General features: G+C 39.3%; 2 protein-coding genes across 4 annotated transcripts; one reads left to right on the top strand and one right to left on the bottom strand.

The window, feature by feature from the left end:
• The first annotated feature begins 935 nt into the window (after positions 1-935).
• cmc2 (C-x(9)-C motif containing 2) lies at positions 936-4,222 on the top strand. Of its 2 annotated transcripts, XM_053431236.1 has the most exons (5): positions 936-1,209; positions 1,442-1,501; positions 3,042-3,112; positions 3,202-3,273; positions 3,383-4,222. In XM_053431236.1, exons 2-5 carry the CDS (start codon positions 1,465-1,467, stop codon positions 3,464-3,466), a joined length of 264 nt encoding a protein of 87 aa, XP_053287211.1. In that variant the 5' UTR covers positions 936-1,209; positions 1,442-1,464; the 3' UTR covers positions 3,467-4,222. The 2 variants fall into 2 exon arrangements, with proteins under 2 accessions (XP_053287211.1, XP_053287287.1); XM_053431312.1 differs by lacking the exon at positions 1,442-1,501 and having other exon boundaries at positions 937-1,209; positions 2,996-3,112.
• Positions 4,223-5,336: 1,114 nt separating this feature from the next.
• On the bottom strand, positions 5,337-28,634 carry LOC128448406 (chromodomain Y-like protein 2). 2 transcript variants are annotated; one of them, XR_008339750.1, is made up of 8 exons: positions 28,243-28,634; positions 20,720-21,317; positions 16,778-16,995; positions 10,230-10,402; positions 9,931-10,141; positions 9,652-9,795; positions 7,673-9,275; positions 5,337-7,444 (listed from the first exon to the last, which is right to left on the bottom strand). XR_008339750.1 is itself a non-coding variant. In XM_053431081.1 (7 exons), exons 1-7 carry the CDS (start codon positions 28,264-28,266, stop codon positions 9,117-9,119), a joined length of 1,527 nt encoding a protein of 508 aa, XP_053287056.1. In that variant the 5' UTR covers positions 28,267-28,634; the 3' UTR covers positions 5,337-9,116. The 2 variants fall into 2 exon arrangements, 1 of the variants encoding a protein (XP_053287056.1); XM_053431081.1 differs by having other exon boundaries at positions 5,337-9,275.
• Between the last annotated feature and the right edge of the window lie 32,314 nt (positions 28,635-60,948).

Genomic DNA, 60,948 nt, shown 5'->3' with positions numbered 1-60,948 from the left:
AGTAGTTTGGGATTCTATTGTTTTATAGTTTTTATTTAGTTGTATATATTTGCTACTTCTCCTTAGTTTTTAGATTCTAGTGTTCTATTTTATTACCGCTTAAGGGGATCTCAGTACTTATATTGGTTATCTCTTATGTACCTCATGTTTTGGAATGACAATTAATCTTCCTCAATCTTTAAAAATTGAGAGCCAATTTGAGAAGGTGTAGGAAAAAGGGAAAAAGCTCTGCTACACAAAATAATGTGTATCTAGCGTTAAACATTTCGTTAGTCTTTGTTTTTTCTTGTAAAAACGTAATTATTGCAGCTTTTGTCGCCAATAATGGAAACGTAAAAATGGAGAAACTCTTTGATTGAACTCCAAAGTGAAGAAGGACAAGACCCACATACTGTAACTGAACAAATGACTAGAAATGATTCAATAATTCATTCTAAATAAATGTAAATAATACTTCAAATCCACATGTTCCCCTAAGCTAAATCCACAATGTGTCTAAAATATAACATTACAGCTGTCAGCTGTATATTAATTAGTTAATATCATAAAACTTTTTTCATTAATTTGACTTTTAGTGCTGAGGGAGCCTTCAGTACAAAAGCTCAAGTTAACTCTAGCCAACTTTGTTCAAAGGTCTGAATATCAACTTTATAAATGTGTATCACAAGCTTTTAATGATCACAATGTTCCACTTCCTTCACATATTCACTGTTGGCAGATGATCTGTATGTTGTGCCTCTTAATTTAGTTGCTAATCGCTAGAATAGTTATAATGTTCAAATGTAATTGATCCAAAAGCAAAACCGGAAGCGCATCGAGAGGAACGCTCCTGCATCCACTGTAAACTTCCGCCAGTAAAAGTCCCGCCTTTTGTGGTAACAACGCACGCCATTGGTGGATTGAGGAAAGCAGCAACCGCCGATTCGTTGTAGCGTCCTGTCACTCAAATCTCTGTCTGACTTACAAAAGCGTGTAGAAGAAGCGTGTCAGGTCACAGGCTGCGTGTCCTCCTGCTGCTTGTTGTGTTCTAGGGTTTTTATTAGTCTGAGTTCAAACTGTAGAGAAGTTACTGCTGCGACTCCAACTGTCCCCGGACGAAGAAGAGGACCACGCTCTTCGTAGACCTCCGTGTTTCCACTGGTGACGTTAGCCGAGGCCTCACGGTTAGCTAACGTGACATCTGACCGAGGTGACACCGCCTGTCCGCCGGTGAGTTGTATTAAATAACCTGTAATAAGCCACGAGACACACAACAAACACAGACTGGTACAATCTGATGTCCAAAATCAGCTCCTTCTCTAATGTCCGGACACCTCACCGGCTTTTCACCACGGAGCAGAGTCAAAGAGACTGCCGAGTATTCACAGTGCATGTTTGTAGTTCAGTCATTGTGTCCCATGTGTTGTCCCCCACCTCCTCCACCTCCTCTCTGTATCCCCAGGAGGAGTACAGTCCAGCATCACTATGACAGCTCAGGAAGGAGAGGGATGGGGAGGCATTAGTATCCTTTAGGAGACATGTCCTTGGCATGAGGTCAACGCCGTGTATATAGGAGAAATGATCAGTGAATCGTGGGTTTTACAGAGTTGATCAACAGCGGTTTTGATGCAATCGATTCATTGTTCAATCCTCTGAGATGTGTCCCTGACTTTGGGCTGAAAACCACAGGTGCCTCTTTCTGTCACAGCCTCTGGACTTTGGAACATCCTGCCCTGAAGAGATCAGGCGCTGAGTCGGTCTCCCATTTCAAAACAATACATTTGTACAAAGCTGCTTTTAATTCTTGATTTGGATACATGATGATTAACCTTTGTCAGTGCGTTCAAATCAATTTATCAATATTCGAAATTGGCCCTGTTGTCTTTATCCTCTGTCTTTCATTGTTTTGCTCTGCTTTCTGTACAGCCCTTTGTAATTCTTTGCTTTACTGAAGTGGCTTGAAGTTGAAAATTGATTTAGGTTTTAGTCGTGTTTGTCAGGCGAAACTAGAAACTCAAGTTGTAACGATTCTGGGAAATTAACACTATTTTTGGACGTTTAATAGAATCAGTTATTGATTAGAATTGCACTCAGTAGAGTTCATACCTCCACCAGCGCCCAATGGTCCCAAATTATTCCTTCAAGCTGCACCACATTGCACAGACTTAGACTTACACAAATGCAATGTTAAAGAAAGAGGGGAAAAAAACAACACAATCGATAACAAACAAAAAAAGCAAGGCCCAACAGTCCCATGATGAATATTCATCTGCACCAAACTGCACACATTCATGAATATCAGTCCACAAAACATGTCTGATTATTTTCTGTGAATAAAAAAAGTTCTGTATCTCTTAATGTTAGAGATTCCAGCCCCTGATCCACACCAACATTGTATCGGTCTTGCAGAATTTGTGTTATCCTACAAACAAACAATCAAGACAAAAGCATAACCTTAATATGCATGGTTTTATTTAATTTTTGATATAAAAATCAATGAATTATTCCCTTGGGAACACACCATATTTCAAAAATGTTAAAAGAAATGGGGGGAAAAAAAGATATCCAGATCCTCTCCCTGATTCGGATCTGCACCAACATGTAATGGGTTCTTCCCTGGCCCATGACGGCCGAGCTGAAAGAGAGGGTGGGACGTGGGCAGAGGCCCCACACGTAGCCCAGGAAAGGCCTGGATGGAGGCAGGGACAAAGAGGAGTAAGACAAAGGCAGTCGTTTTTGCATAACCTAGCTTGAAATCAAATAAAACAAACCAACAAACAATCCTTGGTAGATCTAATTAAAAGATTAAATACATGAATCAATAGTTAATAACAACTGTTTGTTGCAGCCTCAGTTAGTAGAATTGATGTCCGGTATATTCTCATGGTGTGGGAAAAGTGCACTGATGCATTTCAAGAAGGCACTGCCTCTAAATCCCACCTGTTATCCTAGCCTTCCTTTAATCGTCAACGTGGTCCTCCTCAATCCGTGCTCCTCTTGTTTGTGGCTTTTTCAGTTTCCCTGCTGCGGTTCAGTTAACCCTTAACTCAGAATGCACCCTGATCTGTCGCCTCACCTGCACACGGACGAGTGCAATGAACTGATAACTCGTCTCAGGCAGTGCCACAGCGAGGTACCACCTTCTTTCAATCCTTGTATTTCTGAGTGCTATACATGCACAGGAAACCAAACCAAGTCAATCTTGTTTCATTTGACCCTCAGCACAGCTTCATGAGGTTTATTGGCACATGCAACGACATGGACCGTGATATGCGCCATTGCCTGAAGCAAGAGGTCAGTCATTTGTTTGTTTTAGTGAATAAGAGACAAGTTCTCTGATGAATTACCAACAATATAAATATTTAAGAATGCGAGTTATCTTTTTCTTCCTTTCATTCAACAGAGACTGGATAAGCGGGAGCGCAGCAAGCAGCACGCACAGGCGATGAAGAGGAGGCTGAAAGAAGGACCGAAGGAGCAGGTCTGAAGGACGATTGGCTGCGTCTTTGCCAACTGGCATCGCAAGTTTTCAGATATTGAGACATTGGATCGAGGGCGTAACTGTAACGCTGCGGTTTTTGAGTGGAGACATGACAGGAGGGTTGTAACTCTGTCTCTCTAAAGATGGGTTGTTTCAGCTTTGACAGGTCTAAGCATAATGTGATAGTGTTCATCAACGATTTCAAGACGCTGGTGTAACTGTAAAATGTTGCTGTTATTACTGCTGCTTTGATATTTGTAAAGAGAAACATGAGGACGAAGAAATGTTTTTAAAATGTTGGCATCATGTGAAAACCAGCTAATACAAACCCAGTTGAGATTTACAGCTTATGCATTAACTGTGTAATGAACTCAAAACCACAACTAGGTCTTTGGAGTAAAATTTGCTGGTTTGGATCCTCATTTGTTTCCACTATGTCTGCATTACAATACCACCACATCAAAGAGACGAGTGGAGCCGGTGGCAGAACCCTTTCATCTATTATATTAGTCCCCAGGACACCTCAGGAATATTCTGGTACCTGGAAACATTTCATGAAAACAACGAGGATCCGTTTCAGGATATAAAAGATGAATGTAACACCCGAACCACAATGACCAGGGTTTGGTTCCTCTCCATGTTGCTACATATATATACACACTGAAGATTTAGAAAGTTGTTTGCATGTTTATTTGAAAGGGGAATCATATTGATTCATGAGAAGATCAATTCCTTCAAAATAAAGTTTGTTATGAGCTTTGATATGGTGTGTGATTGGAAAAACAAAGTGCCTGTCTGTACTGATCTTAAAAAGCATTGAAATCAGTTTCCTCAAAAAGGAAGGCTATGGAAGGTTTGTTTTAGAGCGGCACGTTGGTGCAGTGGTTGGCCCACACAGGAGGATGATTCCCGGTTCAAACCCTTGTTGCCTTTCTATTTAGAGTTTTGCTTGTTCCATCCCACAGTCTGAAGACATGGAGGTTAGGTTAATTGGCGACTACTTGTTGCCTGTGTGTGTGAAGGTGAGTGTGAGTGGTTCTTTATCTCTGGGAACTAGTTAATAAATTATTAAGGAATTCACAATATGATATTGTCTTCACCAGTTTTCAGACTTACTTTCATACTTTGGTGGGTGTGGTATTAAATTGGTTATAAAAATTTAAACGGGACTCAATTTGTATTCTGTGATACTAAAATGTTAAATTTAATCTGAGCTGCTGAGGCGTTTGAGGACCATAGGACTGATATAAAGACGGATGATGCAACCCCTTTTCCTCCCACTATTCACAAATGAAGCTGTAATATCCAGCATACAAGTGCTGCCATCTTGCACACCAGCAGTCTGTGCAGTGGCGCCGCGAAAGTGAGGCCCCGCAGATACACGCTCATTGTGTTCAGAAATACCTAATCTGACTGAAATCATCTTTGAGACAAATAATTTGATGTTATGACGTTTTAGTTCGGCTCCCATCCACTAACATGGAGCAGGCAGGGTTTATGACCTATACTGCAGCCAGCCAACAGGTGGTGATGGAGACGCTTTGGTTTCACTTCAGGGGAGCTGTTCTGTCATCCATCTTTATGGAGTCTATGAGGAGGTCGCTCATTCTGGTGTTGGAAGTTTACATTTAGGTCATGAGAATCATTACTTTATGGAACTTTGGGTTCTCTACCGTATACAGTGTTATTCCAAGGGTGGTATCAGGCCTGTTGTATCATAACCAACACAGGAAATGCCAAGCAGCCTTTGGTTCAACTCTGTAGCTCCAATCCTGGACATCTGAATCACTGTTTATTACTGCAGTACCAAGACTGTTGCCCATGAACATGAATTTTCACACCTTTATTTGAGGAGAGTAAAGCAAACACCATAGAGTGAAAGTACTGTTTCTTTATTGGAAGCAGCTCACTCTACCCATCACAAAGTATGGATCAGTCTTTGACAGATATTTAGATTGCAAGGCACCCCAAAGATGTGCTATGATGATGAAGACAAACGCATATATGAGTCAACTTAAAGTAATGTGGTTGTTAAAGACAAAAAAAAGGAAACCTGACAGAAATAGTACAATTTGTCACAAATAAGGACGCTAACAAGAGTACATTTAGTCGTAGGTTTTTTCTGTTATAGCTTATTTACGTTTAATTAGAATTTCACACAAACGGTCAAACACATGCTGAGGTGTAAATTTAGATAGTTTGAAAGTTTTGACCGATTGTATTTTGTATCTCAGGTGTCAAAATAAAAAATAATTCATAGTGTTTTACAAATTAAAATGAATAAATATACATTAGTCTGCCTCGAAGGATCGGGGAGATTAACACCCTGCAGACCTGAGTGATTTGCATTCACTGATGTGTTACAGTGGCCACATTACACAGGTCCTTCTGTCCTCTCCTTGGGACCATGAAGCCAAGTAAGAGAGGTTCAGTTACATCAGATCAGGGACATGGCTGAGGATGTGAATGTTGGAATTTAATTGATTATTACAGAAGAATGACAAAAAATCTGTTCAAAAACCTGCAAAGTTGCTCCTGTGGCAGTTTTGAGTGAATGAACTGTTTCAGTGAAGGTGATTATGTATCTGGCAAGTAAGTATAAAAGGATAAAGATATATTTTGGTTATTTAATAAATTAAAAACTACACGTAATTATAATCTGCAATCAATAAGCTGAAAATTATTTAACAACCTCATGGAGCATTTTATGATTGAAACAATCCTTTATACTTACAGCAGCTCAGTAAAGCACAATATCAAATATTACATTATCTATTTACAGAAAATGATTTAATGTCAAATTAAAATGATAACATTCAAGGGACAACAGTGTTTGGCTTTGATATTAAATATGTATAAATTATTTTACTGACCCATTATTTCATCAAAGTGTTTATAAGATAGTTTAGATGAGCGTGATTCGGGGGGGGGGGGGGTGCCTCCGGAGTAAAGGAAACCACATGGCACTGCACATCCACACTTATCTCAAATAAATACAAAAATAAACTGCAACATTTCTAACAATACTTACATTGCTGGTACAAAATATACCCTGACACACAAGGCATTCACACAAGCGACACATTCGTATATGTACAGTATATTACATGCAATGTGTTCCACATAACAATCAACATATTATCTCTATATTCTTCTTTACTGCATGTGTACAACTGCAAAAATTGACAAATATCTTCAGTTTTTTACAAAACATTTCACAGACCAACCTCTTTTCGGAGGGTCAAACCAAATAGATCCAAACTATAGTTTACATTAAAATATAAAATTGATTCAAACCTCAACTCAACACATGCAGATACAAGGACAAAGTTGACTCCAGGTACACAACTGTTGCATTGTCACAATATTGATCACTAACGATTAGTGTAATCATGACGTGAGCACGAGACCACAGAGCGAGAAGCATCAGGTGATGTCAACGTGATTTAAAATCCCATTTCACACAATCACCATCTGCATTGATAACTGGAAGCCATGTTGTGTGTATGAACCACCACCGTTCCACATGCGAGGCTACTATATGGAGCTCAAACAAATGGGATACAACTCATTGCTAATCCTTCCATGTGAAACGTGCCACTTATTCATTTAATCATAAAGTGGTTTTAAACTCAAAACCAAAAGCCAAATAAAAGCGGACATTTTGTACAAGCAGTTGTAGCATCTACATGAGACGTCCAGTGTTCTCCAATTCCTCTGACTTGAACAAAAAAAGAAAAAAAGAAGCATTTCCTTTGAAGGAAAAATCCTGACTTCAATGAGATTTTATTTGTATAAATAAGTTATATAAAACCCATATATATAGAATATATTTTATTGTAGCTGAAAATAACATCAGACAGATGAACGTTGAGGATATCCTCACTAGTATAGCTGCTTTCAGACATGCACTGAACTCTGCAGAACCTCAGGAGGACGAGTGAGAGGCTCTGGACTCTCTCAGGAGTTTCTCTGGCCGGCCCCCTTGTAAAAAAGAGCCCATGTGTGGGGGTGTAGATGAACACGGGACAGACACAAAAATGGAAAAAAAAAAAAAAAATATCTTTAGATGCAAAGAAGCAGTGCACTAGATGTAGAAAGAAACAACTAAGATGCCAAGAGAGTTTAATGGCCGATGCCAGTGTTGATGTTCTGTAAACAAAAACACGTGACATGTTACATCCTGCCTCTGTCGGCTGCACCACCACTCACCTGAATCCTCTAGAGATGTCTGTGTTGTTGTGAACATGTCTAAGCGGAGAAGGCCATGATGGAGGACTTCACTCAGGAGGACTTTCACCACTTCTTCTTTGTGGACTCAAAAGTTGATATTGACTCATCTTCATACTTAGTTGACTTGTGCCCGTTGCACACTAGAGGAATATCCAACCGATTCATGTTTGATACTCGTGTAGTATGAAAGGAAGAACGATTGGGCGAGTGAGCAGAAATCAGCAATAGCCAATCAGAGTGAACAGGCTAAATGTTGCGTGCTTGTATTTAGATCAGAAAAAAATGGCTTCCAACACCATAAATAAGAGTTTCCCGTACCAGGTGGACAGTCGGAATGTTGGTTTTTATTCTGAAGTCACATTCCATCATGTAGTCTCTGTGATTTCTACACAGAGATCATTTGTTGAGGTCCTGTGTCTTGATTGGACTTGTCTAGTGTGTGTACGCACGATTGAAATACTAAGAAAATAGGTTACATTTGTTGTTATGTCTGCTTTCTTTCACCTTTTTAAAATAATTTCATAATTAAAAGAGCAGCAGGCATTATTCTTTTCAAATATATTATGATTTTTAGGGTTAAGGCAACAAAATTAGTTGGTCAGGTTCAAGAAACCTAACCCATGGTTTGGGTTGAAATAAACCTTTTACTCTAGTTAACCACATGTCAGAAAGCCTCTCTGCCAGAGACTCCTCCCCACTGCTGAAGCACTTCTTCTTGAAGTGGTCCAATTCAGTCCAAAACTGGGTACAATAGCATTGATGGCTCTGGACAGCTGGGTGCAAGTATCATCCGTCCAAAAAAATTAATATAAACTTTCTTTAAGTGGTCTGTGAATCTGAAAATGAGTATGTATGAGTTTTCTATTCGTTTTCTTCGTCCATGCAGAGCGGATGGAATGTGAATGTTAAGGAGCAAGAAACTGTCCTCATGCCAACTTTGGTTTTTACACTTCAAGTCAAAACAATAACCGAGTAAAAGAAAATCCTGAAACCTGTATCTTCTATACAGAAAGCAACTGTTCTATCTGAAATAAATATATTAATATACATTAACATTACATTAATTATGTGCTTTCAGACGTAAACTGATTTTGTACATCCTGACAATTAAGTCTCGTATAGGTGCAGAAACACTCTGTTCCTAAATACATTTCAGCTAAACACGTTTGGCCCTTTGCTCTTTGACTATCTAAAATAAGGGGAGAAACATCTGGACGGTTGTGGGTCCAATAAAAAGGTTGGATGAAGATTTTCTTTTTGTTGGTTGCACTGTAAGCAAACAGAACTCCAGTGTATCGCCTCTGCTGATGGATGGAAACAAAGGACCTTCACAAAACTTCTCCTTCAGTTTGAGATCTCATCCTGAATGTCCCTCTGTAGGTAGGGTCGGCCGGACCAGCTCTGGTTTCCTGGGTGGGGATGATTACTTCTCATACGCCTTGTTCTGCAGATAGCTGAAGAGGGCCTCGAGTCCTTTGGTTGAACACCACAGCTGCTTCAGCATCTGACACTCTTTCTCATTCACTTCCTCCATGAGCGACATGAGGATACTCCTCATCAGGCATTTGGACTCTTCTAAAACCTTTCAAGCACACACAGAGTGGAGAGGGTCATTAGTTTACATTCAAACGAAAGCTTTGCCATCTGGGTTGTGTATGGCCCCGTTCAGACCTGGTATTAACACGCTTCCTGAGAGATCTGATCACAAGTGTTCAGCTCTGAGCTCGTCTGCTCATGCCTGGTATTCAAATAAAAAATACTGTGACAAATTGTGATCGGATCTCACTTCACTGCACTTTATGCAACTAAAAATATACGTCACTTCAGCGTTAACCACAGAAATAAATCTATGGCGATAGCGGAGGTGCATGAACACAAAAACAAAGGTGACAGACTCTGAGTGACAGGAACACAGACTTACGGCACAGTCACACATACGCAAATGTATCAGAACCTACCACTGCATTGCATGACGCCATTTCCTTCACACGCAGCATCACCTCTTGGTTAAATGTGGTTGGCCAAAAGACCTGTGACACAAGACCTCGACTGCACGCTTCCTGTGCTGTGAGTTTCCTTCCACAGAACAGCATCTCGTTGGCCTGCCATCGGCGACAGAAAGTATTTTAAATATGTTGTTAATGTTTGATTTAAACACTGGGTATCATAGGGTTGTAAGAGGAATCAAATAAGAACAAGTGCATTTTGCTGGGAGCTTAGATATTGCGAGGACCCACCAGAGCTACACCCAGGATCTGGGGGAAGGTGTAAGAGGAGCATCCAGAGGGGGTGAGATGGAGCGCTGCACATGGAGTTTGGAACCAGGCCCTCTCACTGGCCCACACCACATCACACAGTGGCAGGATGGAAGCTCCTAAGCCGAGAGCCGGCCCGTTTATAGCCACCACAATAGGCTTCTTGAAATGGATGAATGCCAACACAAAGTCCCTGAAGGAGTCACAGAACAATTGTTAGCAAATCTGTCGAGTCCGATGGACAGTGATAAAAGAGTCTGTGTCTGAAGATGTCTTCTTACCGCACAGCATCTGCGATACGGCTGCTCTCTTTCCTGCGGTCAGTGGACAGACGCCCTATCAGGTAGGACAGCTCCAGACCACTGCAGAAAACTGTTCCCACGGAGCTGAGCAGTAATAACTTACTGTCGTCCGCGGCTGCATTTCCCAGAGCTCGACACACTTCCTTCATGATCTGGAGAGAAAAAGCAGGAGATGCTTATTTCCATTCCTACAACACAGACTCTTAATAGAGTTTAAATAGCGTGGGTCAACAGACTGTCACTGTCTGATAACCTCTGCTCTATCATGCTCTACCTTCGGTTCTCAGTAGGTTATCACAAAAACGCACTTGAATAAATTGCAGCAAACTTGGAGGAGGGATGGGACACGGGCCAGAGAGGCCAGATTTCAGTGGTGACTGTGGTTCTGTCTTGTTAACGCTACATTCTGAGTGGCGATGGAGTGCAGGTGAGATGTTCACATGAGGACGTGCTGCATGTTTCCTTGACAGTGTGCCCGCCTGCATCCACTAACTCGAGTGTGTGTAGACAGCAGCTACTCCTTCTGACGTAGAACAAGTAAGAGTTGTAAGAAAACATTTGTCAAAGAAATACAATGCCTCAAGTATAGTTTTATCTTTACTAATTCATGGAGAGTAATCTGAGGGATGATAAAAACCCAGACAAGTGAGTGTATTGGACTATAATACCTGAACAAATGGACTGTGAGGACACAAGTTAAAGCCTGAACGGTGCATCGTTCTGCATCAGCATACATGTGTTTGGACTAACCCTGTTAAGAAGTCATCTGGAAACCCCCACTCATACCATCCTGCCTCTGTGTGCACTCAATCTGCACACTCTGCTGCTGCATTATAATCACATTATCACCTGACCCATAATAACAATTTAACCTCAGAGTGAGTTTACGTCTCTATGTCTCACCAAGCACATAAACTGTGTGTATATATGAGAGAGAGAGAGAGAGAGAGAGAGAGAGAGAGAGAGAGAGCAGATGACTATTATTTTTGCAGCAAGGTGAATAATAATCCTGCTCAGACAGAGTACGTGGAGCAGAGACAGACAGATGCTGGTCCCACTCGGAGGCACAGAGAGGAAGAAGAGAGCAGTCACACTGACATTCATGTGCACTGAGCAGACGCCTCAAGGATATTTATAGACAAATAAAGGTGATGGCCGCAACAGAGACACTCGCAACAGTATCCGTCAGTAGTTCAGAGTTTTTTTATGGCATTTCTTCTGTCGCACATCTGTCTAATAATTCCAGAAGTCTCTCTCTGTCTGCCAGACTATCAAAGGCATAGCTGGAGAACCTTTCATCTTATCAAATCCACACTTGGCTTGTGTATTTATAATGGTCCAAAGAAGTGCAATGTCCAATTTGGTGCGATTTGGACACAAGATATGATCGTTAATTAAACATCTGCACTCTTAATGCTCTTTAGCAGCAGCTACGAGAGAATCATCCATGTGTAGCTGAATGCATCAACAAAATTACAATATTTACAACATTGATAAGAATAAAACAGTTGTAACACAATGGAAAGCTGTGTCAATGTTTAAAGTATTTATACATTAGAAAATGTGAAGTACATATTTAAAATAGAGTGTTCAAATGTTTTAATTAAATGTACGTGGAATATTTTTAAGCCATGGAGTAGACACATCTGCAGACTCTCTTGTTCCTGAAGCTTCAGAGACAGAGACAGAGAAGGTGCTATCAGAGCTGTTTGATAAGCTTACGGCTTACAGGCTTAGTGTCACACATGAAAGTACACATACACACATGCACACTTTAGACCACTTCAGTGCCTGTGAAGTATAGATGTGCACACGATGCTTTATCAAAGACAGAAACCGCCCTCTGTGGAGGATCTAAGACACATCATATAATCTGGGAGGAGAAAAACCCTACTTTCAACTGGGGATGGGCGGTTGTCATACACACAATTATCTGTTTCAAGACTTTCTGTTATATTAACATACCTCTAAGGAATCTACAAAGAAAACTATATTGCCGCAGTTTGTATGCATACATTTCTTCAAAAGCTATGAGGTCAGAGGTAGATTTGAGATATCATGTTCGAGAGGCAAAAAGCCTGTCACAGGCTACTGTGACATTTGACCACCCAAATCGAATCAGTTAATCTGTGAACACAAGTGAACATTTCTGCCAAATTTGAAAGGATTACTTCAAGGCAAAACTAGAACTTTGGGACGTTACAGTGACCTTTACCTTTGACTTTGGAACACAGACATCTAATCAGTTCATGTATGAGTCCATCTGAAAATATTTACCAAGTCTGAAGAAATTCCCTAAAGGTGTTTCTATGATGTTACGTTCAAAATCCATAAATGTGTTTTGTCAGGTCAGAGTGACCATGACCTTTTATCTTCGAACACCAAAATCTACTCAGTTAATTGATGAGTGCAAGTGAACGTTTGTACCAAATTTGAAGAAATTCGCTCAAGGGGTTCTTTGATCGTCATGATCACAAGAATAGGGTTGACAGACAGACAAAGCTGAAAATATCAAGCTTTCGCTGGTATAGAGGCATTAAAAGCATCCATTATGTTTAGACAATATGAGTTAACATAAGTTTAATATTAGTTTAAATGTCCACTCATAAAAGATTGAAATTGCGAATCTTCCAAATAGACAACAATCTTCAGCATGAGCTACTTCATTAGCCCTTCATCAACCTCATCGTGAGGTGTAAATCATGAATATAGACTTTAATGACCTATCCAGCTTTATCTGTGCAGAGTATATATTAGTAGTGTCAGTTGTGTTGACAGGGAAATCTTCATCAATAATCCAATGATTTTTGTGGATGATTCCAAAAACCTATTTGTCGTTTTGACAGATTAAATATGAACTGCTTGTTCAACAACATGACAATTCATAAATTAAGAGTCCACAAATTCAAACAGGAGGTTACAAAATGGCACCACAGTCAATACGGAGGGTTCAAAAGTCAACAAGTCAATAGACAAGACAAACATTGAAAAGTGCAGTCGGGGGAAAGTTTCGAGAATTACTGAATAGATCCAGGGGAAATGTAAACGCAGAAGCTTGATGTTGATTAGAGAGTTGAAAACAAGCAGCCAATCACAGACGGGCACATCGCTGCAGGCGGCCAATTCAAAAAGCGAATCATCGCGGTGCAATAAGCTGCAGCATCAGAGCAGAACGCCATTTAACCACAGCCAGTGCAGATGCAAAATGTTCCATCCTTAATAAACTCTTTCATTAATTTTTCATCTTTCTCAGTTAGGATCATGAATAAGAATGATGGTCTGTGTACGACAGGATAATGTGACAGTGACAATAATCAGTCTACACATTTATAAATGCCAGTGCAAAACAGGACAGGTCTAATATTGTTTAACATTTATATGAGAAAACTGTGTTAAAATGTTTAAATCCCCGTCATCCCAGTGTTGTATCCTGATAGATTACAATGTCCCATCTGTATTCAGGACGTTCAGTTCGCTCTGCCATGGAGGGAGGTTGAGTGACATGAGTAAGCGGGTGATCGACAAAGTGAGACGGAGAGAACACATCATAAAGTCAGTGAACACAGCTTGGCTCAGATTATACGCCCCAAACACCTGGAGAGAAAAGTCGGCTGGTTTGTTTATCATCAGAGCTCATCGGGCCTGCTGCTAAAAATAGTAAGATCCTGTTTCATAAAAGAGGAAATCAACTGTTTGGTAAACTTTTTGTTGTGTTAGCAGTAAATTCATGACACACCTTTTTTTTTTCCTGTCATGAAATTGCAATAACAAAATCAATTGTTCATTACCACCACCAAGGAGATTACATTTTTATCGGCCTTTGTTTGTTTGGTAGCAGATCTGGATTATGTGGCGGATCCAGGATTCTTCATTCTTTCTCACTTTCTTTAACATTGTGTGATAGGAAGAAATGATGCAGAGATCATGTGTAGAGCGCTAAGATCTATCAGCAGATGAAATTTGGTGTGAATCCAGAAAATGATCCAGACTTTGTGAATCGAAATAAATAATTGTATTATCTTAATTCAGTTACTGTACAGTAACAAATATCCCTTTCAACTCAGAGAATGGGTTTATTTTTGCCAGTGTATAGTGCAAGCAATTTGCAGATCATTTCCGTGTACATGGTAGATGTACAGTGCCTTTCATAAGTATTCACCCCCCTTGGACTTTTTCCCATTATGTACTGTTACTAACTGGAATTCAAATAGACTTAAATAAACTTTTTCCCGTTTGATCAACAAAACATGCATAGTACTTTGGAGGTGCAAAATAAATTTTATTGTGACACAAACAATAATGAGAACAAAAAAGTTGACATCTGTTGGGTGCATAAGTATTCACCCCCCTGTGTCAATACTTGGGTAGAACCCCCTTTCACTGCAATTACAGCTGCAAGTCTTTTGGGGTATGTCTCTACCAGCTTTGCACATCTAGAGATGGAAAGGTTTGTCCATTCTTCTTGGCAAAAAAGATGAAGCTCAGTCAGAATGGATGGAGACCGTCTGTGAACCGCAATCTTCAAGTCTTGCCATAGATTCTCTATTGGATTGAGGTCTGGGCTTTGGCTCTTTGGGCCATTTTAAGACATTAACATTCTTTAATCCAAACCATTCCTTTGTAGCTCTGGCTGTATGTTTAGGGTCAGTGTCCTGCTGGAAGATGAACCTCCGCCCCAGTCTCAAGTCTTTTGCAGACTGCATCAGATTTTCTTCAAGGATTTCCCTGTATTTGGCTCCATCCATCTTTCCCTCTATTCTGACCAGTTTCCCTGTATCTGCTGAAGAGAAGCATCCCCACAGCATGATGCTACCACCACCATGTTTCACTGTTGGGATGGTGTGCTCAGGGTGATGGGCAGTGTTGGGTTTTCGCCACACATAGCGTTTTGCATTGAGGCCAAAAAGTTCAATTTTGGTCTCATCTGACCATAGCACCTTCTTCCACATGTTTGCTGTGTCTCCCACATGGCTTCTGGCAAACTCCAAACGGGATTTTTTATGGATCCCTTTCAACAATGGCTTTCTTCTTGCCACTCTTCCATAAAGGCCAGATTTGTGGAGTAGACGACTAATAGTTGTCCTGTGGACAGATTCTCCCACCTCAGCTGTGGATCTCTGCAACTCCTCCAGAGTAACCATGGGCCTCCTGGTTGCTTCTCTGATTAATTTTCTCCTTGTCCGACTCTTCAGTTTGGGTGGACGGCCTCCTCTTGGTAGGTTTGCGGTTGTGCCATATTCTTTCCATTTTCTTATGATGGATTTTATGGTGCTCAGAGAGATGTTCTAAGCTCTGGATATTTTTTTATAACCTAACCCTGCTTCATATTTCTCCACAACTTTATCCCTGACCTGTTTGGTGAGCTCCTTGGTCTTCATGATGCTGTTTGTTCAGTAATGATCTCCAACAAACTCTGAGTCCGTCACAGAACAGGTGTATTTATACTGAGATTAAATTGCAGACAGGTGGACCCTATTTACTAATTATGTGACTTGCAAATGTGACTTGTGAATGCAATTGGTCGCACCAGATCTTTGTTAGGGGTTTCACAGTAAAGGGGGTGAATACATATGCACTCAACACTTTTCAGATTTTTATTTGTAAATAATTGTGAAATCCATGTAATATTTCCCCCCACTTCCAAATGATGCACTATTTTGTGTTGGTCCATTACATAAACTCACGATGAAATAAATTTTAATCTGTGGTTATACCATGACAAAATGTAGAAAAGTCCAAAGGGGGTGAATACTTATGCAAGGCACTGTATCTGATGTCAATATGCAATATGGCCAATCAGCTTTGGCGGAGGTATACCCCCTCTGTGAGCCCTACTAATGCTTTCAATGCTTTACTCTTCTGTATTGGTGTGTTTAACCTTCTAAAACTTTCAATTCTTAACAAGTAAAATGTTCAGTTTTGATAACTGAACATTATAGTATATAGGCATTTTATCACTGAGCGGACATTTCTTTACATACCTTACTCCTGAAGAGACGTCAGTGTTATTGCTGCCCAACAAGCAGTGGAAATCATCTGAAATCTGGCAGTCTCTGGGACGTCCAGCACTTTTGAAGAATAATTACATAATTTCCTCGCTTGTTCAACCAACATTTTGCTGTTATAACAACAGATGGCATTGTGCTGGATTGTATATACTCATAATTACCCTACTTGTAGGGAACTTGTTTGGCAGGAGGCAGATTTTAGCAAACCGTGTCATTACTAAGGCCGAGAAGAGGTACTGTATTTTCTAGTCATTGTGATCATTCATATTATTTTCCAGCAATGTCTTGTGTAGGAATCATGCAGGTGAACATATTCACACCTGCCAGCTGTCAAAAAACAGACGTTGTTTCATGGAATACTCCCCTGGAGCAGTTGAATGAATGCATAGCTCCAGGGCTTCTCTACAGCCGTTATGGAGAAAAAATGTCCTCGTTTATAATTCCTCAACAGAGCTCCATGATGGGACATAATCAGGAATAACACAATTAAGTGTAGGTCTTAATAAAATAACTTCTCACCTCTGGTGTCAGGGCGTTGTTGTCCGTCGTCTGGCTTGAGAGCAGGACATGTGTGAACCCCTCCTCCTTCCTGACCACGATGTCTCGGAAGCGACAGCTGCTCTCGTTCTGTCGCACGTTGTACCTGAGCCGCTTGTCGAACACGTAGCCTTTCTCGTCAGCCAGCTTCCGCTTTACTGAGCTGTGCAGATGCATCTTTCCGTTGGCAAGAGGGCAGCCTGGCACAGAGGAGGGATAACACACAGCAGGTCAAACTGGCTTCTGTAAATATTACACACCTACTCACAAACCAGATAACCAAAAGCACCTCGGTGACAAAAACTGTGACTGGAAATGTTACTGTCAAAACCTGTGTGTAAAAATGTTGCTGTTTTTTACAACAACAATGGTTTTGGTTGATGTTTACTGCGACAAAAACCTTTCGACAGTCCATCAGGCAGAGAAACACAAGTAATCAGGTGTTTTGGGAAAAACATTTAAACAATGACTGACGTTTCATTTTACTTGAATAGTTGAATTATATTATATTAACCATATTATCTAATCCACTGGTTTAGATAATCTGGTTAAACAGGGGACTTTTTAAACTCCTTCTACAGCTTGATTTGACTTGTAAAAATCAGCTGAGGAAAATTGTTGCTCATCCTCAGAGAACATTTCTCTATTCCCACAGTGTGGCCAGACTAAGTCTATTTTACTGTCAATACAACCTTACTTTTACTTTATTTTTATATTTTGTTTTACCAATATTACTGTAGTTATAGCAGTTTTGCAGATAAAACTACCTTACTTCATTTGTGATGTTAAAGCAGCATGAGGCTTTAGGTGAAGACACATAAAACTGTGACTTCATAGCTCATTCGAAGAGTTTGTATTCTTATAATCTTCTATAACTAAAAGAAAACAATTTCAAAAATTAAATTCAGGATGGGTTTGATCATGGGCTCATTTGCTGGATAATTTTAATATTATCAGCATTGCCTTTGAAAGCCTCACCAATTCTACCCAAGCTGTGATTTAAATTAATATGAATTGGTTAACAAATCGTCCATGTTTGATTTGGCACTTGCCCTACAGTATTTTCTTTGCATGCAACCAAATCAGTCACAGCATGATACAATGAATCTCAACTTTACTTGATTGTATTGATATTTAAAGATTGTAAACCACACATGGAGTTTAATTTTCATGCATTTAAAATTTGGATATTACGAAAATTATGCATTTTCACCGAACTATTTATGATTTCTGGGAGCAATAAATGATGTAGCAGACAAACATTATTCAGAGGGACTGTGGCTGGTACCAACAGAAGGTTGGTAGTTTAATTCCCGGCTTCTTCAATCTCGATGCCCAAGTGCTTGGCTGAACATTTAAGTATCCACCCCAGCTCTCTCAAACCACAAACCAGATAAATTTATGTTAGTCCCAAACGGGACAATGAACGCCAGGCGACAGTAACACCCAGCATGCTAATGGGTGGAGCTGTGGCTGCTTGATCAGGTAGGTGAGGTAGTCTTTCAAGGATTAGGAGATTAGGATCCATTATAGCTGCCAAACCAATAGTCATCATGTTAGCCTGCTAGCCTTTAGGCTCTCAGACTGAGATGCTCTCTGCTCACAATCACCCATTTTCCTATTTTCAAGATCGTGTTCTTGTGCTGCATCAGATTGCCCATATGTACAGCTCACACGTCCACCATCAATTAGTCTACCAATGCAATGAATAACATGTCGTTTTGAATGATAAACAGCAAAAACTAATAATCACTCCGTCCACAACAAGCATATAATGCATACAATGCATAAATACCAACAAAAATACATTCAGTATTTTCTATGGTATTGGCGCCTTGCAGCAAAAGTTGCTGACACTCACAAAAGAGGACAAAATATCCACTTGAGAGGTTCTATAGACAGCATGATTGGTCAATCAATATTCATTCTACTGATACAGTAAATATGGGAGGTTATTCAAATATGGTAAAAAATCCTGACCATTCTAATGTTGGTTTTCAGTTTAATAAACTGAGATAGCTTAAAAAAAACGACATATGTAATGATTAACTACAGTGGCCGAGGCCCTGGACTGTGACCCAAGAGAAAGATTCAAATGTGTTATCAGCTGCTCCAGTAGTGAAGAACCATAGAAGAAGCTTTAAGAGCTGTGTGTCAGCAGAAGTTTCAACAGTATAAAAGCTTACCTGCTCTCTACAAGCATTGCAGTTTATCATCTACAGGAAATACTCCTTGTATTATAAAAATATTATGAAATGATATTCAATCTAAACTGAATCGGTTATGAATCAATATGTATCTGGCTGCCTGGTATGTTAGGAACACTTCACTGCTTGTATCACTATGTAGGCATGTAGAACGGTTATTTTCCACTGGAACCAAACCGATGCAGCTGTATGGCTGATTATAGCCATTAGCCATTTTTAGTTCATCAGAGATTTATGACCACTATTAAGTAACAAGAAACTATAGAAGACAATATATAGAGAGCAAAAGTCCTAGTCACATCCAGATTACTCTCAAATTCTAACTCTATATACTTCTATAAACATTTCTGTCCTTCATCATCCTCCATTTTCTGAGGCTCAAAATTAATTCAACAAATTAACAGATACAAATATTTTTAATTAATGTAGGAAAATGTTTTGCAGTCACTGTCTGAAGTTTGGAACCAATGCACACCAACTAAACTTTCCTCCCCAGAGATTCGTGGCCAGGCCTTTGCTACAGCCACATCAGGTTGCTTTACTTTTTCTTTGGTTCATTTGTGCCTTTTGTTTAGTTTTCAGTAAAAGAAAAGCATGCTCAATCAGGTTTAGGTGAGGCGACTGACTGAATGTTCTATTTCTTTCCCTTATGAAGCTCTTGGGTTTCTAGCACACTATGTTTTGGGTCATTATCCATCTGTACTTTGAAAAACCATCCTATCAACATCTGCCTGAATCTGAGCGAATAGTGTAGCCCCATGCACTTAAGAATTCATCCAGCTACCTCTATCAGCAGACATAACAGCACTAAACCCCAGTGACCCTGTTCCATTGGCAGCCATACATGCCCATTCCATAACACTGATCCACTATGTCTGAAATACCCATACATAGATCTCTATACTCTCCCCATCGCTCTAGTAAAGTACATTCCTTGTTTAACCTGTACAAAGACTCTGTTCTAGAACAGGGCAGCCATCTTTTTTGTGATAATAAATGTTCTGTATCTTTTCATTAAGGTTGTGAACATGACGACATGGTGGGGTACAGAGATGGAAATTATGAAAACTGTGTCATTTGCAAAATACTTATAGACTAAACATTTTAGCAAACCAAGGAAAGACATGCTTAGTCAGAGAGTGTATTGAGTTACAGAAACATGTGCAACAGAGGCAAGCCTGGATGTGACGTCAGGACTAATACTATTTTTAACTTAAATAAGTAACATTAACAAACTTTGACAAAGGGATGCTTTAAATATAGGAATCAAATAAACATGTATAATGGTCCAATCCAGTGTGGTGGTGTACGAAGACAAAACTATGAAAAACGACAACATCTGCTATTAGAAATTGAAACCGTTGGGATATTCACAAAGTTAAACTATCACTTTGTGGTTGAAGAAATGAAAACAGCTCCCATGAAACCTTGTCAGCAAGAATGTTTGTATAATCGTAACAAGGTTTTAAGAAAACCCAGCAAAACATTAGCTGCTGCTGCTGTATAAACACCAAAAAAGTCTGAACCAAACAATACAAGAGTAACCACAAACTGTTGAGCAAGGTTTCTTTCGAAGGGTGAATTAGTAATTATTTGGATTAATGAATGAGTTTTTCTTACTATATCATAATCAGATTTAATTCAATCACATTTCAATATTAATATTTAAAAAATTCGGTATCAGCTTTTCCTTCCATTACATATCTAACCAGCTTACCTAGTTCAGTGTTGTACTGCTGTCCAGTGGTATCCGTGTCTTGTTCTCCATCCACTTTGTCTGTGGGTCTATGTGACCTTGCTGCTGTCCTGTACACAAGAGGCTCCAAGTCTCCATTTTGGAGTCCATTGTGAGGAACCCTCACTGGGGGAACAAAGTGAGCCCCCCTTGGTAAAGGAGCCTTGTAGGTCATGGCTTTGCACATTCTGTCACCTAAAGTATGTTTTACAGGTCCTACACTTATCTTCCTTTGCTTCAGAGAAGGCCCTGACCCTCCACTTCCAATCCCTAAAACAGGTCCTACTCCGACCCCCACAGCTGGGCCACCAGTCCTTTTCTTTTTTCGAGCGTCTGACCGAGCTCTGTTTTCTGTAGCAGATGGGTGGCTGGTGATGATGGGCTCTCCCCGACTTTTTGGAGCTTTGGGCCGTCTGTGTGAGTGCAGTCTCAAGCTGTTGAACTGGTCAATGAATTCCTCGCAGTGCAGTAAGTGGTGCTCGGGCTCCCATGTGTCCTCCTTACTTCCATAACCTTTCCACCTGATCAGGTACTCCCACTTACCCTTCTTGTTCCGCCTTTTGTCCACGATCCGCTCCACCTGAGGGCAGCACACACAAGGACAAGCAATTAGACAGTAATTCAATGACTAAAGCTTTTGCTATTTAGATTACAATATTGTATTATTGTGTTATGCACTATACGGTCTACTTATGATAGCTTTAACCATAAATGTCTAATGGAACAACAAAGACCCCACTGCGGTTGCATGCCTCTTCCAACCAAAGCAGTTTCAGTCTACATACAATTTTTTTCAAAACTAACGAGTTTGCTTTTTATGACCAAAATCTGATCAGTTAATCTTTGAGTCCAAGTGACAACTGGTCAAACTAGTATTTCGAGAGGCAAAATCCTGTTTTGTCAGGCCACTGTCACGTTAACCTTTGACCACAAAAATCGAATCACTCTGTGAATCTAAATAAGCATCTGTGCCAAATTAGAAAGGTTTTTCTGGTGGCATTCACGAGGCAAACCCGAGAGGCACCCAGGAAGCATTCTGATCAGATGCCTGAACCACCTCACCTGGCTGCTTTTTAAGAGGAAGAAAAGGCCTAAGCTAGTCACTATCTAATTTTTTCAGTTGATAATGAAAATTCATGATCACAAGTGACAATTGGAACGCAGATTGACCAGTAAATCAAAAGTTTTGCCTGACAGGTTACCTGTTGAGACTGCATCAATCCCTCTTTGAAATTCATCCGTTTTACTAACTCCAAGATACACAAACTTCTCGGTTTGAGGCAGCAACTCAATCTCAACTCAAAGGGAGCATTCCACCCTTTTCAAGCTAAAAACATGGCCTCAAACTTTGTAGTGCCGACTCTCAATCCAGCAACCTCACAATTAACTACAAACCCTCTCAGTGGGGAAGGATTTCTCCCTTTGCTCCCAATGGCCAATCCCAATATTAGAGACAGGTTCATCATGTGTGTTTTTGAGAGAGACTGAGAGGTCGAGGTGAAGAGAGCGAGAAGGGCTAAGAAGGGCTGAGCAAATCAATGTGCACAATGACGTAACAGCCCTATCACTTGTAGGTAATTACAGGTAAACATTTCTTGAGGTCTGATGAAGCCAACAGAACCACGACTTGATGTAATGGCTAGACCCCTTCACTGGCCTTGCGAGGGGAAAGATTTGGTCCATAATTCATTACCCAAGTTTGATGCTTCAGGACACCCAATGACCAACCAAGCCAAAAGGGTCTCTCTTCTTAATCTCAAAAGCCTTGTTTGTCGTGATGTCTGTTACACCTGTACTCTGCCCTGAAAGGCAGGGTTCAGACCCAATATCATCAACAGATGTAACTGCATCACCACCTTTCTCCCCTGTCCCTGGTAAAATGCTGAATCCTGACCCAACAATTCTGGCGTAGATTGACCTAATCTGAGTCATAGCCAGGGTTAGAAAATACAAAATCTATGTAAACCACATTACATCACATTTACTCAGTGCTAGATCTGTTCAATATGAAAATGTCTGCGAGATAAAATAAATAAATGTACCACAAAGGAAACTATTTCACAAACCTTTCTTATGCAATGGCTGGAACTTTTAGAAACTTGGACTGACATTGGTGTACAAAACTTATTTATATAGCACGTTTCTTTACAATGTTATAAACTACTTTACAAAGAAATAATCAATAATTTTTAGGACAAAGTATTTGTTTCATTTTCAATAATCCACTGCCCATTTCTGTTGTGATCAAAGTTTCATCTCTGCAAATGAACGGAATCTTTTTTAAATGGACAAATACAATTGAATGAAGGAAATATATTTAAATTGGGCCCCCTCATAAATGAGTACTGGTTTAGTTTTGTCCTAATATTTTGTGGGTCACAGCAGCATGTCAGGGGCTCAATCTGCTGGACCCATAGTGTTTAGGACACTTACAAGAATGATCTTTTGTAAAGCAATTCTTTGTTATGCAGCACACCATTAATAATGTCTGTAGTACAATTGCACTCCAGCACTGACTGGCCTCTATGCCTACCATTGCTATAAACTGAAACTATACAATTACAGGTTGGCACTTGTCTTGAATGATGAACAATGGTTGCTCTATAGAAACAGACAACAAAATAGACAATGGAAGAAGTAACTTGTTAACAAGACCTAAAAGCGACAAAATATTGCTAGGTGGGAGATGCATCATATTGCCCAGATGTTGATGATAAAAACGTTTGTGGTGTTTTGAGTTTGTTTTGAGGACCAGTCCTCAGTGTTATTTGCAAAGTCTAGTTTGCTGATCTGTAAGTTGTCTTTATCCTGTTCAGAGGCACCATGTTTGTTTGTGTTGCCTTCATGCAAAATTCCTGGATGCATTTCTGTGATATGGAAGATGTAAATCATCGTCCAAATGCCCAAAAAATAACGTTCATGATACGTGACACGATGAACTAAACAATTGAGCGTAATATGAAAGAGACATTTTTCCACTGTCATACAACATATATCATCATATCGCACAGCCCTGCTGCAGAGCATATGTATGTAGCTACAACAAACGACGTGCACATACTAAAAAATGTAACTTTTGAACCTTTTGAACTAAGGCTAACTAACTTTTGATCGACCAGCTTGTCTTTTCTCCTGCCAATTTATAGTATAGACTGATCAGAGTGAGTTTCATACTGCTCAGTGCTATGACAGTGACAGAAACAAGCATGGCATGGCCTAAACACATATGACACATGCATCTAGTGTTGCCATCTATGGATAAATCCAAGTCTACTTCATAGGTATCTACTGCATGTGGCGCAGAACCCCCCTTTATCCCTTGTGTCTACCATAAATACGGTTTCAGGTAAGACAAACCAAGATTTTCTACATTACTCTTGATAGATCCATAAGGAGGATGCTTGTTCATATGAACGTACACAAGCATGACAATTCTCAACATAGAGCACTTTGCGTCGCTTTTTAAACAGTGAATTTGTGAATAATCACTTCAGTGGAAATTGGAGGTCCCCTGACATGGCCTTCTGTAAACAAAGAGTAAACAACCTTTGATGGGTAAGCTCTAATGGTATTACTGAAATGAGCAGGAGATTTAAATGCAAACTGTCCCCAACAATGTCACACTTAGCCACAGAACAGACACATGCACAAAAAAGAGTAGAGTGGAGGAGGTAGATAGAGTTGTATTCAAAGACCAGAGATGTAGTGACTCTTGGATCTTAAGCATGAGCTGAAAGAGTGGAGGAGTCCCCCCTCATTTACCAAATTCCTTTTCAGCATCCTCCGAGAAGAGCGTCAAATGGTTTCTAAGCGGTAAAGACAGGTGTGCATGTATACCCTGTCATCACTGTTGGGTGTGGTCATTGGTGCAACAGAGCACGTCATAATGGGTCTAAGATTATCATTAATATTTTTGGCTTAGTGACCTCACCTCTAAACTGTGCCTATGAGCTGTCATTGTCTGTATCAGGTGGTCAGAACCAGGATTCTGGCTGCATCCACACTAATACCTTTTAGTTCTAAGACAGCATTTTAAAACAGTGGCGCGAACCAATCCCTGAGGAGTTGGCTCTCCTGTTCTCAGCCACGTCTTTTTTCAATGATTTTTTAGTTTCATCATTAAAATCCTTCATTGGAGCTTTTAAATAAACTCTTCTTGATACATCTTTTAAATCTTTTGCAACCGAAATTCACTGAGCCACAGCTATTTTTCTTTCTGATTAAACAATTTTGGCAGCTACAATGACGGCCCATGGGAATGTTTGATGGTCAAAGAAAGCAGATTTCACATGGACAATATGTCAAATGTTACTAGAAACAAATAAGAAAAGTAGCAAAGGATCACAAGTTGTTTTCTCCATTACACTGTACATCTTACATTGTTACTTTATGTGCTGGTGCTTATGATTCTTTATTACATTTTACAAGGTTAGCAGAGAGCCTGATCTTTATACATAACTTTGTAAAAAAGATTGCCCATCTTACCTTTTAGATGGTTTGATGTCGTGATATCTCACCATCTTATATACTAAATATTTAATTCGAACAAGTAAGTGCAGGTCAAATGTGGAATTCCTTCCCACTTTCGAGATCAATGACAGAAAAGCACCGAATTTCAATGCCAAACCGCAGTCTCATCCTGTCTCACTTTATCTTTGAGGTCACTGCTTTTCACTTTAAAAATCTCAAAGTCAAGATTACACATAATTCCCATCATTTTAGCAAAATATGAAATCTTTGACTCGAGAGGTTTAAGGATGGCAAATTAACAAAACTTTAGAAACCTTTGTATGACCTCAAGATGTTCTTCTTAAAACCAATGAGATTGGCCCAATCTGTGTATAATGACTGATCCTGCTGTTTTGAGTCACTTTGATTGTGAAAAGAGAACATTCTACAGTTTATGGATACACACAGGCTGAATGTTACACACTTAAATACCAAACTCGGTCTTTACAGTCCAAAGCATCAAATCCCAACAGACAACATGACCAATAGACATGAACTAAGAAGACTGCCTCCACTTTTAAAACACTCTTTAACAGCCCCATCAGACAAACCTAAATTACATTATAAGCCAGTTTATTGACACTGGCACTCCAAACATGTCCTTAAAATTATTACACCCCAAGGATAAGAGATTAAGCTCTCCACATTTAAAATGTTTATTTTTGGTAATTTGAAAATAAAAGCTGTACAGCACCAGAGAAATTTGGTCGTCTTCTCAACTGTGGTCACTCAGAACAGAACTGTCAACCACAGTGCTGTTATCACATTAGTGTCAATCCCAAAGACATAAGGATGGATGACATGACACCACCACAAAAGTGAAGCCAAAGCATCTTGATTTCCCCCTGGTGGTTGGTTGCCGTATAGCTCATAAATCCCTCCTACTCCATGTCAATGGATAAGGCATGGATCAAATTAAAAAGTTCAACAACAATGAAAACAGATTTATCTCAAAGAGGGTTTCTGTCATTTTAGGAAGGTTTTTATTCAAATGCTCATTTATCCATTAATTCTTGTTCAAAGTCATTTGTAGCTATACATGTTATGTCATGATTGACTGCTGGACTCACTCACAATTGGTCGAGCATGTGTACTTGGCTGGATCATACTGTGTCATCTATGGTCAATCCAAAGACTGGTTGTTGATTGATCATGCCTGCCAACATGTTGCTACTAACAAATCATATTGAGTGAGTGATAATCAAGTGAACCAATAACCGTTTCGACAAAGATCATTCAACAGGTCCACAGGCAGGAAGGCTGGGGAGTATGCCGTCAGTGTATGTGAATGAGAAGAGCTGTACATATAGTTGAGAGTTACTCCTAGTGTAAAGCACTCTGAGTTGAAGTTAAGTAAAGAGTTTCGTAAATGCCATATAAATTAAATCCATTTACCATCCATCATCCGTCCATTATCTATACTGCTAATCCTTTGAGGGTCGTAGGGGGATAGAGCCAATCTCAGCTGACATATGGAGAGGGGGGGGGGGGGGGGGGGGGGTGCACACTGGACAGGTCTCCAGTTTATCTCAGGGCCGACATACAAAGACAAACAACCATTCACTCTCACAGTCAAAAAGTCAATTTACAGTCTCCAATGAACTTAACCCCAATCTGCATGTCTATGGCCTGTTTGTTTAACATAAAGATGTATCAACTTCCAGGCCACACGAGACAAATTTAACCAAGAACAAACAACGTTACCAATCTAGGAGTTAAACTATTATTATGAAATTACTCACCTGTACTTTACTGACGTGATACTACATTCACACAACTTGGATCCACAAGTTGGAGGCTGACATGAGCCGTTATCCCCAGTCAGTACTGAACCATTTTAGCGCAACATGAAACCACCAGGTTTTAGCTGGAGAATGCTGGCAGTTTAATAACTTAAGTTGAAATATGCTGTTAAAATCATCCTCGTGATATGTTTAAAAAGAAAGAAAGAAACCATAGCCAAAACATGTGAACATATACAGTCGTTAAACAGATATTTGTGTCACTGAGTTTCATCCTTGAAAGGAGTAATAATTGTAATAACATAATTAATATTAAGATATTATTATCGACATCTTCTTAGATATTAAAAATGAATATTGAGCCCAACTATGATAACTTATTTGCGAAAAGGCAATTACTTCCTGCTTCATATATTGAACCCATAACTGATGCCCTGCTTGGCTCCTCATGTGCTGTTTGACAGTGCTGTGGGCTGATAGTGTTATCTACTTAAAACACTCGTGGGACGTTCACTTGGCTTCAGATGCCCACGAAAGTCTCTAGTTCAAAAGAAACAAGGAGGAAAACTTGTTGTGTCAGAGTGGAAGTCAGCAGACCCTCATGTCTGTCACCACCATGAGGGGGAACATATGACACCATGTCAGCAGTAACGCAGCCTGGTGACGGCGAGGGGCCGATGGAGGAACCTGGCAAATTCTGGCAGCGGGTCCGGAGTGATGTTGTGCACACGAGGGCAACGTGACCTTCCTGTCACCCGCTCGGGCAACTTTTTATTTCACAGGTCACAACAACCGAGCTCAGCCCGACTTCTTCATTTCAGAGATAACCCCCGGGGCTCATCTCCTATCTCCGAACTATCGCAGCGCGGCGAGGGGCTCCATATCTTTTACAAACATGCGCACCTTCTGCGACCATCACTCGTTCACCATGTCCGCCCGCTCCGCGCCGCTGTCACTTTACCACCACTTCCAACTCGGCGACACACTGAGAGGAGTTGAGCCCCGCAAAGCACTTCCCATCGCTCCGCCACAGCCCCGGCGAGCACCGACCTCAAAGTGTGTCAGGAGCGACAGAAAGTGCGAGCACGGATCCGAGCTGCCTCGTCTTCGCGAAGCTTGAGGCGGGTTAGTTTCGCGTGTTAAAGGGCTTAGGACGCCGCGTTTCACATTCGCGACGCCCTCCGCTGTACTTCCTAATTCCAGTGTTCGTCAATATTACGGCGCATTTTCTCTCGCACCGGGTTTTTATCCTACCTCGTAAAGGTCTCCCGAAGCCATTCTGGGGTGCGGACTCCGGCGGCGCGGCGGTCTCTCGCCTCTGCCTTGTTGGCTCTTCTTTTCTTTTTCTTTTTTTTTTTGGAGGACCCGACTCTCTCGGTGTTTCGGCGAAGCCCCGGTGGACGGGAATTAGCGAGCAGCCCTTGTTATTCTGAGCAATCCGCAGCAGCAGATCAGCAGACAGTGTCAATCGAGCCCGGCGCGCTGCGATGGATCGCTCCACACTTAAAACAAACAACCATCGGGGCGGTGCTGTTTACTCAGACCCAAGTGCAGGACTGGAAACTAGTCCCCGGCCGAGAATGCACCGCCTGATGGTGTGTCTGCATGCGCCCTGCTCCTCTGTTGCAATCCAACTACTCAACGGGAGACGATATGCTGGTGTCACACACACACACACACACACACACACACACACACACACACACACACACACACACACACACACACACACACACACACACACACACACACACACACACATACACACACACGCAGACACACACATGCAAGATGGCATAGATCCTCTCCATGACCTCCTCTACCTGTCCACTATACTGTCAAGGGAACAGCTGAGCTTACCTCCAGCTAGATTCACATGAACTGGAACTATTTATGATCAATCAATGGAAGCTGTGAAACCTATTGATGTGTTCTATACCTGAGCATAAAGTCCATAAATTCATATAACTTTCAGAACAGGCTACTTTGATAATTATGGTCAATATTTATGAATTATTAATCAGTGTGTTGACATAGTATATGATGAAGATTTTATTTTTCTCAATCACCCTATAATAAAATGACCTCATCCAACACAGTTTGCCTTCTCATCAACACATTGTCTGTATTGTAGTCCAAAGCTTTATGACATGGCTATGTACTAAAGATTCACGTGGGTAGGTATAAGCTCAACCTTGCCAAACTATTCTTAATATAAGTTTCATTTTATTTAATTAAGCAGTATTCCATCATATCACACACTGATTCAAAATAATCTCTAGATACAAGTCTCTAGACAGACAGAGATGGTACTCAGCTAATGGTTATTCTGTCGGTTGAATAAATGATTGTGTGGGTGTGTATGTGTGTCTATTTAATTTGTTATGTCTTATTTATGTAAAACTTTCAGAACAGACTACTTTGATAACTGTGGTCAACATTTATTAATTATTAAGGAGTGTCTTCTCATAGAAGTATATGATATATGATTTAATTCATTCTCTAATTCACCTGATAATAAAATGATTCATCCACCAAAGTCAGCTTTCTCATCACCACATTATTAGCTGTAGCCTGCAGCTTTATGACCTGGCTGTATAATAAAGGTTCATGTGGCAACTCACTGTCTATATTTGTTTATCTTCATATCTCATTGATTATTTGTCAATGACGTGGCTCAAACTGAAATGCTGACAACATAAATAGATCATTATGAACTTTCTGATTTAATACTTTTATAGGTTCATAGTAATATCAAAAATATTTTTTTTTATATCATAACCAATATCGAAATGACTTTAAAGTTGCAGTGTGTAGAATTTAGTGACATAAAGTAGTGAAGTTGCATATTGCAGCTGAATACCCCTCACCTGGTCCTCTTCTTCCAAACATGAGAGAGAACCTGTGGTAACCATTTTCAATTCACTTAAATTATCATAAAAACTCAAAGTGTTTTTAGTTTGTCCAGTCTGGGCCGCTATAAGAAACATGGCGGCCTCCTTAGAGAGCCATTTCTGCACACATGATCGATCACAGTACTGACAAATTAAAGAACCCTAAACACATGCATCTACACATTTAACTGACAAAGTCTTACAAAACAACATAACAAGGTGTTCTGATATTTAGTTCTATGTGCAGGAGCATGTATCTGAACACTAACTCTGCCTGTTTCACTGTTACTGAGGTCTGGGGGAGAGGAGCTCAGTGTGGATGATGTGTAAGTGTTCTCCGGGCCATACTACATTTAGAGCATAACTGTTCCTGTGTGTGTGCTACAAAGTAAGAATATCCCACCATGCTGTTTTAGTAGAAAGAGAGGCCACTGTTGTAAAAACAAATGCTGAAAGAAACTTGAGCACATATTTCTTTGTTAAAACACAGAGAAGGTCATGCTGATAAAATAGCAGATATGTAAAATGACCTCGTATTTTGACCTTCAATTAATATTGATGTCAGTAATGTTTGGTAAGGGTTGTGGAAATACTTAACGAAATGGCTTTTAACATTATATTCTTACTTTATATGGGCTTAAATAAGATATTGACCCTATTCAGGTATAAAATAGAATTCACAACCAGTATGATGTGGTTTTGTGTGTTTTACGGGGCAGCTCTTGTCTAAATAATGACAGAGCTTGTAATATTAGGTATATTGTGTATGTATACATGTACTTCTTTAATTAATTCTTGATATCCATCTAATCCTCTTTCAATAACCGGTGTTTCATCATATGAGGAAAAAAACCTTTTAAGTCTCTAGAAAAACCGTGGTTGCTGAGTTGGGTGTCAGATAATGGTTATTCTGGTTGTTGAGTAAAGAATTGTGTGTGTGTGTGTGTGTGTGTGTGCCCGGTTTGTGTGTTTGTGTGTGTGTGTGTGTGTGTGCGTGTGTCTATTTAATTTGTTATATCATATTAATGTCATACTTCATGGTGTCTGTTTTTTGTTTTTCAGTTTTAGTCCTTGGACGTGAGGATGTTTTTGAGGAGGACATTGAATCCAGTCCTGTTTGAAAGGTTTGGCTTTAGAGTCAAGGTTAACACATGTTTACGTTCTGTTTAGAGTAAAGGGTGGGAGGTTCCACATTCAGCTTTGAAGGTTAAGGCTATAGAATTAGAGCTATTGTATTGGCTATTGTAGACTTTCCCTTTTGTTTTGTTGAGCCGAGCAGGGAAATGTTCTTGAATGGGAGGAAAAAATGAACGTAGGACTTTCCTTAATATAACAACGTTGACAAAATAAAAATAAAAATGTATGACACAATTGCATGGATCAGTGCAGTTTTATTAAATTGGATAATTGTATATAATATTAAGAACCTTTGTTTTGTCTGGTAAATTAACACAACTTCAACTGTAAATATGTGGGAAGGGCCTGGCAAAGCAGGAAGGGTTGTCTTGATATATTTCAATTAGCTAGTTCAGAAGACAATTACAATTAGTCATAAAAACTGTTGGATGGTTCACATTTTACAGTAAACACAGAATGCTATATTCTGCAACATGTCTCTGTCTGACATCTGATTCCGCTGTTGGCAGCATTGTATATTTCAAACGAGGCAGGTAAAGAACCTGTCAGAGAAAACAGGAAATGAATAGTTTCTTCTCCTGTCGTCACAGAGATCTGTCATGCATGTGGAGCAAATAGCTATTTTCTGTTATGAGAGGTGGGAGTGTGGGTTGTCCATCATTTGAGTCACAACTGACATTAAGTTATCACAACATGAAACTGGTGACCCAAAGCTTACTGGATGGGACCTTTCCTCATATTGAATGGCATGGATGGATAAGACATATTAGCTGGCATTTGGTTTAATTTCTTAACCATCATCATTTTCATTATTAAATTAATCGATATCTTTATCTGTTATCTAGTGCCCATTCACATTGCAACAATGATGTACAGATGTTATATTGTCGTGTGCGGAAGACTGGGTTTCTGATAATGGCATCTTAATTAATAAATGATCATGAATTACAAATGTCTGGAGAGCTTTATTGTTTGTGAAGTGTAAGGATCCAAACTAGCACATCCACAACATTTGTTATCACATTTCTTAGAAACAGGATACAAAAAAGAATGTGTCTACATATCTCAGCTGCCAAATTCTGTTAGATGTTGTCGAGGTGTGAAGCTAACTTTATGTTTAAAGATGCAGCTTGAAAAGCAATTACTTATTTACAAAATATTAGTGGAGAGCATATAAACAAAGGAGTGCTTGTCTGCTGATCATACATTTATGAGTCAGGTTTAGTGCATTTGAGTTATGGTCACTTGAATTTTGCTGGTGAAGTCTTGACTATTAGCCGCACTCCTTTTATTGGGAGTTCCCCATTTTGTGTGTATCATGTAGGAATACACAAAGACACACAAATACACACACAATTCCAAATTCAATAAGAGAAATAGAAGCAATGAAGCCCCTTCTGTTCTGACGGGTGCATAACAGTAGGACAACATAGTTTCTTAGTGCCTTTAAAACCATTAAAAGTCACTTTAGATATTGTTTAGGTACAGAACACAACATGGACAAGTTTAGAGATGGCCACATAAGATCAAGCTTAAGGGACATTTGTAATGGCTACAATAGTGAACACTTGTTTAAGATTGGCAAACAGCTGCGATCATGGTTAAAAGATGCTAGTGTTGAAAGTAATTTAAAAACAGGAAATGAACAGTGGTTTCCATGGCACAGTCCCACATTTTATTGAGGCACCCATTCACATACTCACTCCTGGAGTGACGCAATCCACAGTCCAGTTTCTACTTATTCCACATTTCAAAACATCCAAAAGGCCTGGCTATAACATGTATCCCACAGATTGACTGGCAAGAAGCTGGTAAAATGCTGATGCTGTTCATCGACTACAGTTCAGCATTCAACACCATCGTGCCCCTGAAGCTCGTCACCAAGCTCAGAGACCTTGGGCTCAACATCGCCCTCCCTGAGTGGATCCTGAACTTCCTGACGGGCAGACCACAGGCGGTGCGGATCGGCAGCACCATATCCTCCACCCTGACTCTCAACACCGGTGCCTCCCAGGGCTGCATGCTCAGTCCTCTCCTGTACTCCCTGTTCACGCATGACTGCGTGGCCACCCACAGCTCCAACACCATCGTTAAGTTTGCTGATGACACCACTGTCATAGGCCTGATCACCGGAGACGATGAGAAGGCCTACAGAGAGGAGGTCAGAGCCCTGACATCTTGGTGCCAGGACAACAACCTCCATCTCAACGTCAGCAAAACGAAGGAGCTGATCGTGGACTACAGGAAGAGACGAGGAGAAGAACACGCCCCCCTCTCCATCAACGGGACCACGGTGGAGCGAGTCACTGATGACCTGACCTGGACCCATCACACAGACTCCATCAGGAAGACGGCCAGACAGCGGCTCTTCTTCCTCCGCAGGCTGCGGAAGCTCCACATGGACTCCAGGATTCTCTGCAACTTCTACAGATGCACCATAGAGAGCATCCTAACTGTCTGCATCACCGACTGGTATGGCAGCTGCACCGCCCTGAACCGTAAGGCTCTACAGAGGGTGGTGAAGTCCGCCCAGCACATCATCAGGACGGCGCTACCATCCATGGAGGACTTCTACACCCAGCGGTGCAGGAAGAAGAGCAGCCGGATTATTAAAGACCCCTTTCACCCCAACCATAAACATTTTTGCCTGCTGCCATCTGGCCGACGGTACCGCAGCATCCGGGCCCGCACCACCAGGCTCAGAGACAGTTTCATCCCCCAGGCCATAAGACTTTTAAACTCCTCTCTGTGACATATTTGCATATTTGCACTATTGTTGTTTTATTTTCTCCTCAGCTGTTTATATATATATTTATATATATATACTTTATTTTCTATTTTAAATTTTGATATTCTTTTTTATTCTATTTTATACTATTTCTATATTATTTTATTGTATAGGTTGTAATTACTTGAGCATTGTTAGAAGAGAGCCTGAGACTCAAGCATTTCACTGCCAGCGACTGCTTAATGTTATTGTTGTGCTTTGACAATACAAATCTTGAATCTTGAATCTTGAATCTTGAAAAGCAGTGAGGTGTGAGTTGTGGTAAGAGAGATGAGGTAAGAGGGTTGGGTTTTGTGAGTGGGCGGGGAAGCACCAGCAATTGAGGTTAGAAAACAGGTGAGCAGGCAGATATGGCCACAGCAAGTCCAGGGACATCTGGTGGGAGGAAGGAGAATGCCACGTCTGGAGAGAAAACATGACCTGGCAGACAGAAACAGACTGTGGACTCGTCCTGCATTTTTCTCCACATATGTCTACTTGCATGATTTTATCACAGGGAAATACCCTCGCACACAAAAACCCACTTCATGCTGGCGTATCATTTATGTGAATGTAGGATTTAGCCTACTGTCGCCTTTATCATTCTGCTTGTTAAAAACGAGGTTTATCGTCAGGAAAGATTTAGTAGAGAATATATTGTAACTTAACAGTGCTTTCCAATGACTGTCAATCAGAGCCATTTTGTAAGACTGTTCTGTCAGTCACCCCGACAAGTTCAGCCTCCAGTCTAGCTAAAACAAGTTTGCAGGTTTATATTAATAAAAATGGACTCGGCCGGGCATGACATAATTATATGTATAAAAAAATAATAGATAAGTGTTCTGGGTGACAATTTCATATTTTTATTTTTTGGTTGGTATAATTGTGAATATATATACTAGTAGACAATGGTGCCCATTAGAAGATTAATGCAAAAAGTTTTAGCGGATATTTCCAAAATTTGTTTATATCTTGTAATTACTTGATGAAAATCCAGAATTTATGAATATGCAAGCAAGTTTTACTACTGGACATAACCACAGTGGAGGGATGACACAGCAGCTCCCTAAAGCGAAACCAAAACCACTTGATCACCCTTTGGTGGCCAGCTGCATTATGGGTCATAAACCCTGCCACAACCACGTTAGAATATTGGACAAAAATAGAGGAACACTAAAATATATGTTATTAATTTCTGTTGTTTTAGGTAGTGGTTACTGATATGAATACATGTTTAGTTTCATTGTTTGGTTTTAATTTAGATTATAAATAGTAAATACCTTGTGAAATGACATGATTGACACCTGACCTGTGTGCATCGGGGTAAAAGGTAAAAGGGGAAATCAATAACAGTAACATAAAGAAAAAAAAAAAGATAAATAAAATCAGGGAGAGCAATTCTATAAAAGACCTTTGATTTAAAGGAAGCTGCTGACTGAAAACCCTAAAGAGGACTTTAGGCATTTTAATTACAACATGATATCTGCAGATAAGAAAAAGCTCAAACAGTAATTGTGTTTGCTTAATGGACTTTTTCGTTGTAGCCATTTTGACCATTTTAACACCTCACCTGGTGGAAGCACAGGTGTTATGTGATATTGATAATTAGGGACCCCACTCTGTGGAGAACGCATTACTGGTTGAAGAGTGACTGGAAATAGAACCCACACGAAGTTTTCCCAACTAAAAAACCCAATGAAGAAGCACAGCTGCCTTCATGGCTCCGCAGAGCGCAGTGACACCTGAGGACAGCTCATTTCAGAGGCTGGAAACTACAACAACAAGGCAGTGGAACTAAAGTTAGCTTAATGCTAATTACGTGGAGCTAATGTGGATGCTAGTGACAGCTGCGCTAATGGTGGGAGCAGCAAGAGGAGCTATGCTAGCCATGGACACTAGGACCACAGCCTGCATTGTGTTATTGTGATGGAGGACGGCGAAGAAGAACAAACCCATGGTTTCAGGTAAGGCAGCTTGGTAAAGGATTCATGGGCGCACTGTATTAAGTCCCACATCTACCTTTACAACATGTCTAGACTATTCCCTCCTGAACTGGCAACTCTGCTATAGTGGATGTTATTTCACATGTCATACAATTTTTATTAGAAGTTTTGTGTAAAATTAGTATTAAGTATTTAATTTGCAGTTTCACATGTGAAGCCATCTGCAGCACAGGCAACACAGCCCAATGCAATATCACAAAGCAAGATGGAAAGTTAAATTAAATCGAATGAACATGGCATTTCATTGAGGGATATGCCACAGCTAAACAGATGTTTGATATAAAGTCATTTAAAACATTCATTTTAAAACAAAGCACTATAATTAGCATTTTTTTTGTTTTCATACTGTTGATTGTTGGTTTATTTATTGGGTGGGACAAGTGTTGGGACTAAAAGCTGTGTGTCCGGTGTATATGAAGATGCCGGTGAATCCAGGTTTGATGGAGGTGACACTGATGGATTTGGGTGGAGGGAAGTGCATTTTCAGTTCTTCTTCCATCAGCTGTCTTGTGAGTCATTCCCCTGCGTGCACAGAGGAAGTTTCTTTTCATTTTTAATTGCACAGGTGGACACCTGTTTTAATGCGTACAGCTATTAAAGTAACAAGAAGCTATCTCATATTTCCAAATGTATTTCTGCACTGAATATTTGTAATTGTTTGGCAAACCATTACGTTTATATGGGTGGCCACTGTCTCCGATTTCCGGTGACTGTGTGTTGGCTCACAGACCTTGATCATCTTTCTTTCTCGTTGGCATCAGAGAAGCTTGACTTTGTGTTGTCAGATTATCTTTGCAAAAAAAAATGTTTTGACTGATGCAACTATTGTGTTTTTGAAATGTTATGGACTAGTTTATTATTTCAAAAACCTTGATGAATTAGACGGTGCAGAAAAGTGATTGATTTTTTTTTTAATATTTGCTTCAGAGTTGGAAGTTTTAGGAATTATCTTGGTATATTTACTCATATCTTCAGTTGAATGAATATGGTGTAGTTCAACTTTAACTTTAGCCATTTTCAAAACCCCATTTCCAACACTTAAATTTCGCAGAACCCCGTATATACATTCAGACATTTCTCCAAAAGAATTTGATTTCTAAGTTTGTGAATATGTTTTTTAAAACAGGATCAGAAACAAGATTTAAGTTTTTGTTCAAATTAAAGAAAAAAACGAATTAGTAATGTGCCTTTGAGCAAGGTATTAAATCTTGAATAACTCCTTGCACCAGGCATGGGAACTATTTTGTATTGGTATCCTTGGATGTCTGCAAAAGCTGCAGGGTCAGCAAAACTTAAAATAAATACTGGAATTTATTTATTTATTTATGTTTTGTAGTGTGTGCATTCCCACTTGCTAGACCCAGTCTCATCCATCTCTGCTGATACAGAATTATTAACACACCCCCTTCAGATACGCAAACAGGCTCTCCAGACAGAGAAAGCAACCTGTAACAAATAATGTTCAAGGCTGGATGAATGCTGCACCAAACTGGACAAGGTGCTGTATCCAGGGCCTCAGGCTGGCTTTACTATGTCATTTGTACCCCCAGGGACAGTGTCTCTTGAAATTATTACATGACTGTTTGAATGGATAGTTCACCCAAAAATGAAAAGTCGATGGAGGGGTGGGTGAAGTGTTTGAGTCCACAAAACACCTGTGGAGTTTCAGGGGTTAACAGCGTTGCAGCCAAAACCACAACAATTGAAGTAAATCGTGACTGATTCTTCAAACGTGAAAAAAACTACAGAAAAAACAACAAATGCCTCCATACTGCTGCTGTGGTGTCATCCAAGTGTCCATTAGCCCTGACAATCATATTCAACTTGAAACGGTGTCATTAGCATACATTTCCATTGTTCTGTTATTTACTAAATTAGTTATAATGGTAAAAAAATATATATTTATACCACAGTCACTGACTGACTAATGTCATAGCACACATCGTCCTGTAGATGGTGCCATGAGATTATATTAATGTATGGTCACAACTATGGTTAAGGTTAAAAAATAGTGGTAAACCAAAGAAAATGCCAGATAAAGGTATAGTTGTCCGACTGTCGGATATGAACTCTAACTTTAAGCTGGTAAATATGAAATGTTATGTAAAGTCTCTCTCAGTTGATGTGTTGGTTTGTGTTCATAGTCTGATTATTGAAATATGTTTTTTTGTTGTGTTGTGGGCAGATGATACATTTAAACTTTGTGCTTTGTTTGCTTGGACATTGACTGTGTGATATTGATGAGGAGAGTGGCTCAGATCAAATTGAGCTTCACTGCCTCACAGTGACTTTTTTTCAAGTGGTTTGAAAAGGTATTCTGTTGCTGATGTTTAGTGAGGAGGTCTTCGGTTTCTGATGCCATAAGAAGCCTATATGTCAATTAGGAAACTGATCACAAAATATGCTTCTCAGCTCCTTTGACACTTGTTTTACTTGTTTTTTGTTCATGATATATTGTGTCTGATCTAAAAGCTGTTATTACTTTCAAAGAATGATCAAATAGGTTCAAACTAATAGAGCAGCTATTTAATTTGTTTTGTATTAACAATGACCTGTTCCTAATCAAAAGGGAATTCTGGTACAGTGGGTATTATCTCACATTTCCCTTGACTTTCAGGAGATTTGTATAAATTGATATGGTTTTAAACCTTTTGAACATTTCAGTATTTAAAGTATGTAATTTTAGTTTCACAGGTGAGGCAATCTGCAGGGCAACAAAGCGCAATGTAGTATCACTAAGCAAGATGGAATCATTAATGGAATCAAGTTAACATGGTATCTCATTAAGGGATATGCTACAGTTGCACAGATGTTCGATACAAAGCACAGATACTTGACAGATTTATTTAAACAAAGCACTTCAACAAGCTACTTTCAAAATAAAATTAAAAAAGAACCGAACAACTGAAGAGATGTCAGAAAATGTATTTCACTTAAGGTCAGGCGTTAAAGAGTCCATAGCAGGGGAGAAAGGATTTTGCTGTGCTACTCACTAGATGGCAACGTTGTCTTACAAACGCTGAAGCCACGAGGCTCTCAGATGTGTTGCGTTTGAAAGATGGTCTGGGAGCTTCAAATTGTAAATCCTCCTCTCGCTTCTTTAAAGTGGTTCGGGAAACTCCTTTCTTGTGAATTATGCACATAGTTCTTCTTGTATTTACAGTTATGTCTGAGTCAACTTTCTGAATCCCCTGACTGAAGCTTTTGATAGAGCTCCATGAGAATATACATTATTATTTAAAATTTAATTCCGGTGAAGTCAATTCTTTAACTAATTTTATCAATTTTATTGGAGTATTATGACAAATATTTGTGATACCCGGGCTTGTCTTTGAAAGATTTATTTCCGGACTTTGACATGTTAAAAGATTATTACTCAGATCTACTGACAGATTACTGACAAGTCTTTCCCACTGGGAAGCACTTGCCATAATTCAAAGTATCCTGTCATTTGTTATCACCAGTTTTTCTGAAGCAATACAAAGCAGTTTCACCAACAGTAAACCTTCTACTTTCCTGTATTAAGCCTTTTTAGTTTGGCGTCAAAGCCACAAAATTCAATATAATAGCTTTAATTAAAATGTGTTTGATAACAAATTGTTCTGCAAGAGGGAAGACAACTTTAAAGTGTCCAGTAGAGGGCAGACAGGTACTGTACATTTCACTGAGTTTCACTGAGGATAATCACATGCACAAAGTACAGTGTATTGTTTTCATGAGATTTTATCAGTTTTGCACGTTTATTAATTAGCCTATGTTTATGTATTCAGCTTCAAGATCAGTGTGCAGATATTGAAATTAATTCTGTTATTGTTATTAATTGGCACGAGGTGGTCTTGAGTCCAATTATGGCCACCGTAACTCCTTAAACAAGAATATTGTAGGAAATAGGAAATATGATCGTCCAATCAACAAAATGATCCTAATTCCAATTAGTCACCATTCTGCTGTGAGTTCAGCTCTGCCACATCTAGTTCACCTTTTCGGATCCCTATGCTCCGTAACGATAAGGATTAATTATTCAGCTACAATTAGCATGATGTCAATAGTAATTGCCACCAGTGCAGTGCTCCTCTGACACTGAGGCAGCCTGTTGTGAGACTGACACTACACTTCACTCATGGTAAAATTCCCCCTTTCAATCAAATCACTGTATGTGTTCCAGCTCATGCGCTCTCAGACACACTCAGACACACACACACACGTGCGCACCCAGACACACCCTTGCACCCACCCAGGGGCAGACATGCATGACTGCACTCAAATAACTGACAATAATGCACACATACACACATGCATTTTCAATTATATTTGAGGGAAATAACCGTAAAACATAGATAATTGTTTCAAATTTTTCATTTAGTATTTCTAAATGATTATGAATAACACACATACTTGACTGCTGGCTAAAGAGTGGTAACTCCTTCCCACTATATACAGAAGTTTGGGCAATTTAAATGCATGGTCTAAAATATGTTACAGCTGTTACTGACATAGATTTAAACTACAGTCCAGTATTTTTTATCGAACCCTCTCAGTGGTTGGCACTCTCCGACATGTTCAGATTTCTATGTAGTGTGGAGAGCTGCACCAGTATTTGTATGTAAATCATTAAATTTATCGTTTCAAATTATTGTTCAATTTGATCATTGTCACTAAACTTCAAGTAATAAAGTTTTGTTTATATTGCTTTTCTTTCACAAGAAAATAGCATTTAATTTATAAATGTTTTATAACAGGATATTTTTTTTCAGTGTCTGTACCTTAACTGAAACAAAGCATTAGTGTTTCAGTGATTGCAGTACATGTTATATCAAACAGTATAAACTTAACTAAACTGCAACAATACGTCTTTACGACGACCACCTTCGGTCACAGCTTCACACTTCAATAGCCTGTGTGAACATACTGTAGATATGAAGTGAAATCTGCCCTTGGAGTAAGAACTCAGTCAACAGGGATCTGTAATATTGATGAAATCTGTTTACACTGCAGACTTTAACAAGACTGAGAAACTAGTGTCAAGTATGTGAACCTTTACCGTCTTTCACTCTTTTATGAAAAGGTGAAGGACTTGTTAGATTAATTTAGGATGGGATAAGAATTTTAGTTTGGGATTTCAGCTTTTCTCCCTTTGTCATCACTTGATTATCTATCTGAAATCAGTGTTGTCTACATTGACTCCGAGAAGACATTTAAGGTGTTCATTTGAAGTTTGTTCACAGGGGAAAAAGAGACGAAATGATGAATGTAATTAGCGAGCAGTGAGGGTAATTAAAGGAAGAAAACAGGAAGAATGGTGTTCTTATAAATATATACTGTTTTACATGTTGTGGGATAGAAAATGTAAATGCTTTACATTTTCTATCCCCTTTTCACATTTATCCCTTGTCTGACTTACCTTCACCGCTTCACAGGGATATCCACAAAGATGTGGAGTAGAAGGCTAGAGGGGGTGTGGGGGCATGTCCCTTCCAAGAATAGTTTTGGTGGCCAATATTTCGTCACGCACTGATCCTAATTATTGCATATTTTAATTAGTTTTCCCTCCAGATTATAATATCTTCTTGTTTTAGCCGAGGCGTTTATAAATAGCAATGAATATTTAAAACTCATTCCTGGCTGATCAGAACCTTTGTGATTAAGAATCATTAGACTTTATTTATATTTTTTTATTAATGACTTCACAGTTACAGGACTTTCCACAATGATTTGTAATCACAATTTGCCTCTGTAAGAGGCCAGCCTGTTGATTTCCACTACCCTCCAGCTTCCTTTCCCTTTTCTTCTCTATTGAATAACCCCTCATTTACTTTATAACACACAAAGCAGGAGGAAATTACTCAATGAGAAGATCAACAAAACTGTGGATAAAATGTATAATGTGGGAACACATATTGATCATATGCTACTGCAGGAAGCATAGTTCCATCACATATTTCATTTCTAAAACATAATTAGGTATGTTTGACATTAATTAAAATAGGATACTTGACATTAGTTTGTCAGGACATTTTAAATCGTGAAATTCCATTGTAAGCTTGAATCACAGCTACATTTTCCTCATATTATAGAGAGGCCTGTTACTTTGACAACATTTCTTGTTTTAGTGTATGTTTGCAGTGCATCTTTGAGATGGCTCTGTTTAAAATAGTGCAGTGTAAATAAAGATAATTAGATAATTATGAATCTCATAAAAATGTGTGATGGAAATTATGCATTTTGAGTTGAATTGTTAATGTTCAGTAGATAATGTCCAGTTGCTGCTACCAGTGGTTTTACAAAGAAGTCTGTCTAATGAGGATGTTCTGTCTGTGCAATCAACGCAGCTCTTAATGTGTTTTGTTATCGGTAATTGCAAATATTTGTCAAACACTGCGTTGAAATAGAGCACGTTGGGGCGGGACTGACACAGCATTTCTCTATCATCACGCTCACATTGAAGTGGAGGCCAGTGGTTGTGAAATCAAACCGTGTTAATCAAAGATGTCAATAATTGGCACCTGTAGTAAATATTATATATTGAGTCATAGGATTATGATTTTTCATACAAATCCAGCACATGCTTGGTTAATTCAAACTATTGAACTTCTCGTATCACACTCTAGTTTGTGCATTCACATTGAAAAAATACGTGATCCCAGGTTGAACAGAGAGGTCTGGAGAGGTTACTGGGACATTGTAAATAAAGTGCGGATAATGCTGAATTCACAGTACCTTAACTTTGTTACACTTGTATTGGTTCAGGTCTCTGTTCGGCCAACAATACTCTATACGCTGTAGTGTAGTGTGTTTAAGATTTGTGGGCCAAGCTTATGGCGTTTGTGTCCGGTCTGGATGTTGAAACGGCTCACCATGGGGCCAGGAGTATTGATGGCGGTGATAAAGACATGTAATAATGTTATAAAGTCAGAGAAGACAAGGAGCTGTAAGGGGAGATTGGCTCAACAGTGTAGCCAGTAATCAGTCAGCAGGGTGAAAAATGACAGGGCCAATGTAAGTGGACGGAAATGGGGAATAAAACATGGGCCTCATGAAGGCTGAACAGATCAGGCCAGTGAGGGCGGGGGAGTAGAGGTGACCTGCTCTGGGAGGGGGGGCTGACCTGTCGCATTTCCTGATTACAACCAATGGGTCACAATTTCACATGACAACACCAACTACTCTTTTGGGGCAGTGTCTGTATTATGGGGCTTGGAGGAGAGAGGGGAGGGTGGGGTTAATGTCTCATTGGGTTTGTATTACCTTCCTAACAGAGTAACCTCTAAGATGAAGAACACTTTTGTGCCAGCACTTTTCCTTATCAGCAATACAACTTCTCATTTCCTGTTCTTTGTCTTTTAGCTCATTTCAAGCTGTTTAGAACACAGATTGGACATGGTATATATATTTTTTTTTCTGTTCCAAATTAATACTTCATTATTGTTTAATTTGGAGATTAATACAAGGGGTCATAATACAAGATGATTTGATGGAATTAATAAATTTGCACTTATATTGACCGACAGAGCTGCAGTGTGACAACATGGCCTCTGGATTGAGGGCAATAAACGTTTCCAGTTTACAGCAACCCAAGAGGTCTGCAAGTTCAAGAAAGTGGATGAATCGGTCTAGCTGATTCTAATGGACTATAAAAATGGGTGTAATAGTAATTGGCCACAGTAGGCTGTCTATGTATCAGCTTGAGCCTTGATGCTTTAGAGTAATATCATGGCTAAACACAGTTTTTCAGACATGCAGTCGAGCACTTAAAACCTGCAAGGCTGGCTTGCTCTTTCCACATCTCTAACCAAAGTCAAAGAGGGAGGAACATACCAGCCAGTTACTGATCAATGTATATGAATGTTACCATTTTCACAAGTAGTTCCTAATGATTGTGATTGGTTGTAGTGGCAGGAATGTGTTGGACAGCAATCCAGGAATTCTAGGAATTAATAGAGTTGAGATTTTTATACTGTAAATATACAAATTAGAGCTGCAGAATTAAGAGATGTAAGGACAAATCCTGCTGTAAATGGACCGGTATATAAAAGTATTTTAAAACAGGACATCAGCTCTTTAATTCAGCGTTCTTATCAACACGGTCAGCATATACAGACACAACTCATAGAAGTATTATAAATACTTAAATGCAATTGCTGTCGCAACTCAGGAAAATCATAATTCAAATAAATGATACAGATGCTTTGAGGGTGTTTGATACACCTCTGCAAATTTAACAGAAATGACGTGTTTTACTGATTATGTTTATGGTTTAATGTGGCATCAATACAAATTTTAGCCATTGTATGCTCTGAGGCCAGGGCAACTGAGATCCTAAGTCCAAGGCTCCTCATTTTCGTTTAGTACTTTTAATAGTAATCTAGTTATATAGTAAAGACTTAGTTGTGAGGCGAAATGCTCCTGATTTGAATTCAGGTTTTGAAACAACTCTCTAGACTTTTCCCACCAAACCTCCAATCCCCCCCCCCACCACTTAAGTTTTATGCAGATAAGACTAAAGGCTTTCCCCTCACAGAGCTGGGTGGATGCCCAGTATGCAGGAGTTTATCTGGCACACGTATTTCCCTCCCTCCATATTTCACTTGTGGTTCTACTCTCTCTTTCTGATAGCTTTATCACTGCGGAGGGGTCAGATGCTGACACCAGCATAAGGGCCGCTTAAATCCCTCTAAACAACATCTATCATGAACCCTATAAAATAAGCTTCATGGCACTCGCAGTACCCCGGCCTTGTGCTTAGAAAAGCTTGTCTATCACATGCTGGTTGACTCCAGGAAGCCTTTTTTTTTTATTATGTACTAGATTCAAAGGAGGAAGGTTCTGATTTGGCTGCAGTCTTTATGAGTAATTTTAGATTGCATAATGCATGGGAGATCTATCACTCATCAGGAGAGGCAGGTATAGGCCGTTTTGGAGGTGATATATGGCACTAGCCTACAGTTCTGTTTATTGATCAGGAGGAAAGTTGGCATGAGTAAAACCCATTTTTAGATAGCTAAAATGTCTTAGAAAGGCAGTAATGGTGGTTTTCAATTTTCAAATGCATGGCAGGGAGAAGGAAGAGGGACTAGGTGAGTAAAGGAGAGAAGGTTGATGCTAATTAACTTCAATTTTTGGACTAATATTATGACGTGGTGACAGGTTGTTTAGTAAAACTGAAACAAATGGAATGTAGGAGCTTAAGCAGAGCGAGAAGATGGTATTATAGCCCTTAAATCATAACAATCCTGCAGGCTGTTCAGCACCCACTTGATTAATAGCTGGATGCTAACAGATTGCAGCAAATTGTTAGTTCTCCAAGGATAAAGTAAAGAAAAATGAACACGTAATAAAAAGAAAAAGCTTTCTGTAATGTGACTAATTTCCCTGTTTTGACAGTTGCAGTGTGTTAAACAAATGTTTATTTTGCTACAAATTTATCATGACTCTTTTGGACTGGTAAATAATTAAATTCTAGATATACTAATAACTGTCTGATTCTTTTTTCAGCTTCTGTGTAGAGCTTATTAATATTTGTGTTTTCGGCTTCCTGGAATAGCTACTTTACAGGTTAAACACAGACATTAGCAGGATTCTTGTATCCCTGTGCACTGTTTGATTTAGAGGCGCTATTTGAATTTTTTTTACCCTATCTGGCATTAAAAGCGGTTTACTTACCAATCTGCAAGTACATTTTCAAACACCACTCCTTACTTGCTAAGAGACATCTCCAGCTTTGGAAATCTATCTGTTTTACTTTTTTCTGCTACTTATGTTAGCATGCTGACCAGCTAACCTCCGCCTGGCCAGTCATTTGATTTAATGTAGGTATCCTATCTCGAACAATTTCAGGGACTAATTGAATAACATATTTAAAAGTCACAAAGTAAGAAATTAGGAGATTAAATTCTAGATAAATATTTTCATGACCAAATTTCAAAAGTAACAACTCTGACAGCTCCGCACCATGAATATCTTTATTGCCTTGACTTGTCGGAGGAAGTAGTCATCCCTGCGTGCAATTCTTAGGGCTTAAGCAAAATTGGTCTGGAGGAGCCAAAAAAGAGAACAATCAATGACCCAGAAAAGAGAAATTATTGTCCAAGTCCATCACTTAATTTCTTTAAAAGCCTATTGAAAAGTCAGAACCACTCAATGTGCATCCACTAAAGTTAACACTCTTGGTATACCATACAATTTAATTATTAGGACATGATTCATTCAGTGAGTGGTCACCCATTTGATGGGACCATTTATAGGCTGGTGTATTCATTATAGCTCCAGAATCCGCCTTTTGGTCAGTAATCACTGAACTGTACAAATGTAATTTAGATACTTGATTGAGAAGAGACTGTGCTAATTAAGAGTTTTTATAGAGTGCATAATCATTTTGGCTGTCTATTCATCAGGAACAATGTGATGATTGGCCCTTGTAGCAGTCTAAGTGCTGCTTATCTGCTGCAAAGAAAAAGTAAAGTCTCACCTTAAAGGATCATTCAGCCTTTATAAAATAACTAATCAGGATTTGTAAGCCCATTTAAGTGTTTTTTGGGTGGCAAATCATGTTCCACTCATACTAAAAACATGATGCACACCTTTAATTGAGGATTCAACACAAATGATTCATATACACAAAAACCATGGATACACAATCCCCCAAAACAATTGGTTTATAAAGAAGAAAGTATGTGCACACAATAGGTAATAGGCATTATGATCTCTGTTAGGCAAAAGGTGGAATCCTGAAAACATACTATAGTGAATCGAATGCAGACCCTGATGGAGGTTTCAGCTCACTGGGCTCCAAAACTGTGAAGTGAGTAATCGGCTAGACTTCAAACTTTAAAGGAACAAAAGAGAGAGATGCCTTCTATAAGTGTTTGTGCAGCTGTTGTTGTTGTTGAAGTGAGATATCGAATTGAAGTGCTGATTTGGGCTGTCGATGTGCAGTGTCCATGGGTGGGTTTTGTTCCCCTGGTGAAAGAACGGCAGTGACTCTGCTGTCCTGATATCAATGCAGAGTTCATTTCACTTCTGTCGAGCTTCAACAGGCAAGAGCCCTATATGAGTTGAGAAGCCATCTTCCAAAGTCCGAGGAGCACAATGGTTGGGTCGGGCCCTGCAGGCCATCACTCAAATCTGGAAATGAAAGTTATAGAAGTGGGATGTATTGTGGGAAATGTGGGAATGCTGAGCAACAGGCAGACCCTAGCATTTCAAAAAAACTGCAGAGGTTTAGGTCAGCAGAAGTTAACAAAATGTAAACAAGTTAGGAGTCTGCAATCAAATTAGGTGCTTTGAGTATGGTAAGTAAAATTGCCCAAGATGCCAGAGTTTTTAAGAGCTGATGGAATTTTTACATTGATGACATTTTTGACCAATTGCTTTGGCCAATTAATTGCTAAACCAATTATCCTCTCTAGTTGACCGCGGGGATGCCCCTCACTGTAAATGCAATGTTTATAGAAGAAAGCTTTTTTTATGAGCATGTTACAGTTGTTTGTTATGGAATCCTTACTGCATTAGGCTGTATAGAATGTATTATACTTTAACTTACAAGTTAAAAAAGAGCCGCTTATTAGTTATTAAAGAACAGTGCCTTTAACATGTTTGTAACCGTTTCTCTTCGTTATCATTACGGTTTTTGTTTTCCCCCAGTCAACAGTAGTTTTTTTTAAAAACTTTTTACCAACTTTCCAATGATGCCAGTTGAACACCTACTCCAAAATGTCTAAACAGGTAATCTATAGTGCAAGTGGAAGAGCTTGCTTCATGTCTGATGGGCTTGAATTATCTTTCATGTGATTATTTATATTGGCCTTTAAATCACTATGGGTCAACCTCTATTTCAGTACTTTAAAACTTTATTTGGGATTTGCTTCACAAGTGCGTTTTAATGCTGGGTTGTGTGTTTATAAAGTGCTTACTTTACCTATAAGGCTCTTCAGCTGCTGTGGTAACTACCAGACGTTTCAGAAATGTGCAACTTAAAATAGACATAAACTCTGACAATCACTCGCTGACTTAAACAAGACCCTCAGGGATCAAGTGGTGGATTGAGCCGCTTTCCCTGCTCGTAAGCATAACAACAAGCAATAAACTAACATTGTTTTTTTTCATGAGCACTGCAACAATTTTAAAATGTTCAACTGAAAGGGAACACCAGCAATTTTACTCTCTAGGTGATTCAGTGTGGAGTAACCCTTTAAATATCAGCAAGGCACATTAGTGGAGGAGTTCCCAGGTCCCGACATGAATCATTAGCCATCTAGGACACTAAAACCCTTTCATATTACATTTCATAGGTAAATATTTAAAGAATCAACATTGATAATACTTGGGACAACCTAGCAGGTTGTTTTTTACTCTCTCAGTTTGTGATTCATTTCACTGTAATGCCTCCACTTTGCATCGGCCAAACACAAATTGTGTTCTAAAGCCAAGGTTTAGACTTTAACTTATTCCATATGCAGGTGTTAGGTTATTCAGTTTTTCAGTGTCCGAGTAAAGGTATACCTCTGCTTAACTTTCAGGATTTTCTTTGGTGACTCCCTCCATATGTAAACTATAATGAACTGGGCACGAAAAATACATTTGTAGTACATAATTTAAAACCCTCTCCTTATGAGTGCCCTGTACTTTGTAATGAATAAATGTTATTATAGTGTTCATGAATGTTTTCAGGATAAACATTTCATGGGTGTTGTAAGATTACATTTTTCTTGAGGGGACATCTCTTTAATGCCTCTAATCCCCACTGAGACGTCGTTATCATGGACTGAGGTCAAGTATTACTGTGTAAAATTTTACTGATTGAAAAAACATTAACCCATACATAGCTTGCAGTTATTTAGCAATTCGCTTTTCACTGCTATCGTACAGAAAAACAGTGTACTTGCAAAATGGGATTAACAGATGGTTATACTTCCACCACCTAATTTCTAACCACTAATAATCAGACACCTGAGATATAGGATTGTAAGAAGTGGATGGGACACCATTCCAGAAATAGTACAAAACTGAGATAGTCTAAGCAAGTAAGTGCTAAAATACAGTATCATAAACATTTCCGTTTTCATATTGTCACCAATATTGTATTTCATTACAGGAGAGATAATACATGTTATGCTATTTGTGTTGGACTGGAATTAATACAAGGGATTGCCTGTTAATGTTCCTCAGAAGGGAAGCTCACAAAATTCATGACACCAGTTGGGGAAATCAAAGAAAAAGAAATGACTGAATAAAGACTGGAGTAAAGGAGAGTGTGTCTTGGCACCAGAGCTCTGATTCTATTTACGGCTTTTAACAGAAATCTGATTAACGGAAGCTTTTTAAGCAGAGTGACCCGGAGGAGGAGTGAAGAATGGGGGAGAGGAACAGCAGCTTTTATTAAATCAGCAATCGATGCCAGTACTCCTCAGAGACCAGTGCACAGAAGTAAAATAAAATGGAATAAAGGACCCATTTCCCATGTTTATCTGGACTGTTAGCATTTGAAATGCACTGTGGATACAACATTGCTTTATAGGAGGGAGTTTTTCTTTCTTTGACCCTGATCTTGACTATCCATGTGGTTATTTCTTACAGTGGTAGTGACAACATTGTATTGTTCAATCATAAGCTGGAATCTAAAGCCAAACTCCTAAAAAGGCACAATTCTATTGCTCAGAGATCACAACAAGCCATTCATAAGTGGAAAATATTAAACAATTTTCTCTGAAATGTACCCAAGGCGATGGCTTGAGGGGCTGCTGAGAGCACTGACTCTCCCTCGAAGATAGAGCCACTCGGCCCTGCGTTATGGTCCCATTAGACATGGCTATTGCATTGAATGGTCAGCCTACCGCTGATTGCAGCTTTACAAAAACAAGAAAACGGATCAATCTACGGGATAAGATATTATAGGATCTCTCAAAAAAACAAACACATACGGTTGAACTGATATTACAAGGGGCATCTATTTTAAGGACATAATTGCGGTTGAGCTGAGATCATTAAAGGATAGTTAGGGGTTATTGGTTTGGATTCAGTCTGGCATAATGGACGGATACACTTGAGTATCATGAAGTTCCATGGTGTAATTTACCTGCTTCAGCACTTTAGTGTACAGGAGTGTAGGAGCAAGAGTGGTAATGATAACAATGCTGATTAAACAATACACATGTGGTTCCAAAATTACCAAACCTCCGAGGTTGCAGATCTGAGAGGTGTGTTTAATCCATCAAAACGAGACAATTTTGTCTGTTTCAAAATGTCCCATTGTGCTGGTTTCTAGGTTTTCCCCATATTCTCTTTGTAGTAAGATGCAGTGGTAATGGTAAAGAAGGGATGTAATTATAGTACACAACTCTATCATTAATTTAATTTAACCCATCTGCATAATTACTTGTGTTTTAAAACCACTTTAGAAAAGAAGAGAAACTGCAGACTGTAGGGAAGTACAGTATCTTTATCCCTGTAACTAACCCCATGTTTAACTGTGTGTGTGTGTGTGTGTGTGCGTGTGCCTGTGCGTGTGTGTTGCCAGTGATACACAGTAATAGGAGGATCAATCTTTCAGTTCTGACAAGGACTCAGCTGTTGGTTCCTCACATGACGAATGGAGAATATAAATCATCTAAATACTGCAAGGTGTGGAGGTATAGAGATGGCACCAGTTATTAGTGCTAGCCAAAAATAGACATTTCAAATTGTATTTGTTCATGGACGATCGTGAGTAAAAACTAAAAAATTTCCTGTGAGGCAGGAGTGATTGGATAAAGGTTTGATGCGAGGTGTTTGTTCATGCTTTCAATGACATCAATGTTCTCTCGAATTGAAATGCCCTTTAAAAGCCTCAACAAACATTGCATAAAGCACAGCTTTTGAAGTTTGTTTGGTTCAACATAACCCAAAGGGCAATGAAAGTCAAATGGCAACTCTCAAGTGGTGTCCAACTCTATATTAATTTGTCCTATTGGCCAGCTGGAGAAGTCATTTTTGGCTTACTTCAGCCATACTGCTCGTCCTGATTCATGCATCTGATTTGCTTTGTGTGGGCTGATAGCGCTGCCACGGATGAATGGTTATAGTGAGAGGAGGCACCAAGAGGAGTGACAAGTCGAGTGGCTGCTACACTGATAAATAGCTTTAGTTTTGTTTAGCTTCATCTGTTTAAGAGAGGCTCAGCCCTCTATCCTTTCAGCTTAAGTGTCCCAGAGAGATTCTTATCCCTGGGCAGGTGGGCTTGGTACACCACTCTCCACTTTGGGTAAGCACCGCTCTTTTAGCCACACGCCTAATGATCCTAGTCAGCATCTGGCACAGGTGGCCTCAGTAATTATTTATACTCAAAGCGGAATTGACTGCAAGACATTGTTTCCTTTGTGTCCTTTTTTTAAACAATTTTTTTTACTGTCCCTTTTTTTGTGCCCTATATATATCTAATAGTTGCTCCTGATGTCTCCTCCACCTGATTACCTTTTTCCTAACCCCTGCATTTCCTTCCCACTGTCTATCTTACCTTGAGCATGACTCTAAAACACTTGGTTGAGTTTTGCCAGTCACATTATATGAATTTAAGGCTAAGATAGAAGATACATTTATGTCACTAGTTTCTTTTACAATACAAGTACTGTTCCCCTTGTTTGGATGAGTCTGCAGGTGCAGCTCTGGCCTGTGCTGAGACCTCCATAAACTCTGGTGGAGCATTAAAGCAGCAGATGTGCTCCTGAGGGAGAGCAACCATTAGCAAGGCAGCTCGGAACCATGCCAGGAAAACCAGTTGAAAGGAATGCACATATAAAAAGAAGTATCGATAGAATACCTGCGTGGTACATTCTTTAAATAATCACAATTTGACCTGTCCTTAGGGAAAGAGAAGGAAGGATGGATAGGGATGCGACAAAATATATAAAGTTGTCTGCGGTAAAACAACCTGAACAGTATGACGGACATGTTAATGAGTGCTGGGGTTGGACTGTTGTAACAGAAATTTGTAAACCAGTTTAGTATGAAGCGAATTGATAAACGCAAATTTTCTATATTTTGTCAATGTTTGGAACTTGACCAAGCATACACTGCCATTTGGAGTGTAGCAGCTCCAATTGCTGCCGCTGCAAAACTTGATTTACATTATGTTGCGGATCTCACTTCTCTAGAAAATTGCACACAGCTCATTAGCCACTAGTGGCTCTGATAGTCAACTTATAAACAAACATTGTCAGATTTCTTATAAATGATGCGATACAATTGAATGCTGTGAAGCTTTTGTCAAACATAGCTTGTTTAGGTTACTTTATTTGCCAGAACAAATATCAGTTTGTGCAATCAGTAAATGCCTTAAATTACTTAAAATCAAACCGTTTTTTTTTTTTTATTACACCAAAACAGGAAATCAACTCCAGGGTCCATTAATTTGGCCCCATATCGCTTGTCAGGAAATAGGCTTCAGAATTCCTAAGAGACTAGTTCTTACTCACAGTTTTTACTGAGCTGTGGGAGATAATGGTAATAGCATCTGTAAATTAGGTTTATAGGATACTCCCACAGCACCTGATACCCTATATTTTTGGCCAATTAGCACAAATACAATGTGCAATGACAGCGGTACTTAGATGAAGTCTCACTGTGATGCTATTATCATATCTACTGTATTTACCCAACAACTAACCCAAATGTCTCCAGTCATCATCCCTGCTCTTACTCTTGTCACCCTGCAACATTTCATTCCTTACATCAGACAGCCAGGTTATGTATGATAATAGCACAGCTGCCTTGTGTCCTTACACAGGAAATAATCACTCCAGCTGTTTGTATGGCTCCAATTCTTGCTTCATGTTTTATTAGAGAGTAATATAAACAATTACCGCTTTGTCGGCATTTAGTTGCTATCTTAATTTTACCTACTCAGCAAACAGGAGTCTTCAGTCATTTTATTTAGTGGTTGGTAACTTTCAGTGTAGTTTGGGACAACAAATCAAACTACACTGAAAGTTACCAACCACTAAATAAAATGACTGAAGACTCCTGTTTGCTCAGTAGGTTAATTAAAGAAGTTAAACAACTAACTGATGAAATTATCTCAAATGTGTCACAGTGTCAAAATGGAAAAACCTTGTTGTATATTTCTTCACACGGGACAATTGGCTTATGAGCAGATCTAAATGTTGTTTTTCAATACTTTAATATGTCCATCTTAACAACTTAACAGCGGCAAAACACACTTTGTTTTACTAACCTCCAGTAGTTGAACATCTTTTTTCTGCCTGTACAGGACATGTTTCTACACTGTGACATCTCTGCTGGTTGCTGTTACAGTGCAACACATCATGAAATTAAATGGAAACCTTCAGTCAGACTGGGCAGTCAAACACTACACTTAGTTTCCTTAAAAAATGCAAAGCAGGGTTGGTTGAAAGTGTCGGGAAAGAAAGTTGCAACTTACCTATAACATTTTATATAACCAATAAAAGGAACTTTTGGATTCAGTACATCCTGAAGCTCAAAAGAAATACTAACTTGATTTATATTGTGAAATGTATTTTTATTGAAAAAAAGTAATTATCGCAATAACATATTTGGCATATTGCCCAGCCCTTACACTCAGCTCTAATTCAAGTTAAAGTCCTTAAGCGCCTTATTAATGAGTCTTCTCTAAGAATGTTTGGCCCTTTAGACTAAATTTTAGTTTCATGTTGTCATTCATGACTGTAATTCTGCCCCAACCCTCTTCAATTTACCCCTTATCTTTCCCTCCGACTACTTTGGTATGCGTAAAGAATGCATATTAGCCACTTAGTAACCACATCAATTACCCACCTGGCCTCTTATCAGACTCACTGTGTTGTTTGCAAAACACTGTTACGGTCCTGTGGTGATGAAGGCGGACAGTCGTTGGTAAAGTCTGTGTTATGGTTCGCTCTGGAACCAATTAGTACTCCATGCCCGCTGTCCCCCGAGACCAGTAAAATGGAGCAAATGCCGAGGCTTAAAACAATAATGTGCAACCAGGCCACACCTTTTATAAGAAGTTTATGTAAGTATATTATTAAACAAGTACCATCATGTACCCCAGTAGAATTAATCATAAAGTCAACTCACATTTACCAGTATAACAGCACTTTTCACAGTACCTATTTCCTAATGCAGACAATGGGGCACATGTAGAAAACGGTCAACAAAAAAACACACAGAGATGGAATAAAGGAGGTTACAATACAGAAGACATAATTCAAATGTATTTTTAGAGAGTAATCTTCGAGCTTCTTCATCCCGTGTCCCGTGCTCTTGATACAGTGACGTCAGCAAATGGGAGTCTTTTTCCGGCCCTCCTCTATTTTCAGAAGGAAGATTGGCCTGGTATGATCCGGTTATGAACGAAGATAGGCCTGGGTACATGTTCTGTAACTCAGAATTGCAGAGCCATGAGATAAAACACTGTAAAGGGAGGAAGAGGAGAAGCGGATGGAATTGAAACTGATCTGTCTCTCATTGTCTCCTCTTGTCTTTGTCAGATAACCCAGGAAACATCTTAGACTTGTGTGCAGCTTTTAGAAGCTTGATTTAGAAGCACTCTGCTCCACAAGCTTGCTTGATGAAACAAAAGAATTATGGTGGTATTGTTAGAAACAGGAACTAGTGTGCAAAGTATGAGAGTATCACTAAGATGGAGCCATGTGTCTGCACCTCTGTGTGCACGTCAAGTAATCCGCTGCGGAAGCTGTTTCTATCATATGAAGCAGACATAGCTCTCAAGAGGTTTCATGTAACCTGTTGTCCACCTCTCATCCCATGATATGACCACCTCCATGCAATGTGCACACAAGTTGAGTATTTCTAGCATGTGTTGTGCAACTGTCATTGTATAAGTATAATTACAGGCTGATTCACCATCCATACCTTTAGTAACATGGCAATTATAAGATAGTTAAGTTTATCTAAAACCTGTGTAACCAGATAAATGTGTATGGTTAAGGTCATAATTAGTACATGAATCAGGAGGGCTAGCTTGGTCCTGGGACCCCCTTAACCCAATGGAGGTGGTGGGACAGAGGAGGATGATGGCGAAGCTGTCTTCTCTGATGGACAACCAGTCCCAGCCCCTGCAGGGCACCGTCACAGCACTGGGCAGCTCCTGTGTCTGATGGAGAGTTATCGCAGGTCATTCCTTCCTGCAACAGTAAGACTGCACAACCAGCTCTGCTCCAAGTAGAACTACTCGCCCTCATAAATGTTGAGTGTACTAAAAATGTAAGTCGCTTTGGAGAAAACCGTCAGCTAAATGACATGTAATAATAATGTAATAATTATGGAGTGAACTTTAACTCTAGTTTAACTCTCTTAACTGTACAATATTCACTCTGTCTGTGCAATACAATGGTTCATGTGCAACCCATTCACTGTACATATTTTAATGCGGTGATATTAAGATTATCTTGCATAATTTTATTTTATAGGATCAGTTGTTTCCTCAAAATCTTTTGATGACAGTCAAGAATCTGGCAGTCACAAAGGTATTTTCTCGCATGTGATAATTAATAAAAGAAACTAGTTCGTTTTCAATCCCCTGTTAATTTAGTTAAGGTTTTTTATAGTTTTTGAGCAAGCGAGTTATCAGTTCTCTTCTCTTTACCTGTAATAGAAAATCGAAGAGCAATTGGAAGATGCTATAGTTGGAAGAAAAGTTTTTTCTCCAACTTCACCCATCAAAGTTTGGTTCATTTAAGTTCTGTGAGAGCTGCAAATGGAGAGAGGCCTGGTTGATTCAGGATTTGCAAAACTTAGTCCAGGACAGCAGGGTCAGTGCAGCTTTAGAGAGGAGTAAAGGCCATCCTTGACCAAAGTCTGATTTGTTGTGCTTAGAGCGTCCTGGTTGGGGTTGCAGGGGACTTAATCCAGCTGAGTGGGATTGCTGTTCGATCCTGATTTGACCATAAAAGGACATGCAAATTTCATTGGCCTGCGCCGAAGGAGGAGGGGGTGGGCCAGTGAGTGAGAGCCTGTAAAAGGGCCAAGCATCTGCGACATAGAAAAAGAGCGGCTCCTATTCAACGGTGATTTAAGATTCGTTTTGAAGTTGATCAGTATAAATACCATTACCACCAAGAAATACCAACCCCAAGAAAATCAATTGGTTGAATACAGCCAAGATATTCCCCAGCCAGCAAAATGATGCCTAATACTCACAGCGTTGGTATTTCTCTTTTCTTTCTTCTTGTTAAAAAAACTGTGAAAACTGTTGACCTGCGACTGTTCATTTCCCCATTCCTTTCTTACAACTTCGTTAGCTGCACCTGTACATTGGAAGTCATACTCTATTCAGCCTCTTTTTCTTTTCCGCTTATGCTTCAAATAAAAACGCTGTTTCAAAGACCATGCCATATGTGTATTTTCCACACTTTGGAATATGTAATATATTTAGTTTTGTGGTAATCACTCACCGACTGGGACAACAGAGACAAAGTACTGACTGAGAGAAAGGAGCGAGGAGAGTCGCTGATGTTTTAAAACATGTATGGATGATTAATTACCTGGAGCTTCTGGAGGAAAATACCGGTTTAAAAGAACACAGAGAGCCTGCTACAAAACGAGTGCGTTTCCTCTCCTCCATTGGAATAATTGAAATTTGATTAAAAGGGAAACCAGAACCTTCTTCTGCCTGGTAAGCAGAATATCCACAAAAGTATCATTTCCCCCCTTCAATATGGTAACGTGTCCGTCAAAGTCTCTACAGGGTCATTTGCCAAAGGACAAGAAGCAAATTCATTATTGCCCTTCCCTTTACCTGTAACCTACAACAAATGCATATTACATTGAGTGAGGTGCAGTCAATCTATTGTGGCTGTACAATTGCAATCTATCAACAAGGCTGTCAGGTTGAGCAGATCCCCAGGCTGGAGCTGGTAATGATGAGTTCAAACACCTGAGACAGGTCTTTCAAGTCCCTTGTACTTTGAGTGAGAGAGAGAGAGAGAGAGAGAGAGAGAGAGAGAGAGAGAGAGAGAGAGAGAGAGAGAGAGAGAGAGAGAGAGAGAGAGAGAGAGAGAGAGAGAGAGAGAGAGAGAGAGAGAGAGAGAGAGAGAGAGAGAGAGAGTATTTCACAGGATTGAACACATAAGATAATTTGCTGTCATTTCATGCTTCTTCCATAACAAATTAAAAATGTTTTTTGTTTGCATTTTTGCTTTTCCATTAGTGTTGATACTTATAGGGTCGAAGGATCTTAAACTCTTTGAGGCAGAGCTCCTGCTCTGACATGTACTGTGGATATTGACTTACAGGATGTGTTTTTGGGGCGGAGGTGGAATTTTCTGACTTTGGAATAACAACAACCCACCTAATGCTGGCATGTCTTAAAAGAATTCCACTCTGGCTGTTAATCTTTATTTCCTGTCACGAACCCACAAGAACCTGTCAGACACTCCACTACAGACCATACGTTTGAAACCAGACTCCATACATTTTTATTTGTAATGGCCCAAACGGCCCATAGGATAGCAATGCTAAGAAAAAAGTAAATGTCAGGCGCGGTCGATTGGTAGAGGTAATGCTTCAGGAAATGGTTTGCTTGGGGTTGTGAGTGCTTCCAGGTTGACATTCCCTGTGATTGATCAGTGTGTCTTGGAATGTCCAAGTGGTGATCTGAAGTTTAGCTCCAGTTTCAAATGGATTAATAGGCACAAGTGGGCCGAACTGTAACCATGTGCACATGGATTTAATCATTGGAGCTCAATGCATGGTATCAAATCACTCTACCCCACCTATGGATTAAAGGGGCGGGCGTAGACCACAGACGTCTTTTTACCAAGGACTTGAAAAGATATTTGATGTTGCATAAATACAAATGTTTGCAAAGCTGTTTGCTCTTTTATTGCATTATTAATACTATTTTAATATTAATTGGTATCTTCCCTTGAAACCTTGAAAATGACTAAATGTATTAGCCATTACTCGGTTCCTTACTCAGGATAAAATTAAGAAAGTTAGCGGAATCATGAACCAAACCGAAGACAAAATAATTGGTGTAATGTGTTATAATACCAAAATCTACAGCTTACCTTAAATTCACAAACAAAAAAGATTGACTTACATTACACGTTAGTGTTAATTGGGAAGAAATAAACAATTAGTTTCATTGAAAAGATAGGGTGCAATTTAATTGATGGCAGCTATAGGTGGTTTGATGTGTTTTATCTATAGGGTTTTATCTTGTTTTTAGTTTTTTCTGAAAAGGGATGTTTCTACTGTGTTTCAGTTGCTGTTTCAGAATTGTTACATTTGCCCTTCAGGCAATACTTATTGACATTTACTTTCATCTTAAAAATTGTTTCATCAATAAATCAATAAAATAATAATTCCTAGAACAAAGATGTTTCAATATTAGTTAATCTTTGTAATTTTGAGTTGTGGGTAAAAATTTTGAGCAAAACTAAGTTGAGACATCTTATTTGCCAAATTCAAAATGGAATTTGAATAAACAGTACATTAAAGATTGAGAGGCTGAACAAATTATTGAGTTAATGTAAAAAAAAAAGTATGGACTTATACTATACCATTACGCTGTATATAATTTTTATAAAAGTAAACTGCCTCAGGCAAAGTCATAATTGTGTGTTGGTGTGTATGAGTGTATGGACTGTGTGTGTTAGAATCTGTGAGCTTTTCTGCCTGTAATATCATGGGAAGGTGTTTTTAAAGACTTAATGAACTACTGTATTACCATACATATTTACTGTTGCAGACTGAAGGAGATGCTATAAGCATCAGGGAAAAAATCCACATATCACCCAGTTTACAAGGTAATCCACATTTTATTATGTCTGCTGAGCCTGCGAGGGGTAGATTAAAAACAACATGTTTTTGAGCAGGTTCCTGAAACAACTATATATTAAAGGGGAGATTAGTTTGCCTTAGAGATTAAGTTTCACCATATCATCTGCAGATGATATGTGTGCACCTTATGCATCGGCTTCCACACTTTGTTGCAACTCTCCCTGTGGGACCATGTAGGAGAGGATGTCTCAAGCATAAACATATTTTATATATATATATATATACATATATTAACTTATAGCATCAAGTTCGGGAATTCGTGATTCTTCCCCAGTGGTGATACAACAGTAGACAGAGTTTGAAGTCTCTGTTTTGGAATTTACAAAGTGGCAGTTTGGCACTCTGGTGGGAACACTGTGTTTCTAAGTACTGTTTGTTGTTTAAACAGTCACTGTTTTGCACCTCTGCCATAACAGTTCACACATTTTCATTGGTGTGACAGCTGCTCCAGGAACTCAGTCCAAATGTTCATCTACCGCACATCAATCAGACCTGCACTTGTTCAAGTGTATTTGCTACAGACTCTCTCCTTAAGAATAGGAAGATATATTAGGCATTCTAGCTTAGAAGGACTTTTCAACTACTGATTTTGTCCAGCAGGAGAAATGGATATTAAATCTTTCACAATTACAAAATGTCTGGACTGCTTCCCCTCAAGCATGTGCAGACGGAAACCCACAAAAGTGCACTCTTAACATGCACATTTCCACCCCACTCTCCCAAACCAACCCTAAACAAACCTGCTCTAACACCTCTCTGGGGGACTTGTTGGTTGGCAGCTTATGGACCACACACAGGCAAACACAGACGCACACGCAAACCTACAGACTCACACAAACGCACACACAGGCAAATCCACACACTCTAATTTAATATCCATAACAACATAACCTTGAAGGATAAAATGCAGGACTCATTTAAATGCTAATTTGTTTGTTAACATAACATCAAGATTCCACGCGGGACAGGTTACGGAACTAGGCTGTCACTTGATATGTATATTTTATTCTACTTTGTTATTTTTATTGGAACTTTGATTATGATAATACAAAACACTAAATAAAACATTAATATAAACAGGAAGGACTTGAGCAACATCTTTTATGTATTCAGGTGCTTATTACCAGGCGGGAAATAAGGATGGCAAGAGAAAAAGACAAAGCTGAGTGAGATGAGGAATCTGTGGAAATGTCAATATTGAGAATGATGGACCAAATAATATTTATTTGTTTGGTTCTTCATATGCACACACTTTAACCTCTGAGTCTATAAACAGGCACACAACCCCTCTGCTGTATAAGAATGGAAATAAGGAAAACACTGACAATGATGATTGAGGCCCTTTGATACAAAGTAGCCCGATGTAAATATTCAAGTCTAAGGTTTCTTAAACTATACACTTTTTTTTTTAACAGTAATGACTGTATAGTTTGTATCTCCTGAAATTTCAATTGCACAAGGACACACATGGAAGTTAGAGCTGTAATACACATTCCCGATGATACTTTTTTTTTTCTTTCACCTTTCTGCAGCAGTTGGTGGCCAACAAGACATAAGAAGACTGTCCAATTGCAAACATGGATATACATTTTTAAAAAAACAATCAAATTTGTCAATAGTTAATGGGCAGGAATGCAGAATTTATTCAATAGAATTTAAATAAAAAATAATTTTGATAATGCATTCTCACATTTCCCTGTTTTAATGTGAATACTGGCAAGAAGTCTGAACCACAATACTTACTTTGGTTGTAATCAATCTCACCACCAGAAAAAATAAGGTGCTGTGGCTAGAGTGTTCTTGAGTCCACTCTCCCACAAAAAATGTAAAGCTAAAATAATGGGAAAATCCTTTTTATGAAATTGTCATCGATTGCCAAGTACTGACCCGTGGTTGAAATCTGAGCTTTTTCAGAAGCCCACCTGTGAGACTCGGTTTGTCATGTTTTCAGCCTCTACTGTAGAAACAAAGACAACTTCTCAACTCTTCAGCATCAAGTCACTGTAGCACCTGTGACTGGTGCATGAATTTGCACGGAATGTTGTCGGAATGTGTCATTTAGACTCTACCAAAGTAAAAAGTGAGATCTGAGTTCGGAGAGAATGATAACAATATATATTACTTTCACCAGGAATGGGTGGTGTCAGTTGGGACAAAATTGGTGTAGATTAAATGGCCTGTAAGGAACAAAACTATAATGAAAAAAGTCTTCTTTTTTTTCTTTTACAAAATTGCCAATCTACTTTATCGTCTCAAAATTAAGCCAGTGTATCACTGCCTTTCATGGTTGAAGCTTAACTCTGAGTTATGGGGTGTCTGATGCATTGGTGGCAGAAATGATCAATAGGGGTAAGGTGTGTGT

This window comes from Pleuronectes platessa, chromosome 1 (genome assembly GCF_947347685.1).
Source record: "Pleuronectes platessa chromosome 1, fPlePla1.1, whole genome shotgun sequence".
NCBI classification, from domain to species: domain Eukaryota; kingdom Metazoa; phylum Chordata; class Actinopteri; order Pleuronectiformes; family Pleuronectidae; genus Pleuronectes; species Pleuronectes platessa.
Note: the sequence above shows the minus strand (reverse complement) of the source record. Positions and strands in the feature narration are given on the sequence as shown.

Coding starts and splice junctions, on each gene's coding strand:
- LOC128448406 (XM_053431081.1), bottom strand. CDS start 28,266: ATGGCTTCGGGAGACCTTTACGAG. Junction 21,318..28,242: donor CTTCGGGAGACCTTTACGAG/GTAGGATAAAAA, acceptor TGCTGCCCTCAG/GTGGAGCGGATCGTGGACAA. Junction 16,996..20,719: donor GCAGTACAACACTGAACTAG/GTAAGCTGGTTA, acceptor CCTCTGTGCCAG/GCTGCCCTCTTGCCAACGGA.
- cmc2 (XM_053431236.1), top strand. CDS start 1,465: ATGACAGCTCAGGAAGGAGAGGGATGGGGAGGCATTA. Junction 3,113..3,201: donor TCAGGCAGTGCCACAGCGAG/GTACCACCTTCT, acceptor TTTGACCCTCAG/CACAGCTTCATGAGGTTTAT. Junction 3,274..3,382: donor GCCATTGCCTGAAGCAAGAG/GTCAGTCATTTG, acceptor TTCATTCAACAG/AGACTGGATAAGCGGGAGCG.